The 72089-nt window shown below is 41.6% G+C and overlaps 2 protein-coding genes and 1 pseudogene across 2 annotated transcripts in view; all 3 read left to right on the top strand.

Annotated features, from left to right (window-relative positions):
* The first annotated feature begins 27446 nt into the window (after positions 1–27446).
* Positions 27447–50340, top strand: LOC125152613 (zinc finger protein 850-like; annotated as a pseudogene).
* Positions 50341–51231: 891 nt separating this feature from the next.
* On the top strand, positions 51232–59419 carry LOC125152612 (KRAB domain-containing protein 5-like). Its single transcript, XM_047834674.1, has 4 exons — positions 51232–51237; positions 53541–53669; positions 58667–58793; positions 59291–59419. Exons 1-4 carry the CDS (start codon positions 51232–51234, stop codon positions 59407–59409), a joined length of 381 nt encoding a protein of 126 aa, XP_047690630.1. The 3' UTR covers positions 59410–59419.
* A 12198-nt stretch (positions 59420–71617) lies between these two features.
* LOC125152610 (zinc finger protein 850-like) overlaps positions 71618–72089 on the top strand; it is a 2013-nt gene continuing 1541 nt past the window's right edge. The window contains exon 1 of the mRNA XM_047834673.1: positions 71618–72089. This exon is cut by the window's right edge and continues 822 nt beyond it. Coding sequence (XP_047690629.1) covers positions 71618–72089 — 472 coding nt within the window.

Here is a 72089-nt window from a genome sequence, read left to right as displayed (position 1 = left end):
CCACTCCCCCACCACCACCCCCATGTTGTGGTGGGAGTATCCTTCTTAATCAAGCTTCCCTCAAGCCCAGCAAGGTCAGCCCCTCTCCAGAGACCTGCACAAGCCCCTGGCCACACCATGTCTCTGGACTATACAGTCCTGCAGGGCCATAGTTCTAGTGGAGTCGGTGTGAGGTATGATTTTGCAAACAGACTTCAGCACACCCAGTGAACACTCACCACATTCAGTCCAGGCATGAAACACTGTCTACAGCAGGCAAGGAGAGCATCTGCAGAGCACTGGCCTGCAGTGAGGAGACAGAACTGGCTTTCTGAACATACAGAAGAAAGCAGAGACTTAGAAAAAATGCCACGATAGAAGAATGTTTCCATAACGAAAAAACAACATATGGCCTCGGCCAGAGATTTATGCAAAAACAGTTGTCAGTAACATGCCAGATAGAGAATGGAAGACAATCATCCTAAGAACTACTCACTGGGTTAGGAAAAGAATAGGAAACATAAGGAGACCTTTCCGCGGGGGTAAAAGAGTGAAAAAACAACCAGAGATGAAAAATGCAATAAACAAGATTAGAAATCAGCTTCCTGCCATGAACAGCAGTCTGGAGGAAGCAGAGTGATGAATTAGTGACCTACAAGACAAAATAATGGAAAATGGTGAACCTGAACAAAAGAGAGAAAAGTTTTCCAACATAACAAGAGACTTAGGGAACTCTGACTTCATCAAAAAGAATGACATTTTAATTTTAGGAACTCTAGGAACAAAAGGGGAAGAAAAGTTATTTCAAGAAGTAATAGAAAACATTGCTACTCTGGGGAAGGAAACAGAAATCCACATTCAGAAGGCACATAGTATTTGCATCAAAATAAGCAAAAGCAGGGGCCCCTAGGTGGCTCAGTCCGTTGGGCCTCGGACTTAGTCTCAGGTCATGATCTCACAGTCCGTGGATTCCTGCCCCGTGTCAGGCTCTGTGCTGACAGCTCAGAGCCTGGAGCCTGTTTCGGATTCTGTGTCTCCCTCTCTCTGACCCTCCCAATAGTTCATTTATGCTTTTGTTTCCCTTGCCTCCAGAAACGTGTTGAATAAGAAGTTGCTGCGACCAAGGTCAAAGAAGTTTTAGCCTTCTTTCTCCGGAGGATTTTGATGGCTTCCTGTGTTACATTTAGGTCTTTCATCCATTTTGAGTTTATTTTTGGGTAGGGTGTAAGAAAGTGGTCCGTGTTCGTTTTTCTGCATGTCGCAGTCGAGTTTTCCCAGCACCATTTGCTGAAGAGACTGTCTTTATTCCATTGGATATTCTTTCCCGTTTTGTCAAAGATTAGTTGGCAATACGTTTGTGGGTCCTTTTCTGGGTTCTTGGTATTGGCTACTACTTACATTTTAGTTTCCACTGCTTGTTATTGTATCAATAATAGTTGGAGGTGGAGGTTTTCTTTTTTCTTTTTTTTTTTCTTAGCAGATGCCTTTTTAATAAATATCGATGATTTATTCAGGATTTTGATGGATAAAATTTCTTTTATTCTTGTTACACAATTCTGTAACCATTCATCGTTTTGTCTGATAGATTCCACAACATTAATTAATTTGTATTGTTTTTTATCTATGTTTTATGTTTGTGGATAACAATTTTCAACTCAGTACATTTCAGTACTCACTGAATAACTCAGTACAACTCTGTATAGTTTAAGGTTTAATTTAAACTGCAATCAGCCATATGTCAATTGCCAATAAATTGCTTGTATATTTGTTAGTATTACCCATACTTTTTTTGCTTATGATTTACCTTGTTTCCTTTCTTGAAGAGTGATCAGTGGTTGTTTTATCCTGTCTTGGTGAATTGTTATAGTAGAATTAAGGTCATAATGTATTTCTGTATGAAAGTATATTCCCATTGTATGAGAAATAACGTCTTGAATTGAAGGTAATATTTTAAAACTCATAACTGTGTATCAACTTTAAGTTTTATATTTTACTCTTAATTGTGGTTGAAACATATACCATAAAATTTACTATTCTGACCATTTTAAACTGTAGTGTTAAGTATACTTAAGTTGTTATGAAAACAACCTCTGGAATTTTCTCATCTTGGAAAACTGAAACTCAATGCCTCTTAAATAACCACTTCCACATTTGTATCTATTCTAATCCCCAACTACATTTTCTTTCTCCCTCTTTCTTCCTTTCTTTGTGAGCCTCACTACATTACATTAGTCACATAAGTGAAATCAGTGTATCTGTCTCTGTGACTCCTTGATTTCACTGAGCATAATGTCATCCCATTTTAGCCACGTTGTATAATGTGATGAGATAGGTTCTTTCAAAGCTGAATATTCTTTCATTGTGTGTATATGGTGGTTTTTCTTTACCCATTCATGCACCTGTGAACATTCCTATTGCTTTCCTTATTATTGGGTTTTCTGAATAATGCTGCTAGCAATCTACTTGTGCACATGTCTTTGCAGAACCTACATTGAATTCTTCTGATTTTATACCCACAAGTGGGATGCTGGATTTTATGATAATATTATTTAAATTTTCTTGACAAACCTTCATCTTGTTTTCCAGTGTAGTTGCACCATTTGTGTTTACTCTAGCAGTGTGTAAGTGTTCCAGTCTGTCCACATCCTTTCCAACATATGCTTGTTTAATAGTGGGATGTGAACTCGTGTAATGTGATAACTCACTGTGATCAGATTTATATTTTCCTAAGGAATAATGGTTTTGAGCATCTTTCATATGGTTGGCCACTTGTATATCTTCACTGGATGATGCTCATCTATCCTTTCTCCAAATTTAAATCATGTTATTTGTTTTCTGGTTGTTGATGCACGAGTTCTTTCTCTATTGTGGATATTACCTCCTTCTGCTCTAAGTGCTCTGCAAAAAATTTCCTTCCATTTCACAGGTTGTCTATTCATTCCTCTGCTTCCTTAGAATTACTTTGTCTGAATTCCGTATGTTTGAGTATATTGTGTGTCATTTCACTTGGCTCAAGAAATTTTCTGGTCGTTTTGTTCAATATCTGACTGTTCAAGAGCATATTGTTAAGCTTCCAAATGTTTGTGGAATTTACAATTTTCCATCTGCTCTTAAAACTTAGTTTCATTCCATGGTGGACAAAAAAGATATTTGTATGATGTCAGTCTTCCCAAATGTCTTAAGACTTGGTTTGTAGACCACCACAGTATCTATACAGGATGATGATCAGTGTGTAATTGACAAGATTGTGTATTCTGCTCTTCCTTGGTGGAACTGTCTCTTGATGTTTATTATGTGTAATTGGTAGGTAACATTGCTTAAGTGCACTTCTTACTGGAATGGTATGCGGTCTTTCTATCCAGTTAAACTGGAGTGTTGACCTCTGCTACTCTTATGATGCTGTTTACTTCTTGCTTCAATTCCGTCATGTGTGCTTCACATGTATGGGATCCTTGACGCTAGGTGCACACATAAATATAATTGTTATAGTGCCCTGGTAATTTCATGACTTTATATAATGTCCTTTTTCTATGGTTGACACTTTTTGACACTTAATGTGTATTTGTTTGATAACAGTATGGCCACCTATGCCTTCTTTTGGCTCCCATTTGCATGGAATGTCTGTTGACATACTTTTACTTCTTATGTGTGTCCTTAAATCTATTGTGAGTCTCTTATACACAGGAGACTGTAGGGTTTTGTTGTTAACTCACTGAACCAGTCTATGCTTTTTGATTGGAGGACTTTAATCCCTTTACAATCAATGTATTACTGAAAGGGAACCACTCCTGCTACCAATTTTTTATAGTTTTCTGTATTTGTTGTGGCTTTTTTATGCCACTTCCTCACTGTTCCTGTGTCCCATTATGTTTTTGTGGTGTTTGTAATGATATGCTTTGATACCATTCTCATATCCTTTCTATGTCTTCTAGAGGCATTTTCTTTGTGGTTACCATGGGAATGACTGAAAACCTGTCACAACATATCATGTCCACCATTGCACCCCCTTTGTCTTACCAATATCCCAAATTGTCTTTTATTTTGCATACACTATGATATGGATTCGTGATTTTTATAGTTTTAAATTTTTTAATACTCTGTCACAGAAATAAAAGTGATTTGTGGTACCTTTTTACAAACGGTGGGTTTCTCTATTTGTTTAAGTATTTACATCAAGCGGAGAGTTTTATATGTTCCCCCTTCAGTACATGGAGGAGGGGTGAAGACTATTCTGGCTTCTTCCTAGTGGACAGGGACGTTGAAGTGAGGAATGTGACAGCTAGGGTTCTTCGCCATCCAAAGGAGAGTAACGGCAGCTGGAATGGTCCAACTGGAGCATCATCTGGACTTTTATCACTTCTAGGAGAGAGGAAACAATCCTGGTTAGCATATTAAGTATACAAGGACCAAACGGGAGGGGTATGAACTGCATTAGGAGAGAACTAACTAGAGGGAGGAGCCAGGATGCCCAATTCTATATGTTGCTCCAAGAGTTCCATGAATCTGCTAATTCTTGCCTCTGTTTGAGGATCCACTCCCTTAGTTGTTGGGATATACCTCTAACTATCCCTGAATGGTTAACATAGAAGCATTATTCCTCATTTATGAAGAGACTTATTTCCCCCTTCTCAGAGTTAACAAGTCTAACTCTCTTCTATTTTGTAATACTGCTAAAGAATCCACCTGGTTTTGTAGGGTTACCAGGGAGTTTGCAAGTTGTTCTATGTCATCTGTCAGATCTTGGGATAGTTTTTGGTAAATGGAAATATGTGAGGCTCCTTCTCCAACTCTACCAGTTTCTCCGGTGGTGATTCCCCACCCAATTAATAGAGGTAGTTCTTGGATAGCTTGTTTAGACTGGGTATGTGGAACCAAGGGAAGTATAAGAGATTGGTTGTTAGGGAGAATATTTGGGGGGTGGGAATGCAAAGGCACAAATTCCCATCTAGTTAGCAGCCAGGCACAAAGAAGCATTAGTCACAAACAAAAGAGATTCCTGCAGAGGGAAGGCACCAGGGTGACTCTTGTTTTTTACCTATTTGATTGTATATCTCAGTTTGGTTGCATTGGTTTTTAGTTAATTTACCTACAGGGGTTGTTCCTTGTTGGTCCTTAAAACATAAGGAGGCCTGCCCTATTAGTTTTATATCAGTAACCATGGGGTCTACTGTGACAGTTATGTTATCTCTTGACATGTTGCAGGGATAACCATATTGGTTACACTCTCTGGGACCGAGGTAGCCTCATAACATAAGGGGGATAGAGAGAGGCAAAGCCAACAGTCTTTGGCTCGCTTAAGGTTAGAGGAGTTGGGTAGGTGATCAGTTGAATTTAGAATCTGCTATCAGTTACAGTCATAAGGCCCATTGTGTCTCAGTTTTGGACGTTTGAGTCTCCTGGGAAGACTTCCAGAAATGTTCTTAATGGAATTTTGAACTGCCTCTTGGGTTGCCTGGTTACAGGCCTCTTCTTGGACTCCCCCTCCATCAGACAATCCCAAGTGGGTTTGTTGTGCCCGGCATGCATATTTATCTGAGGTTCCATGCCATGTTGTTCCCTGCCAAAGGTGTCTTGCTTTAATTCTTGTCAGTAAGTTTTTCTGCCATAGGAACAGAGTGAGGCAGATTGATAACATCTTGGATGTTGATATGTGTATGTGATGAATGTCGTGTGTGTGTGTGTGTGTGTGTGTGTGTGTGTCCCTGTCCTAAGAGCTATTTTAGGTGACTCAGGGCAGGGGTAAGGGAGGAGGTCGTGTGATAGACACTTACAGGAAGGTGTAAGTAAGGAGGCAAGGTTTAGTGCCAGGATTAGTCCAGCTGGGGTAGGAGACAGTTTTGAGGGCAGAGAACAACCATGAAGATAAGGACACCAGCTACAACTCAGATCATATACATCTAAGGAGAATAAGGTATTCTGACACTAGTAAGCAGAGGGAGGCTAATAGCATTTGTGACTGAGGTGCCAGTCTACAGGAGTAACTTGGGTAAGCCCTACAGCAAAGGGTATAACAACAAGTATGGAAAAAGAAGCACACTGGGGATGACCATGGAATTTGAGAGAGAATGATTTATTGTAGTTCATTTAAGTTGCTTGGTGATTTCCTCAAGCCGCTGGTAACAGTTCTCAGGTGTTAGCTGCAGGCCACTTATCATCTGCTATCTTCTTAAGGGTGATCTGTAGAGAATTATGCTGGTTAGCAATTCCTTTCCCTTCAAAGTGGCTATCAGGTATCAGGTGGACTGTCCTTAGTCCAGAATGATATATCCAGGTGGTTAGTCCTGCAACCTTGAGGGCTGTGTGGTTGGCACAACTAAATAGGGTCCCTTCTAGATAGGTTTGAGTGGTTCCCTTTTCCAATCTTTCATCCAAACCTGATCCCCAGGTTTGTGAGGGTGTACAGTTATTCCTAGGGAAATAAGTATCCTATCTTTCACCCATCTATGTATCTCAAATACAGTTTTTCCTAATCCTTGTAGTTGTTTTGTATTTCTAAATTCCCTAGCTCTGTCAGGTCCCCCTTGGATTTGACTAGTGGAGGGGGTCTTCCATATAGGATATCAAATGGGGCGAACCCTATTTTTGCCCTAAGTGTAGAGCATATTCAGAGAAGAGCCAGGAGTAGTATATCCGGCCAGGGCAAGTTAGTTTCCTGACATACTTTTACCATGACTGATTTAAAGGTCTTGTTCATATGTTCCACTTTCCCTGAACTCTGGGGTCAGTAGACTGCATGTAAGTTCCATTGGTTACCTAAGGTTTTGCATACTTGTTGCACCACCTCAGCCACAAAAGCCAGGCCGTTGTCTGAGCCTTTGGTTCCCAGCATTCCATGTCTGGAAATGATTTTCCTTAGCAAGGCCTTGGTTAATTCTCTTGGCTTTTTGGTGCATGTAGGATAGGCTTCAATTCAGCCTGAAAACATGTAGATGAGTACCAAAAGATACTTAGATGCTCTAGGGCCTTATTTTGGTCAACTCTACTTCTAAATCTTCAAAGGATGCCTGACCTCAGCGTTGGATTCCCATGGGCCCAGTGGCGCCTTGTTTGCCATTATTTTGAGCTCAGAGGAGGCAGCATTGAGGGATCGAGGCACAGAGGGATGGGAGTTGAGCAGTTACATAGTAAATGCTCAGTAAGGTTTCATGGACAGATTTTCCTAGTTATGTGATCTCATGCTATTGTAGAACCACCTGGTGGGCTAGCTGCTCCTGTATATAGACTCTTTGGTCTAGAAGTACCCATCATCCTTCTTTTGTCTGGCCTCCTTTTTCCTGTTTTTCCCATTTTGTTTCTTGGACTGTGTACCTTGGGGAACTTGGCAGCTCCAGGGCCAGGATGATTTTTGAGTGTGTTGTTTGTTTTCCTACCACTTGTTTAGCTGTGGTGTCAGCCCTTTGGTTACCTTTTAACACTGGGTCCTTTCCCCTTTGGTGTCCCTTGCAGTGAATGACTACTACTTAACTGGGTTCCCAGACTGCCTTGAAGAGTTTTAGGATTTCTTCCTGATTTTTTCTTTCTTTTCCTCCTTCAGTCAAAAGTCCTGTCTCCTCTTACAGAACCCCATATATATGTAGAGTGGCATAGGCATAGTGTGAATCACTGTATATGTTGGCCCATTTGTCTTCACTGAGTCTAGTGCTCTTATTAGGGCCCACAGTTCTGCTCTTTGGGCTGACCATCCTTGTGGCAGGGCCTTTGCTTCTATCACCTCAAAAAGAGACTACTTCATAACCAGCCTATCTTTTCCCTTCATGAAGCTGCTGCCCTTGGTGTACAGGATGAGGTCAGGATTTTGTAAGGGCCTGACTGATAGGTCTGGTTGGCTAGAATAGACTTCATCAATGACCTCTAGATAATCATGCTCTGGGAACCCTGCCACTGCAGGCAAGAAAGTGGCAGGGTTTAGAGTTTTTACCGCTTCCCATCTTACTCATGGGTTCTCACATAGCAGTCCCTGATAATCTATCATCCGAGCATGCGGTAGCAAGTATTGCCCTCTGGCATCTTATGAGACTCATAACCCTTATAGACATGTGAATCATCCTGCTTCAGAGAGTATGAGTCCTAGGAGACTGTATGGGTTAGGCATTGCTGAATGCAGTGTGACGACTGCTTCATTAATGGTTCTTAAATCCTGTAGAGGGCGGTAATCATTTGTCCCAGGCTTTTTCATGGACAGCAGGGGAGTATTCCATGGGGACTGGCATCATTTTAGAAGTCTCCATTTGCATAACCTGTCGAAGTGTGTCTGAATTCTCAGGCGTGACTCCCAAACTATCAGCATATTTTGACAGGTGTGGCCCCAGGCTTTAGGTCAATTACTATTGGGGGGTGGTTTTTATGCCAGGCTAGGGGGGTTTCCGTCTGCCCAAACTGAAGGAAATTCAGCTTCTAGCTCAGGGGGCCACTGTTGGCTCACCAGGAAGGGAAGTATTTAATTTCTATTCCTCTTCCCATGGAATTGTCAGGGTTTGGGCCTTTTCATTTAGGCATAATTGCATCTATCCATCTGAGGTGAAGGCTATTTATGCACCCAAATTGGCTAACAAGTGTACCTAACAGACTGGGCAGCCGGGTAGATACAGGAAGTCATGAGCTATTTGGTGGCCCTGCAGCTGGCACCGTCATGGACCACAAAATGGCCTTCAGGTTTATGCCCCTGTGGCTCTACAGTGGTGACTTCTTGACCTGACAGGGGTGCCACCTTGTGTGTTACCGCAAAGTGTTTGGCCCCAGTGTCTACCATGAAGTCTATTGTTTGGCCCCCCACCTTTGTCTTGACCATGGGCTCATGGGGGCCAAGTTGGATAGAGCCCAGTCTTTTCTAATCAGAGTCTACTCCTGCTAGTTTGATCAGGTCAGCCTCAGGTGGTTCTGGTTGGTAGCGGCTCAGTGGAATGGAGGTTTTTGGTTTCCCTTTTTGGTAGTTGGGGCATGCATTTTTCCAGTGTTGAAATTCTTTGCAGTAAGAACATTGATCTGGCCCCAGTGGCACTCTTGTGTTTTTTTGAATCCTTCGTGGTTTCCATGGGGGCCCTTCTGGAGAGGGTGGGTGCCCCAAGGACATGGCCAGGAGCTGCCTTTTGCTTCATTTGGTGTGCCTCCTTTCTGACAGCTCAATCCCAATTTACAAAAACTTTGTTGGTGGTTTCCAATAGTTTGACGGTGTTTTTTCCAGTGAACCCTTCTAATTTTTGGAGCTTCTGTCTAATGTCACTTTGGGCCTGTCCCATGAAGGCAGCATTGACCATGTGCTGATTTTGGCGGGGTGAATACAGTGTAAACTCTGACGGCTTCACATAATCTTTCATGAAAATCACCTGGAGTCTCTTCTGGCTTTTGTAGGACCTCAGATACCTTTGCCATGTTGGTGGGCTTTTTGGCCCTGCTTTTACCCCCTGGAGGAAAGCAAGTCAGTATCTTTCTAATCTGACCCTTCCTGCCTTTGTGTTGGGGTCCCAATGGGGCTCCACTCAGGTTTGGCCTCCCATGCTGAAGCCTCAACATCCGGTTGTCCATCCATTGCCTGAGTCTGGAGCCATTTTCTGGCTTCTGTGACAATTTAGCAGCACTCTTCTGTGTTGAAGAGGGTAAGAAGAAGCTGCTTACAGTCGACCCAGGAAGGGTGGTGAGTCTGGATTATGGATTCCAGGAGATCTATGATCACCTGCAATTTCTCAGAGTAGGGCGGTGTGTGGTGTTTCCAGTTAAGGAGATCAGCAGGGGAGAATGGTTGGTAGTAGAAAACCGATCATCCCTCTTGTAGGGTCCTGTCAGGGCCTATTCTCTAGGGAGTCATAGTCTCCTGCAGTGGCATCTGCATTGCTGTTGGGGGCCTTGGACCTTGAGCCATGTACCTAAGGTGTCTTCCTATTGGTTCAGGTGTTCCATGTTGGGGCAGATTGGCTGCTGGCAGAAGTGAGACTGACTGGGGTGAACTATCAGGCAGGCAAGGTTTCCCTCTCTTGGATTGATGGGGCTCTGGGGGCATATGGTGGTAGAATTGGAAAGACTCTGGAATTTTCACAGAGGATGGGAGGTGGTTTTTTTCTGCTGTGAGGTCATCTTCTTGGTCTGTGCTGCTAAGACTCTACATTGTCCCTTACTATTAACATAGAATCAGACCCAAGGAGGCTTGATTTGGGCTATTTCCAGCCACTGATTGACATATGAGAATTGATTTGTGTGGCCGGGATCTCCACTGACTACTTTATAAACAGGTCAGACTGTGGGGACATCTAGGGTGTCCTCAGGAGGCCAACCTACACAGAATGAACATAGGCCATTCTAATTCACAGAAGGTACATAATTACCCAAGGGTAAATTTGACCCCATAGTCACGTGGAAATATCTTTTAAAAATTCTTAATTTATACTCCAAAACAGTTAGTTTTGAGGAATTTCCCCCTATCCTGGTATCCTAGACAGATCCCTCCCATGTACAGTATTGCAGGACGAACATGAGGGAAGAGGTTGCTTCATGCTCCTGGCTGCTCCTCTCGCAGGACTTACATACCTCTCAGCATTGGCAGGTCAGTTTAAACTCCTGATTCAGATTGGCATCTGCAGACCTGATTCTGACTTAAGAGCTGTATGAAGTCATCACAAAATCCCAGGGCAGGACCCACTCAGGCTCCATAGCCAAAACCATGGAGCAAGGGCACTCACACATTCAGACAGATTGCAAACTTTAACCCAGAATTTCCCTGTTCTAAGCTGAAACTATGTTGCCCAGGAAGTGATCAAGTTTCCCTTCTGCCTGTAGGGTGGGCCTGAACTCGGTCCTGGGGTCCTGGGGACACTTACCCCATTTGATGTCCCATTCTGGCAGAATTTTCTGATTGCTCCTGGAATCCGTTTGAGTGCAGTAGTGGCTATTGTCCTGCCCAGCGAGGGTTGGGGTCCAGTGAAACCACCAGTGGCTGCCTTCCTTTCCCTCACAGGAGCCCACATGAGTGGACTCTCCACTGGTTTCTGACCATGGTGGCTCAAAAGGCCATTGCAGCTGTCAACCTCCTGTCCAATGCACCAAAAATGTTACAGCAAATATTTGGTGTGCAGGAAGAGACCAGCGACACACACTTGGGAATCAGGAAAGACTGTTTATTTTGCACTGGTGCTGGCCTAGTGTATCACCTCCAAAGGCTGAACCCGTGGCCCTAGTGTCAGTCTCTTTTTATGGGTGGGAATACGGGGGTTTGAGGAAAAAAAGGGCGGGGCACTTTTTGGTTGTACTATGCTGGCATTTGGCGGATGCAAGAGGCAAGCAAGATTACAGAAGCCAAAAGCATGCGTGGGGATTATCTGGCCTCAGACATCTAGCTGGCCCCTAATACCTGCTTTAACCAGCTTCCCCTCTTTCTTTTGTCCTACATTTTCCTTATATGAACCTGGAAGTATGTTCAGCAGTTTGGAAACCAGTACAGTTTTTGAGATATTAGTGTACTGCCTTCTCATTGTTGACCTCCCTGAAGAAAATCCCTTTCTGATTTTGCCACCACGGATCTCTCTCTGAGTAACTGACATGAAGGGAGACCCACAAGACCACCTGTCTCTGGGGTCTCAAACAGACCAGTTCTGGCCACTCACCACTGACAAAACCAAAGGCAGAGGTGATGAAACAAGAAAAGAAGGTATTTCAAGGAGGCCAACACTGGGAAGATAGCTGACTGATGGCTCAAAGACCATCTTCAATGTGCTAGAAACACTTTCAGGTTTATATAAGGGAAACAGGGGCGGGGGACAGGGGAGGATGGGCAAAAGTGAGTGGGTGCCTGCAGGTAGGCAATGAAGTTTAAGTCATTGTCTTGGAGTCCATCACAGGTGGGGTCTTTCTGACTCAGGGTACTCCTTGTGGCTGGAGGGGGTAGTTCCCGTTCTCCTGAGAGTCTTTTTCCTGAGCCATGAGACACATGATGGAAAGCACCCAATGAGAAAGTTTGATATCAAAATTGTGTTAGTGGAAGTCCTCTTTCTTGCCTTTAACTTGGTCGGCCACGAGTGGCAACTGGGTCTTTCTGGGACCCCTGGAGCCAAATGCTCCTGCACCCTTGTGTCCCACTTAGAAAGTAATTACCTAAAACAATCTAATAAACATACACCTCACTTTCCATAGTTAAATGTGTGTGCCTGTGTTTGTGTGTTGAGAACACTTATGATAGTCTCTCCTAGCAAATTTCACATTTATAATACACTAGTATTGGGGCACGTGGATGGCTCAGTCAGTTGAGTGTCCGACTTGGGCTCGGGTCATGATCTTGCAGTTCATGAGTTTGAGCCCCGCGTCGGGCTCTGTGTGGACAGCTCGGAGCCTGGAGCCTGCTTCAGATTCTGTGTCTCCCTCTCTCTGGCCCTTCCCCATTCATACTCTGTCTCTCTCTGTCTCTCAAAGATGAATAAATGTTAAAAAGAAATTTTTAAAATATATAATACACTAGTATTAAATATAGTCACCATCAGGGGTGCCTGGGGGGCTCAGTGGGTTAAGCGTGACTCCTGCACAGGTCATGATCTCCCAGTTTGCGAGTATAATCCCCACATTGGACTCTGTGCTGACACCTCAGAGCCTGGGGCCTGCTTCGGATTCCTTGTCTCATTCCCTCTCTGACCCTCCCCCACTTGTGATCTGTCTCTCAAAAGTAAATAAATGTAAAAAATTAAAATATAGATACATTTTATATATATATATATATATATATATATATATATAGTCACCATGCTGTACATGTTCTGTGCTTACACATCCTGTGTAAGTATACCTTTTATCATTTGATCCAATGTCTGAACAATTCCCCATCCTCAGCCCCTGGCAATAAACATGCTAATCTTCTACATTTTTGTTTTTTTATATATTCCACATATATGTGATTTCCTACAGTGTGTATTTTGCTGTGTGGGGCTCATTTAACTTAAAATGTCCTCTGGGATTATTCCGTTGCTGCAAAGGGAAAGATTTGCCTGTTATCTGAGGCTTTTAGACAAACCATAAATTAGATGAGGGACCTCTACCTGGAAAAGAGCTATTACCAGACAGGAACTTTTTATAAAGCATTACCTGCCTGGCATAGCAAACATTGGTTTGGCAAACATTTACTCTTTACTTTTTCCTGTGAATGCACTTCCACCTTTTTGAAATTCTAAAGCCTATCCCCTTTCCTTAAGACCCAATGGAATGTAAGCATCGTCTGCCTGACTTTGAGCCTCATACCACTGATGTTCCTATAATTAAATATTTTTCTCTTGTGGAACTGTCTTATGTCAGCTTAATTATTGGAATTACCAAACAACTGAGAAAAGGTGAAGAAAAATATTTTCCTCTCCTACACATTCACTCTCTTGCTGAAAACTCACCTCTGTACTTCAGAGCCAAAATATAATATGAAGACAGAGTTTGGGGTAAAGAGGAACAATAGCTTTCTTGCTTTGCCAGGTAAAGGAGGCTGCAGCAGGTTAGGGTCTTGAGAACCGCAAGCCAACCCAGAGGAAGGGGCTGGGGGGTTGTAGGGAAATACAGGAACCATCCGGTTTCGACAGTTACTGTGTTTGTGTTGCCATCCTTGTTCATCATGTTTTCAGTGTGGTCCTGGGTTTCTCATTTTAAAAAGGCAAAGAGGGGCGCCTGGGTGGCTCAGTCATTTAGGCATCCCACTTTGGCTCAGGTCATGATCTCACAATTTGTGAGTTCAAGCCCCACATCAGGCTCTCTGCTGTGAGTGTGGAACCAGGGTCAGATCCTCAGTCTCCCTCTGCTCTTCCCCCATTCATGTGCCCTCTCTGTCTGTCTCTCTCTCTCTCAAATATTTAAAAAAAATTTTAAGGCTAAGACGAGATGAAGGGAGGATTTCCCAAGAGAAGAAAAATCCTACTTGGTTAAAAGTCAAGCCTCGCTGATGGTTTAATGCCGCCATTTTTATTTTTGTTCAACTTTATACTTTTAAGCGATTTCTGTTTGAGCCACCAGTGCAACAGTATTAAGACCACTTGATATTTACTGTGAGAAACCACTCAATATTTTTTAGAATAGCTAAAAAAGAAAATAGTGTAACACCAAATGTTAATGAAAATAATGAACAATTCGAATTGAATTCTTGTTTGTGCCCATTGGGAGTTTGAAAAGTATGTCCTATTTGGATGATTATTTGGCAGTTGATGAGGGAAAAAAAAGACTGAAGGAAATGGCAGATAAAATTAAATTTCCTTATAACCTGCAGCCCATGGACAACTACTTGAGACAGGTGGAGTAAAAGTTTTTCCAGGAATTCTTTACTGTCTTAATGTTAATGCTTTCCTAGAGGGAAAAACAACTTTAGCTTCACAATAACTAGGTCTAGGTATCCTGTGAGTCTTGATTAGCATAGGAAAAAAACTCATAGGAAACTCCTCCTTGACTTCACCTCCCCCAGTTCCCAAGGGTAAAGTCAGGGTCTCTTCAGGGTCCCAAGGCACCTCTTCCTGATTATGGGCCCTGTCCCCATACTTGAATAAAATCACCTGGGTGCACCAAAGATGTCTTCAGGAATTCTTTCTTGGCCATCAGCTCTGGACCACCCCACTATCACCCCAAAACTTGCTCATTCGCATGTATCAGGGAAAGCTCCATTTGTAAACGCATGTCCTTCTGTGAAGCAGAAAGGAGGAGAATGTGTAAATTTACAGAAACTCTGATCAGTGGAGAAGGCATGGATTGAAATCTGGACAATAACCATACCCATGGTTACTGTGTTTTGCTTGCTCACTTCCCAAATGCTTCCCAATAGGATCGTGTGTGGAATTTGCATTAATAATCATTGCTGCTACCCTCCCCCTCAGATTCCCTCAACTGGTGTGGGTGGAAACAACAGTGTTGTTTTAGTGAAGTGCTCCAGGGATTTCTGTTATGGGATTTTTTACATGAATACCCAGGATTCAGGGATTTGTTTTCTCACCGATTCAAAGAATAAAGAGGTGGACACAAAATGAGCAACAGGCAAAACTTTATTAGAGTATAAGAGAGGAAGAGTAGTAGGAAAGCTCTCTTTAAAGAGAGGGGGCATTGGAATGTGAATACCAGTGACAATAGGCAAGGGCCTTTGTGGTATAACGTTCTGGTCTCTCCCTCTTCCCTTTCCCCTTGTTCCTTCTCAAATCCTACGCATACTGGATTAACAACTCGAGGTGCTGGGTTTTCCCTTCCTGATTGGCTCATTTCCGTTGCAGAAGGGGTGGTCTATGGCCATATTGTTCCTTGTGGGTTTTAAGTTTTATCATCTACTACCAGTTTTTAGTTAGGTCTTTAGTCAAATTCCTGAGGGGGATTAGGTGGTGTCTGCCACATTCTTAAGAGGAACCTTACACCTGAGGGGGTTTTCTGTAGTCAGACATTCTCAGCATTGTTCCAAAATGTGTTTTCCCCACCCAGAGGCCTCAGGTCCTAATGGTTCCCTTTCTCCCTACTGAATCCGATCTTTTCCTATCAAAATGCTAAGGGAAGCCAGAGTTAAGCCGAAAGGCTTCCCACTAACTTATCAGAGTTGAGTGCAGCCTTTGGCTCAAGGGTCTCCGGTACAGGAGATGGGGAGGGTCAGGTCCATGTAACACACTGTTCCTATGCTCAAGCAGAATTTGTGGGCTTCTGTGGGAGGGGAGGACCCCTGAAAGCAGAGACAGGAAACTCAGAGGCTGGTCTCCACGTGGGACACCGTAGTTTCTGAATAGCTCCTGACACAAATGATGAGGAACTTGGGTCTTTTTTGCATTTCAAAGCCCTGCCTGCAGGTGACCAGGCTACTGGTGGAGAGGTTGCAGTCGTGGCTTTAAAGGCATTTGCTCCCACTTCAGCTGGGATTTCTCCACAAAAATCTTCTGAGAAAAATCTTGAAGAGGAGGTGAAAGAAGAAATGGCCAATTCTCAGGTAAGCCTTGAGTCCATTGCAAGAGGACCTGTCACCTTGTTCTCAGGATAATCCATGCATGTAGAAATTGCAGGGCACCTGGGTGGTTCATTCAGTTGAGCATATGACTCTTGATTTGGGCTCAGATCGTGATCCCAGGGACCTGCTATCCAGCCCTGCATCAGGGTTCCTTCTCAGCTTGGAGCCTACTTAAGATTTTCTCTATCTGAGTCCCTGTCCTCCATTTGCATGCATGCGCGCGCGGGCTCGCTCTCTCTCTCTCTCTCTCTCTCTCTCTCTCTCTAAATGAAAAAACTGTAAATACCAATGGTTTTATTTGTTCTTATGGTTCTGCTTTAGGTTTTCACCTAATTTTTTTTTAATTTTTTTCAACGTTTACTTTGTTGAGACAGAGACAGAGAGCATGAACGGGGTAGGGTCAGAGAGAGAGGGAGACACAGAATCCGGAACAGGTTCCAGGCTCTGAGCACAGAGCCTGATGCAGGGCTTGAACTCATAGACCACGAGACCAGGACCTGAGCCGCAGTCGCACACTCAACCGACTGAGCCACCTAGATGCCCCAGGTTTTCACCTAATTTTTAACATTTCAGAAATGATATTCTAGGTTATGTCTTCAGAACACTCCTCCCCTATATCCCAGAGACTTGTCTCCCTTTTCTCCAACCTGGCTTCTAGTAGGGCAACAGCAGTTGTCACTTTGAATTAAATTCCTACAAGTATTGAATATATTCCCTTTGTGACAGATCCAGAGAGGAAGGTGTTGAGGCCAAGTTGCTGATGGGGTCTGGTCCTGGGATAGCAATCAAGGAAAACCATTCCTATGTAGGTCTTATCCGAATGCTTTCTCTGCCCCGGGTAGAGGAGGATTATGAAAATGCACAAATACACAAGATGGATATGAGTCACAGAATAACTTAGAATGTTCTTGCTCTTGAGGATGTGGAAAAGCTACTTTAAGGTATCCTAGATATTCCAGGACATAGCAAGTATATGCGATAAAGTCTGTATAAATCCACTGTGTCCTTAACTTGTTTATATTGTGATTTACTGTTTGGGGTCACAAGAGCACACAGGCGATCCCGTGTCCTGAGGTGTGCCTTAGGCATTGATATCCATTTGTTTCCTTACAGCTGATGTTATCTTCTATCACTTGGGTTTGTGCTATCTGCCAGATTCCTCCCCTGTAATGTTCATATTTTTCTTATCAGTTGTAATGATTTCAGCCAGATTCCCTCAGTAATTTCCAGACACCATCACATTTAAACTGGAAATATCTTTCTCCTAGTTTCACTTTTCTTGTATTTTTTTTCACCTTGTAGATTTTTTTTCTTTTTAAGTTTTTAAGTTTATTTTGAGAGAGAGAGAGAGTGAGAGCATGGGAGTGGCCAAGAGAGAGCCACTTCCCAAGTAGGCGACACAGAGCCAGCACTGAGTGGGACACAGGGCTCGAACTCACAAATCAAAAGGTCTTGACCTCAGCCTAATTCAAAAGTCAGAAGCTTGATTGAGCCATCCAGGCACCCCTTCCTTGTAGTTTCTGAGGAGGAGGACAAATGCAAAAGAAATGTGGATAAAATTAAAATTTCTCACAACTTACAACCCCTAGAGAAATACTCCAGACTGGCAGAGGAAGATATTCCTCAAGGATTGCGCAACTGCTTTAATGTCGATGCTTTCCTACAGGCAAACAGCAAGTTTAGCTTTACCCTAGACAGACTTCCGGGTCCTGGAAGTCTTCTTTAACATATGAAAGCCCTGTAGAAACTTATATTCCCCCCCCCCAACTTAAACTATATAATCAACAGCTCCTCTCAATCACCCTGCAGCTCATTCTTCCCACAGATCTTGTCCCTGTGCTTTTACACAAACAGCCTCGTTAACCAAAAAGGCTCAAGACCTTTTCCTTGAACATTGACTCTGGCCCACTTCACATTAGCCCCACCAGACAATGAGACCCTCACTGTTGTGTAGTAGATGTAATGACCTCTACATCGAGGTTCTCAATGAGTCAGACCTTCATCCTGTAGCTTTTTATTTTGCTGCATAGTCATGACACATGCATACTCTATTTACTTCTGTGTATTTCAGAAAAAGAAAGAAGAATCACATAGTACCAAGAATTACCATGTTTGAGTGTCTTAAAATCCTGAAATAAAACAGCACAAATGATGAATGAAATACAGCTTTCTATGAGGGGCATGTGCTTGGCTCAGTTCATTAAGCGTCAGACTTCCACTGAGGTCATGATCTCACCAGTCCTGAGCTGGAGCCCAGCATCAGGTGAACAGGAACCATACCTCTCCATTTCTCTCTCCCTCTCTCTCTGCCTCTCTTGGTATTCTCTCTGTCCCTGTCTCTGCCCTCTCTCCCTTCCACCCTGTCTCTCTCTGTCTCTCTGTCTCTCTCTGTCTCTCTTTCTCAATAGTAATAATTAATTAAAAAATAAAATGTAAAAAAGCTTTCAAATAAAAACTATATTAGCAGATCATGGAGTACTACGGTCAAGACAACTCTTGAGATACTCTGTGGTGCCAGATAGTTTATTGAAGTAGCACAGGGCAGGACCCGTGGTCAGAAAGAACTGTACTTTGGCTGCATGAAGCTTCTATGTTCAAGGGGAGGGTAGGTGCACAGAGTGTTCAATCACAAATGTTTCTGTAAATTTCTATGTGTAAAACTGCTTCTGCAAGATTTCTCTGGTGCTTACCATTCAGTTCAATATGAAGCAGTGGTGACATGTACCACTCATGAGACCCTGTAAAAATGTACTAACCAGGGATACCTAGGTGGCTCAGTCACAGCCTGGAGCCTGGAGTCACAGCTTGGGGTTCTCTCCCTGCCTCTGCTTCTCTACCTTTCACACCGTGCTTACCCACGTTCTCTTTCAAAATATAAGTAAACTTAAAGAAAAATGTAGGAACCAGCCTTTATTTGATGAATGTCCACATAATACAACTGTATGTTAGCTTTCTGTGCTAAAGGTGAAAAATTTTTTGATTGTATCCCTCATCATACTAGAGTCAGAAATAACTGTTGTCTTTGTATCTTAATGTGTGTTTGTGTTGATAGTGTGAGTAAAAGACCTAAGCATCATTATCTACAATTAGTTTTATGAGTTTCAGGTCACTGAAAATGTTTTGTTTGTTCTTGAGGAAGAGAGAGGCAGGGGCAGAGAGAGAGAATCCCTAGCCAGCTCCAGACTGTCAGCACAGAGCCTGAGGTGGGGTTTGAACTGGTGAAGTGTGAAATCATGACCTGAGCCAAATTCAAGAGGTGGACACTTAACCACCTGAGCCACCCAGGTGTCCTTCATTGAAAATGTTTCCTACTCACCAGCATACTTTTCTACGTTTAATATCTATACAACTTCTTTGAATATTTATGGATGTGAGCATGGAATGTATAAAGGTGATCAATTTTGTGTGCATACCTTCTTTCCATCATTCTTCAGGTTTGACACCTGCTATGATCATTTGGTTAGGGGCCCCTCTGTATATTTTAGGTGTCATTTTAGGTCAACTCCAGGTCAGATGACCTGGGTTAAAACCTGATCCCAGGACGTACTGGATGCTTGAAAAAATATTCACATGGAAATAGAAGAATAATGTGTCTGTTGTCTTAGAATATGATTTATTTTCCATAAGTTATGAAAAACTCTGAATGCTCTCTACTAACCAGGAAATGCTTGGAAAGGTTATTGCCATTCTTGCTATTCTAGTAGAACCTGTAATTGCTATGAATCCCATTCAGTTCCAAGTTCCCCAAAAGTTCTTGTCTTTGAGTTCTACTTCTTTATTATTGAAATATGTATCTCTTGGCCCATAGACTAATGCCTTGTTAGAAATGAAGACATCTACCCCATCCTAGAACTCCTGAGCAGTATATGCATTTTAACAAGATCCCCAAGGTCCTGTTGTGAAATTCTAATTTATATTAGAATATGCTAAGTACATTTGTCACTCCCCAGAAGTTTCCATTGAAGAAATAGCACATGTACTGTATGATGTAAATACAATATTCAAAATGTATATGCCTGTGTTGATGCCTTCATTTTACAAATTCTCTTGAAGAAACACAGTATTTATAAAGGTTCCTACCTGCAAGGTAAAGAATATACTAGAGCATAATACTGGGTGACAAATAATCTTACCTCATCAAGCAGGAACCTCACCTAAGCCAGAACCAGTTCTCCTGATACAACTGAACTAACAGAAGTTCAGTCGTTGGTGGATCACAAAAAAACTATACCAGGTGAGGATGTGAGCAAAGCAAAAATGATTTCAAAAAACAAGGAAATCACAGGGAGGAACTTCCAAATCAGATACTCACGGAGGAAGGGGGAATGGTGTCCTTTCATTTAGGGTTACCGTGGATATTCAGAAAGGGGAGGCCATCATCTTATGCCAAGTGGAGTGTAAGGTTGCACATAAGCCTTAAGAGAACAGTTGTGTACATACTCTGCATATTTCATAGGAAATGAGGTTTGTGCTCCTCCTAGGGTGAGATTTTAGTATTATAATGAGTTAAAAGGGAGCTCCTGGGTGGCTGAGTCCATTAAGCATCCTACTCTTAATTTAGGCTCAGGTCAGGATGAAAGTCCTGAGATCAGGCTCCACTCTGAGCATGGACCCTGGTTGGGATTCTGTCTCTCTCTCTCTCTGCCTCACCCCCACTGGGCACACTCTATATCACTCAAAGACATAAGATTTAAAATAAAATGTATGTATGAGATGAAGGTAACTGTACTCACTCTGTAGTTTAGTCTATTATGCGTTTGCTTAGGTGTGAGTAGGGGTTAATCTCCAACTGAGCTCATCCAAGCTCTTCCTCAGGGCAGTCATTACCTTTTGTTGGATGGTTTCTGTTTCCACTACAGGAGACTATACCCATGGGGTGTTTTTTGTGAAGTAAAAGATAAAGTAGAAAAAGAGGTTAAGTACAATGTGGAACTAAGATCGGTGGGTACAAGCACAAGCATTAAAGTCAGGTCTTGGAGTCCGGCTGGTGACATTAACTGCCTCTTTCATTTGACCTAGCATTAGGAACTCTGCCTGTGGCCGCTTGATAACTGTGTTTTTTATTGCAGGGATTGCTGACATTCAGGGATGTCGCCATAGAATTTTCTCGGAAAGAGTTGGGGTGCCTGAACCACAGTCAGTGGGAACTGTACAGGGATGTGATGTTAGAGAACTACGGACACCTCCTTTTCTTGGGTGAGGATAACTCCTTCCACACTGCCCAAACCATACTCAGGGATTTGTTCCTTCCCTTGACGACTGTCTCTTGGAATCTTCCTCTTTGCATGACTGGGATTCAGATCCCTGCAGTCAGGGAAAGAAGTAGGGGTTTGTGGTTGTACAGAAAAATCTTCATGGTGTTTCCTTTTCAGCTTTACCTTTTCTTCCTTAGGGTAACATCATCATTTCTGTACATTAATGACAATTCTAACAGCTAAGTGGCATAAAACGGTATCTTTTTTGTCTTAAATACCGATTTCTACTCATTATTGTCATGGTAGTACTCGGAAGTGGAGGTCAAGATCTGAACATGGAAACTTCATCCTGCGTGTTCTAAAGGGGATGTTGGCCCACAGCATTTGGGAAATCATTTTCTAGCTTCTACTCTGTCCTCTCTGCTCTACTAAGCACAATAGTGGATCAGAAGTTAGAATCCCCAACCACACTCACATTCTTTTTTTTCTAATAAACAGGTCTTGTTGTGTCAAAGCCAGACCTGGTCATCTTTTTGGAACACAAGAAGGATGTCTGGGCCGTGAAGAGAAAGGAGACAGTAGCTACACACCCAGGTAGGTGGAACTGAAGCGGATGACAGAGGTGAGGTCCAGTCGTGAAGGAGGAGTTGGACCTCAGAATGTGGTTGAGCAGCTCTCCTTGAATGGAAATTAGGTGGAAAAGGCCAGTTTCAGGGCTCTTCCTCTCACATGGGAAATCTGCTTTCCAACATACCATGCTTTCCATTCTCTAAGGATTCTCCTTCAGTTCCACTGAGGGTTCTTCACATCCACAGTGAGGTCCTCCATAATCTAACTGGTTCTCCATTTGCTTTGAGGTCTTGCGGAAATCTCTGTATTTCTGAGGAACTGTACGCTAATGCATTTCTGACTTCTGTTTTGCTTCTTGTGTGAAGTGTGTCAGGATAGTGGTGGATAGTGTACAACCACTATTATTTTCATTGAGGTGAGGTGCAGAAATCCCAGGAACGCTAGAGGGAGACATCACAAGTTTTCGGGTTGATCCTTTCCAGGATTAAGGTGGCTTTCATTTTAATCATACAAAATACAGACCCAGTAATCACATCAGGTGATAAAGCAACTCCCTAATATGAGGAAATCTCATTCTTTGTTTCACTTCAAAAGTTCATTTCTTGGGTTGCCTGGTTGGCTCAGTTGGTTAAGTGTCTGGGTTGAGCTCCAGCCATGATCTGACAGTTTGAATTTGAGCCCTGCATCAGCCTCTCTACTGTCAGTGAAGAACCCATTTGGGATCCTTTGCCTCTCTGTCCGTCTGGCACATGTTCTCTGTTTCTCAAAAATTAATATTAAAAAAAAAAGAAAGAAAGTTCAGGATGCCTAGGTGACTTAGTTGGTTAAGAGTCCAACTCTTGGTTTGGCTCAGGGCATGATCTCAGGGTTTCTGAGTTCAAGCCCCACATAGGGTTCTGGGCTGACAGCTGAGATGGTGCTTGGTTTCTCCCTCCCTCCTACCGTCCCTCCTTCCCTCCACCTCTCCCTGCTCGCTCGCTCGCTCTCTCTCTCTCTCTCTCTCTCTCTCTCTCTGCCCTTTCCACACTGCTCTTTATCTCTGTCTAAATAAACTTTCATTTTCTTTGTATTAAGTAAAATAAGAAATTTCCACTCAATGTTTTGCATTCCTCAATGGTGAAATAATTTAAAGAACCTATTATTTTCATATAATTCTATATAAATTAATGCCATAGGGGAGCTAGGATATTTAGAAGTGAAAACTCACAGCCTATAATAAAGTCTCAATTGTTTCTTTATTTCTTAACTGAATCCTTTTATGAACTTATCTTGTATAATGTGAAGTGCCTGTGACTTTGTCATATGTTTTCACTCTGAGTCGTTATATAGGAGTTTCCTTTATGATGTGTTATATCAAAAGTCCTGATATAACATGGGCATTTGCTTTATAAGAAGTGAGGCAGACAATTAGGAAACGTCCTATGTTTAGAAAAAGAGTTAATGATAAATGTAATTTCACGTGAGAAAAAATCACTTATTTTTTTTTTTTTACTTTCATCAGAATGTATCTGAATTTAATACCAAAGATTTTTTTTATAAAGCGATTGTTGGCCTATTTTATACTCTTGATTGTGTTTGTTTATTTAGAAATGAAAGGTTTTGAGGCACTTGAGTGGTTCAGAGGGTTGAGCATCTGACTCTTGATTTCAATGCAGGTCATGACTTCATGGTTTGAATTTAAGCCCTAAGTCCAGTTCTGTACCCAGTGTGGAGCCTGCTTGGAATTCCCTTCTCTCTCTCTCCCCCACCCTCCCTCCCTCTCTCCCCCACCCTCCCTCCCTCTCTCCCTTTCTCTCTCAAACTTTTTAAACATTCACAAAAAAGAAATGAAAGGTTATTGTTTGCTTGATTCTAAAGAATGGATTATAGGGGACCTGCATAGCTCAGTTGGTTAAGACTTCAACTTCAGCTTAGGAAATGATCTTGCAGTTTGTGACTTTGAGCCCCATGTCTGGCTCTGTGCTGAGAGCTCACATAGCCTGGAGCCTGCTTCGGATTCTGTGTCTGCCTCTCTCTCTAAGTCTCCCTGGCTTGTGCGCTCACTCGCTCTCTCTCTCTCTCTCTCTCTCTGTGTGTCTAAGATATATAAACATTAAAAAAATGAACAATGGATTATACCCTGAAATCTGTGTCATAGGAGGGATCTATTAACATACCACATTGTGTAATGTCTTAGGTGCTTAATTCACAAAAGTGTTCATTAGAGGTTTCCATGGTTGATTTTAAGGAACATTCTTGACAATTGTAATGCCCGTGAAGACATGCCAGTAATTGAAAATGTTCCTTTTTCATGGGTACACAGTCACAGTTGAAAATTAGAGCTATAGCTAGGGGAGCCTGGGCTCCGGTCATGATCTCACGATTCATGAGTCTGAGGACTGCTTTGGGCTCTGAGCTGACACCGTGGAGCCTGCTTGGGATTCTTTCTTTCTCCCTCTTTCTCTGTTTCTCCTCTGCTTTAGGAGAGCATTCTCTCTCAAAATAAGCTTTAAAAAATATCTACATTTATCATGGGCCTCTGTTAAATACTTCATCATTGTTATGTAGAATTTTTTGGGTTACATTTTGTCTGGTCTTGCCATTCCATAATAATGTGCTTCCTTTTGTATGGAACTTTCCACAGCATTATTTAGGTGGGATTTTGCTTTTACCTTTGTATTTTGTTATAGGGTCACAATTTTTTTTTAATTTTTTTTTATGTCTTATTTTACTCTTGAAGGCGAGAGAGAGAATATGAGTGGGGGTAGGGCAGAGAGAGAGGGAGACACAGAATCTGAAGCAGGCTCCAGGCTCTGAGCTGTCAGCACAGAGCCCGATGTGGGGCTAAAACTCATGAACCCCTAGATCATGACCTGACTTGAAGTCCAACACTTAACCGAATGAGCCACTGAATCAACCCTTAACTCAGGACTTGAATTCCCAAACTGGGAGATCATGTCTTAACTGAAATCAGGAATTGTACACATAACCGAATGAGCCACCTTCATGCCCCTAACAAACTGTTTTAAGCCGATAGTGTCAATTTTATACAAAATTCTTCTACTTATCATCTCTGCACCTGCTCCCACACTATATTGATGACATCATGAATTCTATTTTTATATTGCATATATTATTACCTAGATTTGATTTTTATACTTTGATTTAAGAAAAAGACTGTAGCAGAAATAAATGTGACTTGTACACCTTGTTACAACACTACAGGTTTCTATAACTGTAAATATTTATACTTCTCAGAGAGCTTTAGGTTACAATGTGTTTTCAGTTACTGTTTAGAATCTCTTTAGTTCAACAAGGACTTTAAAAAAATTTTTTTTAATGTTTATTTATATTTTGAGAGAGACACAGAGACAGAATCTGAAGCAGGCTCCAGGCACTAAGTCGTCAGCAAGATAGTAACACAGGGCTCTAAGTCACGAACCGTGAGAACATGACTTGAGCCAAAGTTGGATACTTGACAAACCGACGCACCCAGGTGCCCCTAGAAGGACTTTCTTTAACATTTCTTGTAGGGGCGCCTGGGTGGCTCAGTCGGTTGGGGGTCCAGCTTCAGCTCAGGTCATGACCTCACAGTCTATGAGTTGGAGACCCTTGTCAGGCTCTGTGCTGACAGCACGGAGGCGGGAGTCTACTTCGGATTCTGTGTCTCCCTCTCTCTCTGCCCCTCCCCTGCTCATGCTCTGCCTCTCTGTCTCAAAAATAAATAAAAACATTTTTTAAAAAGTTAAAAAAAAAACATTTCTTGTCAGACAGATCTGCTGATAAACTTAGAGGGGTTTTGTCTTGGCAAAGTCTTCATTTCTACGTGCATAGAAAATAGCTGTGCCAGGTAGGGTATTCTTGGTGGATATTTCTTGATCTTTCAGTATTTGAATACATCGTTCAATGCTTTTCTTTCTATAACATCTCCCGAGAACCCCACTAACAATCTTGTAGGAGCTCTCTTGTACAAGATAAGTTGCCTTTGTCAAGCTTTTCAAAATTCTCTTTTCACTGGTCATTTTTGGTCGGTTAATTACAACTGTGTTCATGTCCTGTCTTTTTTCCTTCAATTTTTATTTAAATTTTAATTAGGTAATATGCAGTGCAATATTGATTTCAGTATAATTCATTCAGTGGCTCATCATTTGCACACAGTGCTCATCATAACAAGTGCTTTCCTTAATAGCCATCACCAAGCAAATTGTCCCTCACCCATCTCCTGCCATTGATACTTATCCTACTGTGAATTTACTGTGCTTGTGAATTTGCCTCTCCTTTCCACATACAGGGGAACTACAAGCCTTTAGTTCTTCATGGAAACTCGCTGCCCCCGTTCACTCTGCTCTCTTTATGGGGTCCCCATAATGTACACATTGGTCCACTTGTAGGTGTCCCATGTATCCCGAGTCTTTGTTCTTTTCCACAATTTTCTTTGGTCCTCTTAGGTAATTTAAAACAAGGGGTCTTCAGGTTGCCCAGTTCTTTCTTCTGCTTGACCAAGTCTGTTGCTGACTCCTTAGTATATTTTTAAATTCAAAGATTCTCCACTTGAGCTCCCAAATTCTGGGTGATTTTTTCTTATACTTTGCCTCTTTGGGTTTACATTTTGGTCATGCATGGTTTTTCTGCTCTCATTTAGTTACCTGTCTGCTTTCTCTTCTTCCTCCATAGGCATCTTGATGATGTTTTCTTCTTGAGTTCTTGGTCATACCATTAATACGTCCTAATTAATTGAAGGTCAGTTTTGGAGATTTATTTCATTCCTGTGAGTGAAGCAAGTTCTTCTATTTCTTTATGGCCTTGTGGTCTTTTGTTGAGATTAGTGAATTTAAGAAAACAAACTCTGGGTTTAGGTTTATGAACTTGTTTGTACAGGAGAACACAAGTAATTGGTAATGTCTGAATTTTTGGAATTTCCCAGTTTACAGAAGTATATCTACTTCTTTAGAGCCCATGATACCTTCCTCTGTTGTCCTCAGCTCCATAGTCTCTCCACTGTGTAAACAAAAGCTCACCTGTTGTCAAGCAGCCATCACAGTGCATCCAGCGGGTGCCTTCATTCTCTCTGCTTCCAAGTCCTTCATGACAGAAATAAGTCCCTCAGGCACCTGCAAAAAAGCCAGATCACTGAACATAGAGGTCACTCCTGTGTTTGCCTCCTGATGAGAGGTAACTGTTTCCACACAGTGTTGCCAAGGAGTGTCAGGAAGGGTGAGTAGCCGTTGTGGGCCAGTGTCACAAACTTTGTCTCTTTGATGTTTTTCTGTTTCAAAGTGTTCTGTTATGCAAAATTAAGGTGTTAACAAAATAGATTTTTATAACATTTCTCCTTAAAGCCTCCTGGTAACCACAAAGAAAAACCTGTAGTAGATACACAAACATAAAGAGGAAGGAATCAAAGTACACCACTCTAGAAAATCAACAAATCACAAAGAAAAAGACCAAATGGATAAGAAAGGGGCAAGTAATTGTACAACAGCTAAAAACATGGAAAACAATGAAAAGAGTAACTCCATCCATACCTGTGTCAATACTTACTTTAAATATAAAGGGACTAAATTCTCCAATGAAAAGATACATTGGCTGAAAGGAAAGAAGCACACAAACTAAGGATATGTGCTGCCTTCAAGAGACTCACTTCAGCTGTAGGAACACACTCAGGCTGAAAGCACAGGTGTGGAAAAAAATCTTCCATGCCAATGGAAAATGTCTTCAAGAATTCTTTCTTGGCCATCAGCTCTGGACCACCCCACTATCACCCCAAAACTTGCTCATTCACATGTATAAGGGAAAGCTCCATTTGTAAACGCATGTCCTTCTGTGAAGCAGAAAGGAGGAGAATGTGTAAATTTACAGAAACTCTGATCAGTGGAGAAGGCATGGATTCAACTCAGGACAATAACCATACCCATGGTTACTGTGTTTTCCTTGCTCACTTCCCAAATGCTTCCCAAAGGTATCCTGTGTGGAGTTTGCATTAATAATCATTGCTGCTACCCTCCCCCTCAGATTCCTTCAACTGGTGTGGGTGGAAACAACAGTGTTGTTTTAGTGAAGTGCTCCAGGGGATTCTCTTATGGGATTTTTTTCATCAATACCCAGGATTCAGGGATTTGTTTTCTCACCGATTCAAAGAATAAAGAGGTGGACACAAAATGAGCAACAGGCAAAACTTTATTAGAGTATAAGAGAGGAAGAGTAGTAGGAAAGCTCTCTTTTCAGAGAGGGGGCATTGGAATGTGAATACCAGTGACAATAGGCAAGGGCCTTTGTGGTATAACGTTCTGGTCTCTCCCTCTTCCCTTCCCCCTTGTTCCTTCTCAAGTCCTACACTTACTGGATTAACAACTCCAGGTGCTTTGCTCATTTCCATTGCAGGAGGGGTGGTCTATGGCCATATTGCCCCTTGTGGGTTTTAAGCTTTATCATCTACTACTGGTTTTTAGTTAGGTCTTTAGTCAAATTCCTGAAGGGGAGTAGGTGGTGTCTGTCACATTCTTAAGAGGAACCTTACAGCTGAGGAGGTTTTCTGTAGTCAGACATTCTCAGCATTGTTCCAAAATGTGTTTTCCCCACCCAGGGACCTCAGGTCCTAATGGTTCCCTGTCTCCCTACTGAACCCTATCTTTTCCTACCAAATGCTAAGGGAAGCCAGAGTTAAGCTGAAAGACTTCCCATTAAGTTATCAGAGTTGAGTGCAGGCTTGGCTCAAGGGTCTCCGGTACAGGAGATGGGGAGGGTCAGGTCCATGTAACACACTGTTCCTATGCTCAAGCAGAATTTGTGGGCTTCTGTGGGAGGGGAGGCCTCCTGAAAGCAGAGACAGGAAACTCAGAGGCTGGTCTCCACCTGGGACACCATAGTTTCTGAATAGCTCCTGACACAAATGATGAGGAACTTGGGTCTTTTTTGCATTTCAAAGCCCTGCCTGCAGGTGACCAGGCTACTGGTGGAGAGGTTGCAGTCGTGGCTTTAAAGGCATTTGCTCCCACTTCAGCTGGGATTTCTCCACAAAAATCTTCTGAGAAAAATCTTGAAGAGGAGAGGAAAGGAGAAATGGCCAATTCTCAGGTAAGACTTGAGGCCATTGCAAGAGGACCTGCCACCTTGTTCTCAGGATAATCCATGCATGTAGAAATTGCAGGGCACCTGGGTGGTTCATTCAGTTGAGCATATGACTCTTGATTTAGGCTCAGGTCTTGATCCCAGGGACCTGCTATCCAGCCCTGCATCAGGGTTCCTTCCCAGCTTGGAGCCTACTTAAGATTTCTCTCTCTCTCTACCTGAGTGCCTGTCCTCCATTTGCATGCATGCTCTCTCTCTCTCTCTCTCTCTAAATGAAAAAATTGTAAATACCAATGGTTTTATTTGTTTAGTTCTTATGGTTCTGCTTTAGGTTTTCACCTAATTTTTTCTTTAATTTTTTTCAACATTTATTTTGTTGAGACAGAGACAGAGAGCATGAACAGGGTAGGGTCAGAGAAGGAGGGAGACACAGAATCTGGAACAGGCTCCAGGCTCTGAGCACAGAGCCTGATGTGGGGCTAGAACTCACAGACCTCGAGACCATGACCTGAGCTGCAGTCGACGCTCAACCAACTGAGCCACCCAGATGCCCCAGGTTTTCACCTAATTTTGAACATTTAAGAAATGATATTCTAGGTTATGTCTTCAGAACACTCCTCCCCTATATCTCAGAGACCTCTCTCCCTTTTCTCCAACCTGGCTTCTGGTAGGGCAACAGCAGTTGTCACTTGAATAAAATTCCTACAAGTATTGAAAATATTCCCTTTGTGACAGATCCAGAGAGGAAGGTGTTGAGGCCAAGTGTCCTGTTGCTGATGGGGTCTGGTCCTGGGATAGCAATCAAGGAAAACCATTCCTATGTAGGTCTTATCCGAATGCTTTCTCTGCCCCGGGCAGAGGAGGATTATGAAAATGCACAAATACACAAGATGGATATGAGGTACAGAATAACTTAGAATGTTCCTGCTCTTGAGGATATGGAAAAGCTACTTTAAGGTATCCTAGATATTCAAGGACATGACAAGTATATGCGGTAAAGTCTGTATAAATCCACTGTGTCCTTAACTTGTTTATGTTGTCATTTACTGTTTGGGGTCACAAGAGCACACCGGCGATCTCGTGTCCTGTGGTGTGCCTTGCGCACTGATATCCATTTGTTTCCTTACAGCTGATGTTATCTTCTATCACTTGGGTTTGTGCTATCTGCCAGATTCCTCCCCTGTAATGTTCATATTTTTCTTATCAGTTGTAATGATTTCAGCCAGATTCCCTGAGCAATTTCCAAACACCATCACATTTAACTGGAAATATCTTTCTCCTAGTTTCTCTTGTATCTTTTTTACCTTGTAGCTTTTTTTCTTTTTTAAGTTTTTAAGTTTATTTTGAGAGAGAGAGAGAGCAGGGGAGTGGCCAAGAGAGAGCCAAGTCCCAAGTAGGTGACACAGGGTCAGCACTGAGTGGGACACGGGGCTCGAACTCACAAATCAAAAGGTCTTGACCTAAGCCTAATTCAAAAGTCAGAAAATTGACTGAGCCATCCAGGCACCCCTTCCTTGTAGTTTCTGAGGAGGAGGACAAATGGAAAAGCAATGCGGATAAAATTAAAATGTCTCACAACTTACAACCCCCGCAGAAATATTCGAGACTGGCCAAGGAAGATTCCTCAAGGAATTCACAACTGCTTTAATGTTGATGCTTTCCTAGAGGCAAACAGCAAGCTTAGCTTTACCCTAGACAGACTTCCGGGTCCTGGAGGTCTTCTTTAACATATGAAAGCCCTGTAGAAACTTATATTCCCCCCCCCCCCCCCCCCGCCCAACTTAAAGTATATAATCAACAGCTCCTCTCAATCACCCTGCAGTTCATTCTTCCCACAGATCCTGTCCCTGTGCTTTCACACAAACAGCCTCGTTTACCGAGCAGGCTCAAGACCTTTTCCTTGAACATTGTCTCCTGGCCCACGTCACATGAGTCACCACCGGACAATGATACCCTCAGTGTTGTGTAGTAGATGTAATGACCTCTGGGGGTCAAGGTTCTAAATGAGTCAGACCTTCATCCTGTAGCTTTTTATTTTGCTGCATAGTCATGACACATGCATACTCTATTTAATTCTGTGTATTTCAGAAAAAGAAAGAAGAATCACATAATTACCATGTTTGAGTGTCTTAAAATCCTGAAATAAAACAGCACAAATGATGAATGAAATAAAGTTTTCAATGAGGGGCACATGCATGGCTCAGTTCATTAAGTGTCGTCTTCCACTCAGTTCATGATCTCACCAATCCTGAGCTGGAGCCCAGCATCAGGTGAACAGGAGCCATGTACCTCTCTCTTTCTTGCTCCCTCTCTCTCTGCCCCTTCTGGTATTCTCTCTCTCCCTGTCTCTCTCTGTCTCTCTGTCTCAATAGTAATAACTAATTAAAATATAAAATGTAAAAAAGCTTTCAAATAAAAACTATATTAGCAGATCATGGAGTACTACGGTCAACACAACTCTTGAGATACTCTGTGATGCCAGATAGTTTATTGAAGTAGCACAGGGCAAGACCCATGGGCAGAAAGAACTGTACTTTGGCTGCATGAAGCTTCTATGTTCAAGGGGAGGGTAGGTGCACAGAGTGTTCAATCACAAATGTTTCTGTAAATTTCTACGTGTAAAACTGCTTCTGCAAGATTTCTCTGGTGCTTACCATTCAGTTCAATATGAAGCAGTGGTGACATGTACCCGTGGTCAGGAGACCCTGTAAAAATGTACTAACCAGGGATACCTAGGTGGCTCAGTCACAGCCTGGAGCCTGGAGTCACAGCTTGGGGTTCTCTCCCTGTCTCTGCTTCTCCACCTTTCACACCGTGCTTACCCACGCTGTCTTTCACAATATAAATAAACTTAAAGAAAAATGTAGGAACCAGCCTGTATTTGATGAATGTCCAAATAATACAACTGTATGTTAGCTTTCTATGCTAAAGGTGAAAAATTTTCTGATTGTATCCCTCATATTACTAGAGTCAGAAATAACTGTTTTATTTGTATCTTAATGTGTGTTTGTGTTGATAGTGTGAGTAAAAGACCTAAGCATCATTATCTACAATTAGTTTTATGAGTTTCAGGTCACCGAAAATGTTTTGTTTGTTTTTGAGGAAGAGAGAGGCAGGGGCAAAGAGAGAGAATCCCTAGCCAGCTCCAGACTGTCAGCACAGAGCCTGATGTGGGGTTTGTACTGGTGAAGTGTGAAATCATGACCTGAGCCAAATTCAAGAGGTGGACACTTAACCACCTGAGCCACCCAGGTGTCCTTCATTGAAAATGTTTCCTACTCACCAGCATACTTTTCTACGTTTAATATCTATGCAACTTCTTTGAATATTTATGGATGTGAGCATGGAATGTATAAAGGTGATCAATTTTGTGTGCATACCTTCTTTCCATCATTCTTCAGGTTTGACACCTGCTATGATCATTTGGTTAGGGACCCCTCCATATATTTTAGGTGTCATTTTAGGTCAACTCCAGGTCAGATGACCTGGGTTAAAACCTGATCCCAGGACGTACTGGATGCTTGAAAAAATATTCACATGGAAATAGAATAATGTGTCTGTTGTCTTAGAATATGATTTATTTTCCGTAAGTTATGAAAAACTCTGAATGCTCTCTATTAACCAGGAAATGCTTGGAAAGGTTTATTGCCATTCTTGCTATTCTAGTAGAACCTGTAATTGCTATGAATCCCATTCAGTTCCAAGTTCCCCAAAAGTTCCTGTCTTTGAGTTGTTCTTCGTTATTGAAATATGTATCTCTTGGCCCATAGACTAATGCCTTGTTAGAAATGCAGACATCTACCCCATCCTAGAACTCCTGAGCAGTATCTGCATTTTAGCAAGATCCCCAAGGTCCTGTTGTGAAATTCTAATTCATATTAGAATATGCTAAATACATTTGTCACTCCCCAGAAGTTTCCATTGAAGAAATAGATAGCACATGTACTGTATGATGTAAATACAATATTCAAAATGTATATGCCTGTGTTGATGCCTTCATTTTACAAATTCTCTTGAAGAAACACAGTATTTATAAAGGTTCCTACCTGCAAGGTAAAGAATATACTAGAGCATAATACTGGGTGACAAATAATCTTACCTCATCAAGCAGGAACCTCACCTCAGCCAGAACCAGTTCTCCTGATCTAACTGAACTAACAGAAGTTCAGTCGTTGGTGGATCACAAAAAAACTATACCAGGTGAGGATGTGAGCAAAGCAAAAATGATTTACAAGAAACAAGGAAATCACAGGGAGGAACTTCCAAATCAGATACTCACGGAGGAAGGGGGAATGGTGTCCTTTCATTTAGGGTTAGCGTGGATATTCAGAAAGGGGAGGCCATCATCTTATGTCAAGTGGCGTATAAGGTTGCACATAAGCCTTAAGAGAACAGGTGTGTATATACTCTGCATATTTCATAGGAAATGAGGTTGTGCTCCTCCTAGGGTGAGATTTTAGTATTATAATGAGGTAAAAGGGAGCTCCTGGGTGGCTGAGTCCATTGAGCGTCCTACTCTTAATTTAGCCTCAGGTCAGGATGAAAGTCCTGAGATCAGGCTCCACTCTGAGCATGGACCCTGGTTGGGATTCTGTCTCTCTCTCTCTGCCCCCCCTCCACTTGTGCACGCTCTATCTCCCTCAAAGATATAAGATTTAAAATAAAATGTTTGAATGAGATGAAGGGAACTGTACTCACTCCGTAGTTTATTATGCATTTGCTTAGGTGTGAGTCAGGGGTTAATCTCCAACTGAGCTCATCCAAGCTCTTCCTCAGGGCAGTCATTACCTTTTGTTGGATGGTTTCTGTTTCCACTACAGGAGACTATACCCATGGGGTGTTTTTTGTGAAGTAAAAGATAAGATAGAAAAAGAGGTTAAGTACAATGTGGAACTAAGATCGGTGGGTACAAGCACAAGCATTAAAGTCAGGTCTTGGAGTCCGGCTGGTGACATTAACTGCCTCTTTCATTTGACCTAGCATTAGGAACTCTGCCTGTGGCCACTTGATAACTGTGTTTTTTATTGCAGGGATTGCTGACATTCAGAGATGTGGCCATAGAATTTTCTCGGAAAGAGCTGGGGTGCCTGAACCACAGTCAGTGGGAACTGTACAGGGATGTGATGTTAGAGAACTACGGACACCTCCTTTTCTTGGGTGAGGATAACTCCTTCCACACTGCCCAAACCATACTCAGGGATTTGTTCCTTCCATTGAAGACTGTCTCTTGGAATCTTCCTCTTTGCATGACTGGGATTCAGATCCCTGCAGTCAGGGAAAGAAGTAGGGGTTTGTGGTTGTACAGAAAAATCTTCTTGGTGTTTCCTTTTCAGCTTTACCTTTTCTTCCTTAGGGTAACATCATCATTTCTGTACATTAATGACAATTCTAACGGCTAAGTGGCATAAAACGGTATCTTTTTTGTCTTAAATACCGATTTCTACTCATTATTGTCATGGTAGTACTCGGAAGTGGAGGTCAAGATCTGAACATGGAAACTTCATCCTGCGTGTTCTAAAGGGGATGTTGGCCCACAGCATTTGGGAAATCATTTTCTAGCTTCTACTCTGTCCTCTCTGCTCTACTAAGCACAATAGTGGATCAGAAGTTAGAATCCCCAACCACACTCACATTCTTTTTTTTCTAATAAACAGGTCTTGTTGTGTCAAAGCCAGACCTGGTCATCTTTTTGGAACACAAGAAGGATGTCTGGGCCGTGAAGAGAAAGGAGACAGTAGCTACACACCCAGGTAGGTGGGAAGGAAGCGGATGACAGAGGTAAGGGCCAGTCGTGAAGGAGGAGTTGGACCTCAGAATGTGGTTGAGCAGCTCTCCTTGAATGGAAATTAGGTGGAAAAGGCCAGTTTCAGGGCTCTTCCTCTCACATGAGAAATCTGCTTTCCAACATACCATGCTTTCCATTCTCTAAGGATTCTCCTTCAGTTCCACTGAGGGTTCTTCACATCCACAGTGAGGTCCTCCATAATCTAACTGGTTCTCCATTTGCTTTGAGGTCTTGCGGAAATCTCTGTATTTCTGAGGAACTGTACGCTAATGCATTTCTGACTTCTGTTTTGCTTCTTGTGTGAAGTGTGTCAGGATAGTGGTGGGCACCTTGAGGTGAGGTGCAGAAATCCCAGGAACGCTAGAGGGAGACATCACAAGTTTTCGGGTTGATCCTTTCCAGGATTAAGGTGGCTTTCATTTTAATCATACAAAATACAGACCCAGTAATCACATCAGGTGATAAAGCAACTCCCTAATATGAGGAAATCTCATTCTTTGTTTCACTTCAAAAGTTCATTTCTTGGGTTGCCTGGTTGGCTCAGTTGGTTAAGTGTCTGGGTTGAGCTCCAGCCATGATCTGACAGTTTGAATTTGAGCCCTGCATCAGCCTCTCTGCTGTCAGTGAAGAACCCATTTGGGATCCTTTGCTGCTCTGTCCGTCTGGCACATGTTCTCTGTTTCTCAAAAATTAATATTAAAAGGAAAAGAAAGAGAGTCCAGGATGCCTGGGTGACTCAGTTGGTTAAGAGTCCAACTCTTGGTTTGGCTCAGGGCATGATCTCAGGGTTTCTGAGTTCAAGCCCCACATAGGGTTCTGGGCTGACAGCTGAGATGGTGCTTGGTTTCTCCCTCCCTCCCACCGTCCCTCCTTCTCTCCCCCTCTCCTTGCTCTCTCTCTGTCTCTCTGTCTCTCTCTCTCTCTCTCTCTACCCTTTCCACACTGCTCTTTATCTCTGTCTAAATAAACTTTCATTTTCTTTGTATTAAGTAAAATAAGAAATTTCCACTCAATGTTTTGCATTCCTCAATGGTGAAATAATTTAAAGAACCTATTATTTTCATATAATTCTATATAAATTAATGCCATAGGGGAGCTAGGATATTTAGAAGTGAAAACTCACAGCCTATAATAAAGTCTCAATTGTTTCTTTATTTCTTAACTGAATCCTTTTATGAACTTATCTTGTATAATATGAAGTCCCTGTGACTTTGTCATATGTTTTCACTCTGAGTCGTTATATAGGAGATTCCTTTATGATGTGTTATATCAAAAGTCCTGATATAACATGGGCATTTGCTTTATAAGAAGTGAGGCAGACAATTAGGAAACGTCGTATGTTTAGAAAAAGAGTTAATGATAAATGTAATTTCACGTGAGAAAAAATCACTTATTTTTTTTTTACTTTCGTCCGAATGTATCTGAATTTAATACCAAAGATTTTTTTTATAAAGCGATTGTTGGCCTATTTTATACTCTTGATTGTGTTTGTTTATTTAGAAATGAAAGGTTTTGAGGCACTTGAGTGGTTCAGAGGGTTGAGCATCTGACTCTTGATTTCAATGCAGGTCATGACTTCATGGTTTGAATTTAAGCCCTAAGTCCAGTTCTGTACCCAGTGTGGAGCCTGCTTGGAATTCCCTTCTCTCTCTCTCCCCCACCCTCCCTCCCTCTCTCCCCCACCCTCCCTCCCTCTCTCCCTTTCTCTCTCAAACTTTTTAAACATTCACAAAAAAGAAATGAAAGGTTATTGTTTGCTTGATTCTAAAGAATGGATTATAGGGGACCTGCATAGCTCAGTTGGTTAAGACTTCAACTTCAGCTTAGGAAATGATCTTGCAGTTTGTGACTTTGAGCCCCATGTCTGGCTCTGTGCTGAGAGCTCACATAGCCTGGAGCCTGCTTCGGATTCTGTGTCTGCCTCTCTCTCTAAGTCTCCCTGGCTTGTGCGCTCACTCGCTCTCTCTCTCTCTCTCTCTCTCTCTCTCTGTGTCTAAGATATATAAACATTAAAAAAATGAACAATGGATTATACCCTGAAATCTGTGTGATAGGAGGGATCTATTAACATACCACATTGTGTAATGTCTTAGGTGCTTAATTCACAAAAGTGTTCATTAGAGGTTTCCATGGTTGATTTTAAGGAACATTCTTGACAATTGTAATGCCCGTGAAGACATGCCAGTAATTGAAAATGTTCCTTTTTCATGGGTACACAGTCACAGTTGAAAATTAGAGCTATAGCTAGGGGAGCCTGGGCTCCGGTCATGATCTCACGATTCATGAGTCTGAGGACTGCTTTGGGCTCTGAGCTGACACCGTGGAGCCTGCTTGGGATTCTTTCTTTCTCCCTCTTTCTCTGTTTCTCCTCTGCTTTAGGAGAGCATTCTCTCTCAAAATAAGCTTTAAAAAATATCTACATTTATCATGGGCCTCTGTTAAATACTTCATCATTGTTATGTAGAATTTTTTGGGTTACATTTTGTCTGGTCTTGCCATTCCATAATAATGTGCTTCCTTTTTGTATGGAACTTTCCACAGCATTATTTAGGTGGGATTTTGCTTTTACCTTTGTATTTTGTTATAGGGTCACAATTTTTTTTTTTATGTCTTATTTTACTCTTGAAGGCGAGAGAGAGAGAGAGAGAGAGAGAGAGAGAATGTGAGTGGGAGTGGGGCAGAGAAAGAGGGAGACACAGAATCTGAAGCAGGCTCCAGGCTCTGAGCTGTCAGCACAGAGCCCGATGTGGGGCTCAAACTCATTTTCTGTGAGATCATGACCTGAATGAAATTGGTTTCCCAACCGACTTAGCCACCCAGGTGCCCCACAGGGTGACAATTTTCAATTCCTAATGTTTTTGGACAATGTGAGTAAGTCTATATCAGATAAGATCAGCTTTGTATCCTTTGCTAATAAAAGTATCTATGTATTTGTAGCAGTATTAACTATGCATACTTGTGACTCATCTTGTGTATTTCTTTCCTTGATTAGTGGTAAATGAATGTTGTATCCTGTTTAGGTGAGTTATCATGCTAATAGAATTTCATCATGTATTTATTGATGAATGCAATGTCTGTATGTATTTTCATTCCAGTTACCTTAGAATTTACTTAAAGCATCTTAAAGGTTTAACAAACCTTTATACACGCTGTAGTGCAGAGCTCAACACAGGGCTTGCTTTTTTTTTTTTTTTTTTAATGTTTTTATTCCTCAGAGAGAGACCAAGCCCACACAGGTGAAAGGCAGAGAGGGAGGGAGACACAGAATCTGGATCTCCAGGCTCCTTGCTGTTACTAGCATAGAGCCCAATGCGGGGCTCAAACTCATGAACCCCGAGATCATGACCTGAGCTGAAGTCCAACACTTAACCGAATGAGCCACTGAAGCAACCCTCAACTCAGGACATGAATTCCCAAACTGGGAGACCATGCCTTAACTGAAATCAGGAATTGTACACATAACCGAATGAGCCACCTTCATGCCCCTAACACGCTGTTTTAAGCCGATAGTGTCAATTTTATACAAATTCTTCTACTTATCATCTCTGCACCTGCAACCACTTTATGTTGATGACATCATAAATTCTATTTTTATATTGCATATATTATTACCGAGATTTGATTTTTATGCTTTAAGAAAAAGACTGTAGCAGAAATAAATGTGATGTGTCCTACCTTGTTACAACACTACAGGTTTCTATAATTGTGTAAATATTTATACTTCTCAGAGCTTTAGGTTATCATGTGTTTTCAGTTACTGTTTAGAATCTGTTTAGTTCAGTAAGGACTTTTTTTTAAAAATTTAACGTTTATTTATATTTTGAGAGAGACACAGAGACAGAATCTGAAGCAGGCTCCAGGCACCAAGTCGTCAGCAAGATAGTAACACAGGGCTTGAAGTCACGAACCGTGCTGACAGCACAGAGCCTGGAGCCTACTTCGGATTCTGTGTCTCCCTCTCTCTCTGCCCCTCCCCTGCTCATGCTCTGCCTCTCTCTGTCTCAAAAATAAAAACATTTTTTAAAAAAGTTTAAAAAGAAACATTTCTTGTAGGACAGATCTGCTGATAAACTTAGAGGGGTTTTGCCTTGGCAAAGTCTTCATTTCTCCATGCATGGAAAATAGCTGTGCCAGGTAGGGTATTCTTGGTGGATATTTTTTGATCTTTCAGTATTTGAATACATTGTTCAATGCTTTTCTTTCTATAACATCTCCCGAGAACCCCACTAACAATCTTGTAGGAGCTCTCTTGTACAAGATAAGTTGCCTTTGTCAAGCTTTTCAAAATTCTCTTTTCACTGGTCGTTTTTGGTCGGTTAATTACAACTGTGTTCATGTCTTGTCTTTTTTCCTTCAATTTTTATTTAAATTTTAATTAGGTAATATGCAGTGCAATATGGATTTCAGTATAATTCATTCAGTGGCTCATCATTTGCACACAGTGCTCATCATAACAAGTGCTTTCCTTAATAGCCATCACCAAGCAAATTGTCCCTCACCCATCTCCTGCCATTGATACTTATCCTACTGTGAATTTACTGTGCTTGTGAATTTGCCTCTCCTTTCCACATACAGGGGAACTACAAGCCTTTAGTTCTTCATGGAAACTCGCTGCCCCCGTTCACTCTGCTCTCTTTATGGGGTCCCCATAATGTACACATTGGTCCACTTGTAGGTGTCCCATGTATCCCGAGTCTTTGTTCTTTTCCACAATTTTCTTTGGTCCTCTTAGGTAATTTAAAACAAGGGGTCTTCAGGTTGCCCAGTTCTTTCTTCTGCTTGACCAAGTCTGTTGCTGACTCCTTAGTATATTTTTAAATTCAAAGATTCTCCACTTGAGCTCCCAAATTCTGGGTGATTTTCTTATACTTTGCCTCTTTGGGTTTATATTTTGGTCATGCATGGTTTTTCTGCTCTCATTTAGTTGCCTGTCTGCTTTCTCTTCTTCCTCCATAGGCATCTTTATGATGTTTTCTTCTTGAGTTCTTGGTCATACCATTAATACGTCCTAATTAATTCAAGGTCAGTTTTAGAGATTTATTTCATTCCTGTGAGTGAAACAAGTTCTTCTATTTCTTCATGGCCTTGTGGTCTTTTGTTGAGATTAGTGAATTTAAGAAAACAAACTCCGGGTTTAGGCTTATGAACTTGTTTGTACAGGAGAACACAAGTAATTGGTAATGTCTGAATTTTTGGAATTTCCCAGTTTACGGAAGTATAGTTAGTTCTTTAGAGCCCATGATACCTTCCTCTGTTGTCCTCAGCTCTGTAGTCTCTCCAGTGTGTAAACAAAAGCTCACCTGTTTTCTGAGCAGCCATCATAGTGCATCCAGCCGGTGCCCTCATTCTCTCTGCTTCCATGTCCTTCGTGACAGAAATAAGTCCCTCAAGCACCTGCAAAAAAGCCAGATCACTGAGCATAGAGGTCACTCCTGTGTTTTCGCCTCCTGATGAGAGGTAACTGTTTCCACACAGTTTTGCCAAGGAGTGTCAGGAAGGGTGAGTAGCTGTTGTGGGCCAGTGTCACAAACTTTGTCTCTTTGATGTTTTTGTGTTTTGTACTTGCCTGCCTGGGTGGGGTTCTCCTAATTGCCTTCTGGAGCACTCACAAGGTAATTTAGTCCATTTCTGTCTCCATGGAGGAGCAACTTCCCGGTCCTTCCTTATTCTCCACTGCTGATGTCCTGTGATGGGTGTTAATTTTGCATATTAGCATTTTAACATGTATGCATGTGAGTGTAGTAAGTGAGAGAACTGATTGTGTATCTTTTACTTGTGTCTTTCCATAATACCATAGGCCTATTGGCAAAGTCAGGTAAGGAATATTCATTTTAAAGAGTGATGTAGGAACAATGAGATACCACCTCACACCTATCAGAATGGCTAACATGAACAACTCAGGGAACAGTAGATTTTGGCAAGCATGTGGAGAAAGAGGATCTCTTGTGCACTGCTGGTGGGCATGCAAACTGGTGCAGCTACTCTGGAAAACAGTATGGTGGTTCCTCAAAAAATAAAAAAAAAAGAACTACCCTGCTATCCAGCAATCGCACTACTAGGTATTTACCCAAGGGATACAAGTATGCTGTTTCAGAGGGGCACATGCACCCCAATGTTTATAACAGCACTATCACCAGTAGCTAACGTATGGAAAGACCCCAAATGTCCGTCGATGGATGGATAAAGAAGATGTGGAGTATATTTGTGTGTGTGTGTATATATACACACACACATATATGTATGTATACATACATACATACATCCACAAAGGAGTATTACTCGGCAATCAAAAGTAATGAAGTCTTGCCATTTGCAAGTCCGTGGATGAACTGGAGAGTATTATGCTAAGCCAAATTAGACAAAGAGAAATATCATATGACTTCACTATATGAGGACTTTAAGACCCAGAACAGATGAACACAAAAGAAGGAAGGAAAACATAGTGTAAAGACAGGGAGGGGGACAAGACATAAGAGACTCTTAAACATGGAGAACAGAGGTTTATGGGAGGGGTTGTGGTGGAGGGGTGGGCTAAATGGGTAAGGGGCATCAAGGAATCTACACCTGAAATTATTGTTGCACTATATGTTAACTAACTTGAATGTAAATTTAAAAAATAATAGAAAAATTATAATGAACAAAAAAAATACCTCAAGTGCCCTAGAGTATACTCTATACTGGTTATTTCTTTGCTCTGGCATTTTCTGTGCCTGTGATTATCCTCATACTTGCTCACTCATGGCCCAGGGTACCTGCCCCACCAACATGCATCGAACCATGTTGCATGCAGCAAAGGAGGCAATGTAAATCTGATAGGACTTAGAGAACTGGACCTGAAGTCTTTCTGTTTCCATTCAGGGAAGGCCCTCCTCCCCAAGTCACTACTCCCTCCAAGTCTTGGACCAGAATTGTGATATATGGGTTAGTCTAATTAGAAATCATAGCACTGGTGGACACATAAGATATTTGCAAACTGCTCCCCTTCTCTGAACTGTTTCACAGCATTTGACAAAAAGGCCATCACACTTTGCCCTGAAATTAGCCCTTAAATTTAGGATATCCTTAAACGTAATGCACGGGATGTATTCTACATGCACATGGACTGCTGAGGAAGAACCGCATAAACCTGCAATTACTGATGGTCTTAGGGTAGAAGCCAGCAAGTACAGATTTATAGTGAGAAGGCTATATTTGGTCTCTTTACAACATATAACATGTATTCATGTTTTGTACAGATTGTGTTATTAGAGTCAGTTTTACTTATGAAGAAAGTAAACCTCTTGTGTATGGTGAGTGTGAGACCACACGAGCATGATCACAAACAGAGATTTCTAAGAGTCACTTATCTGTGGCCAAGTCAAGGATGATCTCTGACTTAGTTCCTGCAGAGGCTGTGAAATTTAGCTTTCATCAGAATCATCTGGAGTACTTGTAAATTTTGGAATAGTACTAGAAGGGTACTGGAAGAAGAGAAAAGGAGGTAGAAAACATATTTTAAGGAAGAATAACCAAAAAATTCCCTATTCTGGCTAAGGAAACAGATCCAGAAGGCACAGGGGCACCTGGGTGGCTCAGTCAGTTAAGCGTCAGACTTCAGCTCAGGTCATAATCTCACAGTCCGTGAGTTTGAGCCCCATGTCAGGCTCTGTCCTGACAGCTCAGAACCTGCTTCAGATTCATCTTCAGGGTCTGCTTCAGATTCTTTGTCTCCCTCTCTGTCTCCCCCTCCCCTGTTCATGTTCTGTCTCTCTCTGTCTCAAAAGTAAAAACTTAAAAAAAGTTTTTTTAAATAAAAAAAAAAATCCGGAAGGCACAGAGAATTCCCGTTAAAATCAACAAAAGCAGACCCAAGATATATTAGAATTAAATTTTCAAAATACAGTGATAAAAACTCTTCAAAGCAGGAAGACATCTTTCACTTGTCAGGGAGAACCATAAGGTTATCTGGTGATTCTTCAACAGAAACTTGGCAAGCCAGAAGAGAGTGGCATCATCTATTCCACGTGCTGACTGGGAGAAATAGGCAGCCAGGAATTCTCTATCCAGCAAGGCTATCATTCAGAAGGGAAGGAGAGACAGAGTTTCCCAGACAAGCAAAATCTCAAGGAATTCCTCACCACTGAACTAGCCCTGCAGGAAATGTCAAAGGGGAATCTTGAAGTGCAAAGAAGACACCAAAAGTGACACAGAAAAAGGATCAAGAAAGTTTCTAGAAACAATGACAAAACTACTAATAAAATGGCAATAAATACGTATCCATAAATACTTTCAATGAAAACGTACTATACATTCCAATCAAAACACATAGGGTCTCTGGATGGAATAAAGCAACCAAACAAAAACAACAAGAAATAAAGCCCAGGCCCATCTATGTGCTGCCTACAAGAGACTCCATGAAGACCTGAAGACACAGGTACAAAGTGAGGGTGATAGAGAAACCTTTTTCATGCAGATGAAGGTCCAAAGAAAGCCAGAGTAGCAATACTTAGGGCGGACAAACCAGATATTTTGTTCTTGTGTGGCAATTACCCCGCTTTGGTACCAGGGTAATGCTGGCCTCCTAGGATTATTTTGAATGGGTTCCTTCTATTCTATTTTTAAGATTTTGATGAAGCGTGCCCTAAATTTTGTTTTCTTTTTAATATTTGTTAGAATTGACCAATGAAGGCAAGAGACTGTGGGCTTTCCTATGCTGGGAGGTTTTTTATTCCAAATTCAACTTGTATATTTGTGATGGTCTAAGAAGATTCCTTATTTCTTGAGCTCAAAATTCATTTCTCAATCTTGGTAACTTGTGCGTTCTTTAAAATTACATTTTTTTCTACTTTGCCTAACTTGTTAGTATATCATTGTTGATAGTGATCTGTTATCACACTATATATCTCTGTGGTTATCTGTTGTGAGGTTTCTGTTCCATTTCTCCATTTGGTGCTTGTTACCTTTCCTTTTTTCTTAGTTAATGGAGTTGGATAATTTCCATTTTTGTTTGTTTTGAGAAACCTGGGCATTATTTTCCATGTTATTCTTTATTCTGGTCTCTCATATCTAATTTTTAAGTTTTTAGTTTTCTTTATTTGTTTATTTATTCTGAGTGAGAGAGAGTGCCCATGCAAGCTGGGGCAAGGGGCAGAGTGGGAGAGACAGAATCTTAGGCTCCTCACTGGGAGTGAAGCCGTACCCAGGACTTGATCCCACAACTCTGACCTGAGCTGAAATCAGGTGTTAGACGCTTAACAGACTGACCTACCCAGGTGCCCCAACTATTTTATGAATTTCTATTTTTTCCTTGGTATTTCCTTCTCCTCCTGCAGAGCTGAATGTGGGGCTTGAACTGGCTAACCACGAGTTTGTGAACTGAGCCAAATTCAATTGCTCAAACAACTGAGGGGCTCAGGCACCCCTGCTGTTGTGTTTAACATTTATTTGTTTTTGGAAAGAGAGAATCCCAGGCAGGCCCTGTATGGACAGCACAGAGCCCGAGAAGGGACTGGATGTCACAAACCATGAGATCATGAAAGGAGTCAAAATCAAGAGTCTGATGCTAACCCACTGAGTCATCCAGGCACTCCTTAAAGGCAAAGACCGTTTTGTGTGTTTCATTCACATTGCAGAATTTGGGTTCCCAATTCTCCAGTTTACATTTGCACACACATTCATTGCCAAGTGATTGTGGGAAGGGTGCACTAGCTGAGGGAAATTTGTGACAGCCACAGCTGTTGGCCTATGAAGCAGACTCAAGCCAGAAATACTGAACTCCGACTATGTGCCTTAAAAGATCAGCAAAATAGTGCCAATCATTCTGGGTGACCTTGGGGAGAAACAGGCATGCTTGCTATTGGGGGTGAAATTATCTAAGTAGCTGTGGAAGGCAATTTGGTAATATCTAGCAAAATTATATATACTTTTTCATCTCTTCGCTAACAGTGTTCCCTCAAATTTACCTACACAGTACTTGCAAACTTGCACAACAGTGACCTTCAAGTATTCACCACCCCTATGTAAAAGCCAAAGATTGGGAACAACCCAAAATCCTTTGGTAGAAAACCAATGAAATGGAATAATGCCCAAGTATAAGGAAGGAGGAAAATAATCTGCATTTATACTTGCATTAAAAAAAAGAAAACCACTTTTGGAGAGTACCTAAGGAAAGAAAGCTTTGTATTTTGGTAGAGTATTAATAGGTGGATACATGGATAATTATATGGATAATAATTTTATAATCCTTTAAATGATAGGAGGGAGACATTTCTATCATTTTAAGATTCTCATCCTTAGGATCTATTAAAAACTTGAAAGTCAGTGTAAATATTAGTGTCACTTAAGAAAATAGCTTATTCCAATAAAGCAACAACCAGTATTCTCCCTTGGACCGTAGTTCTCATTATATCACAATTGTTGGCAGGTGTTCAATAATATCCTGCCCAATGCCATTACATTCAAAATGTGCCATGGGGCGCTTGGGTGGCGCAGTCGGTTAAGCGTCCGACTTCAGCCAGGTCACGATCTCGCGGTCCGTGAGTTCGAGCCCCGCGTCAGGCTCTGGGCTGATGGCTCAGAGCCTGGAGCCTGCTTCCGATTCTGTGTCTCCCTCTCTCTCTGCCCCTCCCCCGCTCATGCTGTGTCTCTCTCTGTCTTAAAAATAAATAAACGGGGGCGCCTGGGTGGCTAGTCGGTTGGGCGGCCGACTTCGGCTCAGGTCACGATCTCACGGTCTGTGGGTTTGAGCCCCGCGTCGGGCTCTGTGCTGACAGCCCGGACCCTGTTTCGGATTCTGTGTCTCCCTCTCTCTGACCCGCCCCTGTTCATGCTCTGTCTCACCCTGTCTCAAAAATAAATAAAATGTTAAAAAAAAAATTAAAAAAAAAAAAAATAAAAAATAAATAAATAAACGTTGAAAAAAAAATTAAAAAAAAAAATGTGCCCAAAGCCATAGAAAACCACTGTGAGGTGACCAGGATCTACTGGCTAGCTCTTCCCTGGAAACTGAGATGCTGCTTGCCCACAGTCTACCTTATCTCAAATGAGCCCCTCCCCAGACGATGGAGGCTTGAGCCCCAGTATTGCCTCTGGTCCTGGCAACCAATGATTCTGCCAGAACAGGCCTGCAAGGACCAAGTGTGCAAGGCAGACCACCCATTGTAAATAATCAAGCCCTCTTACCCTGTGGAGCTGTGCCAACTTCCCCTCCTGACACTCCAAATACGAGGAAATCTATCTATGTCTAGTTGTTCAAAATCAGAGGCACAGTTGTTGTAACAATCATTTCTTGGGGATGTGGAAAAGAGGAGAATGACCTTTCCTCCAAAATCTTGGGCAGGAGCTGCTTTCTGACCAAAAGAGTACTGGTATAGTTCTCAAGGCTGTAAGGGAGGGCGTCAAAATGCCATTGTGGTATATGCCTGGGCTCTTGCTCTACTCTCCAAATGACCTTGAACAGTGTGCCAAAATGCACCTTTCTTTCCCCAAGGTACCCAAAGTCTCTATGCTGTGTTAAACACCCCAGATTGATATGTAGGTAGGTAAGTAGGTAGCTAGGTCGCTAGGGAGACAGACAGATAGATGTCTTCATGATGGAGTCCTCGTAGGTTTTATGTTTTTGGAAAGTCATAACCATTCTTTGTTATCTACTTCTTGCCATATAATTGTCTATTGTGGGCTAGATGTATTTTTATTTCTATGGGATCAGGTATACTGTGTCTGCCCTCACTTCTTCACTTCTGATTTTAGTTAGTCTTCTCTATCATTCTGACTACATTAGAGACAGGTCTGTTGACTTTGGGGCGTTTTCTGAACACCAACTTTTCAGAAATTGGTGATTGTTCCTATTTTTGCTTTATTCTACAGTTTTCATTTCTGTCTTAGGTTTCAATTGCCTTTCTTCTGCTAATTTTGAGCACATACGGTACTTTCTTCACTTTCTGAGAGACAAGAACGTGATTTGTGCTACAGCAAGAGATGCTACAGAATTCTCGACTAAGCTATGTGGTCAATTCCTTGTGTGCAAGTTTACGTGTCCATGGAAGAAGGAAATCCTGGTGGTTTCTTCTTAGCTGTCTTCCTGATATTCTGATTGATTTTAAGGTTCTATATTAGAAGTTGTCAGTACATTCCTCTGAGAGTAGTACCCCAGAATGATTTTACTTTTCTCTTTTTTGATCTCAGTCAGCTATATTTTCGCATGGCACCGAGACATTCCTGCCACAGTCATGCATTGATGCTTCATTCCAAAAAGGGTCATGAGTAGATATAAACACAGTTCCCTTGAGAATGTACACTTAACGACAGACTGGAACAAGGTTGAGGAGAATGAAGGGCAAAGGTATCTGGGGACTCCTTTTCCAGAGAACGATGATGAATGTAATATATACGGGGAAGTCTTTTATCAAAGCGCCAGCCTTATCCACACAGGAGTATCCCTAAGAGAGAGAGTCTTTATAAATATATTGAATGTGGGAAAAATTTTAACCAGTCTTCCAATGTTGGTGGTCATCAGAGGATTCATGAGGGAAGAAACCATTGCAGATGTAATCAACCTGGGAGCATGTGTAGTCATTCATCAAGATTCAGTACAGGTCAGACAACTGGTACAGGAGAGGAAAGTTATATAGGTAACATATGTGGCAAAGCCTTTGACCACCAGCAACTGCATACTGGACAGAAACCTTATGAATGTGAAGAGTGTGGCAAGAGCTTTAAAATTGTGCCCAACCCTTACTCAACATAAGTTAACTCATATTGGAGAGAAACCTTACCAATGTAAGGAATGTGACAGTGTCTTTAACCAGTTCTCAACCCTTACAGGATATCAAAGAATTCATACTGGAGAGAAAATGTACCAAGGTAAAGAAGATGGCAAGTCCTTTACCCGGCCCTCATCCCTTACAAGACATCAAAAAATTCATACTGCAGAGACACCTTCCAAAGGTAAACGATGTCATAAGACCTTTAGGCATCATTCACAACTTTCTGAACATCACAGGATTCATACTGAGGAGAAACCTTATCAATGCAAAGAGTGTGGCAAGGCCTTTAACTGGCGCACAGCCCTTAGGAGACATCACAGAATCCATACTGGAGAGAAATCTTACCAATGTAACGAATGTGGCAAGGTCTTTGGGCACCTCTCAACCTTTACACAACATCGCAAAATTCATACTGGAGTGAACCCTTACAAATGTAACAAATGTGGCAAGGCCTTTTCCCGCCAGGCACGTCTTAATGTACATCACAGAATCCATATTGGAGAGAAACCTTACCAATGTAAGCAATGTGGCAAGGCCTTTCGGTACTTGTCAAACTGTATAAAACATCACAGAATTCATACTGGTGTGAAACCTTACAAATGTAAAGAATGTGGTAAAGCTTTTAACTGGCACTCAGCCCTCAAGACACATCACAGAATTCATAGTGGAGAGAAACCTTACCAATGTAAAGAATGTGGCAAGGCCTTTACCCAGCCCTCAGCCCTTACAAAGCATTACAGAATTCATACTGGAGAGAAACCTTACCAATGTAAAGAATGTGACGAAGGCTTTTACTGGCACTCAGCCCTTAAGTTACATCAGAGAATCCATAGTGGAGAGAAACCTTACCAATGCAAAGAATGCGGCAAGGCCTTTTCCCGGGCCTCAGTCCTTACAGAACATCACAGAATTCATACTGGAGTGAAACCTTACCAATGTAAAGAATGTGGTAAAGCCTTTAACCGGCTCTCAGCCCTTAAGACGCATTGCAGAATTCATACTGGAGTGAAACCTTACCAGTGTAAAGAATGTGGCAAGGCCTTTTTCCGCCAGGAACATCTTGATGTACATCACAGAGTCCATACTGGACAGAAACCTTACCAATGTAAAGAATGTGGCAAGGCTTTTGGGTTCGTCTCAAACTTTATACAACATCGCAGAATTCATACTGGAGTGAAACCTTACAAATGTGAAGAATGTGGCAAGGCCTTTTCCCGCCAGGCATATCTTAATGTACATCACAGCATCCATGTTGGAGAGAAACCTTACCAATGTAAAGGGTGTGGCAAGGCCTTTAAAGGGCACTCAGAACATACTCGACACCACAAAATTCACAGTGGAGAGAAACCTTACCAATGTAAAGAATGTGGCAAGGCCTTTAACAAGCAATCATCCCTTAGACAACATGAAGGAATTCATACTGGGCAGAAACCTTACCAATGTAAAGAATGTGGCAAAGCTTTTAACTGGCAATCGGCCCTTAAGAGACATCACAGAATTCATAGTGGAGAGAAACCTTACCAGTGTAAAGAATGTGGCAAGGCCTTTTCCCGCCAGGAACATCTTGATATGCATCACAGAGTCCATACCGGACAGAAACCTTACCAATGTAAAGAATGTGGCAAGGCCTTTTCCCGCCAGGCACATCTTAGTGTACATCACAGAATTCATACTGGAGAGAAACATTACCAATGTAAAGAGTATGGCAAGGCCTTTAAAGGGCACTCAGAACTTACTCGACATCACAAAATTCACAGTGGAGAGAAACCTTACCAATGTAAAGAATGTGGCAAAGCCTTTAACTGTCAATCGGCCCTTAAGAGACATCACAGAATTCATACTGGAGAGAAACATTACCAATGTAAAGAGTGTGGCAAGGCCTTTAAAGGGCACTCAGAATTTACTCGACATCACAAAATTCACAGTGGAGAGAAACCTTACCAATGTAAAGAATGTGGCAAAGCCTTTAACTGTCAATCGGCCCTTAAGAGACATCACAGAATTCACAGTGGAGAGAAACCTTACCAATGTAAAGAATGTGGCAAAGCCTTTAGGAGTCAATTGGCCCTTAAGAGACATCACAGAATTCATACTGGAGAGAAACATTACCAATGTAAAGAGTGTGGCAAGGCCTTTAAAGGGCACTCAGAATTTACTCGACATCACAAAATTCACAGTGGAGAGAAACCTTACCAATGTAAAGAATGTGGCAAGGCCTTTAACAAGCAATCATCCCTTAGACAACATGAGGGAATTCATACTGGACAGAAACCTTACCAATGTAAAGAATGTGGCAAAGCTTTTAAGTGGCAATCAGCCCTTAAGAGACATCACAGAATTCATAGTGGATAGAAACCTTACCAGTGTAAAGAATGTGACAAGGCCTTTTCCCGCCAGGAACGTCTTGATATACATCACAGAGTCCATACCGGACAGAAACCTTACCAATGTAAAGAATGTGGCAAGTCCTTTTCCCACCAGACACATCTTATTGTACATCACAGAAATCACAGTGGAGAGAAACCTTACCAATGTAAAGAGTGTGGCAAAGCTTTTAACTGGCAATCGGCCCTTAAGAGACATCACAGAATTCATAGTGGAGAGAGACCTTACCAGTGTAAAGAATGTGACAAGGCCTTTTCCCGCCAGGAACATCTTGATATGCATCACAGAGTCCATACCGGACAGAAACCTTACCAATGTAAAGAATGTGGCAAGGCCTTTTCCCGCCAGGCACATCTTAATGTACATCACAGAATTAATACTGAAGAGACACATTACCAATATAAACAGTGTGGCAAGGCCTTTAAAGGGCACTCAGAACTTACTCGACATCACAGAATTCACAGTGGAGAGAAACCTTACCAATGTAAAGAGTGTGGCAAGGCCTTTAAAGGGCACTCAGAACCTACTCGACATCACAAAATTCATCGTGGAGAGAAACCTTACCAATGTAAAGAATGTGGCAAAGCCTTTAACTGTCAATCGGCCCTTAAGAGACATCACAGAATTCACAGTGGAGAGAAACCTTACCAATGCAAAGAATGTGGCAAGGCCTTTACGCACCACTCAAGACTTACCAACCATCACAAAATTCATACTGGAGATTGACCTTACCAATGTAATGAATGTGGCAAGGCCATTTCCCCCCAGGCACATCTTAACGTACATCACAGAATTCATCTTGGAGACAAACTTTACCAACGTAAAGAGCGTGGGAAAACTTTTGATTACTGTTCAACTTTGACTTATTAACACAGAATTCATACTAGAGCAAGTCTTCTAAATGTTCAGACTATGACAGAATTTCTAAGGACTGCTCCACTGTTATTCCACATCAGATAATTCATAGTGAAGAGTAATGATACCCATTGGGAATGTGGCAAGATACCAAAGCAAAGCTTAAACCCTGATTCTTCATCAGAGAATATATACTGGAGATGATCTTACCAATACAAAGAATTTGGCAAGCCTTTTAATCTGTAGTCAAGCCTCATCCAACATCACAGAACTCATACTGCAGAGAAAACTTACAACGAATGTGGTAAAAAACGTTTCAGACTGCTCAAGCCTTACTCATTACCATAGTTCCTGTTGCACAGAGACGTTACCAATGTAATGAATGTGGCAAACCTCTAGCCTGGACCTCACAACTGCCTCAGTATCATAGTTATGATACAAGAACAAAAGTATAACATGTAAAGGGAGTGGCCATGCCTTTAACTGGAATTCAGTCATGACTCAGTATCTCCAAATGCCTACTTGGGGATAATGTATGAATAAGGAAAGACCTTTTTAAGTATACACTTTGGAAAACAAAACCATACAGAGAGGAAAGTAACCTGAAAGATATAGTCATCTAATTATCTGAACATCAACTGTCAATAAACGTCACAATTCACAGTAGAAAGGAGTATATTGGTCACTCTATTCAGACATTATTCTCCATAAAAATACTTAACCATATGGGATAAAACAAAGTTGAACACTTAGATATCGAATATGCAGGTATGCCTGAAAATAGACATGCGGCTGTTTTTTGCATAGGAATAAGTAATTTCAACATGTTTTTGTTTTACCTTGGCCCTCTTTAAGATGTTGACTACAAGTATTAATGTATTTGTATTTGTGCTCCCAAATCACTTCAGAAAATTCACTGATTCCCAGTGGGTGTTGAAAGTATGTGGCTGATTCTTCCTGCATCAAAGATATCAGATGCCCTTCCCTCTTAGGTGGGACTCCTGCATACCTGATTTTCCATGGAAGATGGAGGACAATATCATGTACAATCTATGAACAAACCTAACTGGAGATGTCACTTATGTTTCTAACACTGATGTAAGTTATTACGAAATGGGTGTTCACAACGTCATTCTTGAATATTTATTAAAACTGAAAACGTTTCTGAATGTTACAAATAAAATGTTTTGTCTATTGGTTTTGTGCAGTCCAGGCACATACTGAGACAAGTTCTTAACAATGTAGTTAGAAGTAGAGAATACCAGTTGATGTGGTTGAAAGGAAGAAACCTTCACACATAACAGAAAGGGAGTAACTAACTCTTCCCTAACATGGCATAGGATTGTACACTGACATCTTTTAAGAATTACCTCAGGTCTCAAAGAGTTTTCGTATGCAACATTAAGGTGTTAACAAAATAGATTTTTATAACATTTCTCCTTAAAGCCTCCTGGTAACCACAAAGCAAAACGTGTAGTAGATACACAAAACCCAAATCGAAAGGAATCAAAGTACACCACTTTAGAAAATCAACAAATCACAAAGAAAAAGAACAAATGGATAAGAAAGGGGCAAGTAATTGTACAACAGCTAAAAACATGGAAAACAATGACAAGAATAACTCCATCCATACCTATGTCAATAGTTACTTTAAATATAAAGGGACTAAATTCTCCAACCAAAAGATACATTGGCTGAAAGGAAAGAAGTACACAAACTAAGGATATGTGCTGCCTTCAAGAGACTCACTTCAGCTGTAGGAACACACTCAGGCTGAAAGCACAGGTGTGGAAAAAGATCTTCCATACCAATGGAAAATGTCTTCAAGAATTCTTTCTTGGCCATCAGCTCTGGACCACCCCACTATCACCCCAAAACTTGCTCATTCACATGTATCAGGGAAAGCTCCATTTGTAAACACGTGTCCTTCTGTGAAGCAAATGGAGGAGAATGTGTAAATTTACAGAAACTCTGATCAGTGGAGAAGGCATGGATTCAAATCTGGACACTAACCATATATGTTGTTACTGTGTTTTGCTTGCTTACTTCCCAAATGCTTCCCAATAGGATCGTGTGTGGAGTTTGCATTAATAATCATTGCTGCTACCCTCCCCCTCAGATTCCCTCAACTGGTGTGGGTGGAAACAACAGTGTTGTTTTAGTGAAGTGTTCCAGGGATTTCTGTTATGGGATTTTTACATGAATACCCAGGATTCAGGGATTTGTTTTCCCACCGATTCAAAGAATAAAGAGGTGGACACAAAATGAGCAACAGGCAAAACTTTATTAGAGTATAAGAGAGGAAGAGTAGTAGGAAAGCTCTCTTTAAAGAGAGGGGGCATTGGAATGTGAATACCAGTGACAATAGGCAAGGGCCTTTGTGGTATAACTTTCTGGTCTCTTCCCCTTCCCTTCTGCCTTGTTCCTTCTCAAGTCTTATGCATACTGGATTAACAACTCGAAGTGCTAGGTTTTCCCTTCCTGATTGGCTCATTTCCATTGCAGGAGGGGTGGTCTATGGCCATATTGCTCCTTGTGGGTTTTAAGTTTTATAATCTACTACTGGTTTTTAGTTAGGTCTTTAGTCAAATTCCTAAGGGGGAATAGGTGGTATCTGTCACATTCTCAAGAGGAACCTTGCACCTGAGGGGGTTTGCGGTAGTCAGACATTCCCAGCATTGTTCCAAAATGTGTTTTCCCCACCCAGGGGCCTCAGGTCCTAATGGTTCCCTTTCTCCCTACTGAACCCTATCTTTTCCTAACAAAATGCTAAGGGAAGCCAGAGTTAAGCAGAAAGGCTTCCCATTAAGTTATCAGAGTTGAGTGCGGGCTTTGGCTCAAGGGTCTCCTGTACAGGAGTTGGGGAGGTTCAGGTCCATGTAACACACTGTTCCTATGCTCAAGCAGAATTTGTGGGCTTCTGTGGGAGGGGAGGACCCCTGAAAGCAGAGACAGGAAACTCAGAGGCTGGTCTCCACGTGGGACACCATAGTTTCTGAATAGCTCCTGACACAAATGATGAGGAACTTGGGTCTTTTTTGCATTTCAAAGCCCTGCCTGCAGGTGACCAGGCTACTGGTGAAGAGGTTGCAGTCGTGGCTTTAAAGGCATTTGCTCCCACTTCAGCTGGGATTTCTCCACAAAAATCTTCTGAGAAAAATCTTGAAGAGGAGGTGAAAGAAGAAATGGCCAATTCTCAGGTAAGCCTTGAGGCCATTGCAAGAGGACCTGTCACCTTGTTCTCAGGATAATCCATGCATGTAGAAATTGCAGGGCACCTGGGTGGTTCATTCAGTTGAGCATATGACTCTTGATTTAGGCTCAGGTCTTGATCCCAGGGACCTGCTATCCAGCCCTGCATCAGGTTTCCTTCTGAGCTTGGAGCCTACATAAGATTTTCACTCTCTGAGTCCCTGTCCTCCATTTGCATGCATTTTCTCTCTCTCTCTCTCTCTCTCTCTCTCTCTCTCTCTCTCTAAATGAAAAAATTGTAAATACCAATGGTTTTATTTGTTTAGTTCTTATGGTTCTGCTTTAGGTTTTCACCTAATTTTTTTAAAATTTTTTTTCAACGTTTACTTTGTTGAGACAGAGACAGAGAGCATGAACAGGGTAGGGTCAGAGAAGGAGGGAGACACAGAATCCGGAACAGGCTCCAGGCTCTGAGCCCAGAGCCTGATGTGGGGCTAGAACTCACAGACCTCGAGACCATGACCTGAGCCGCAGTCGACGCTCAACAGTCTGAGCCACTCAGGTGCCCCAGATGTTCCCCTAATTATTAACATTTCAGAAATGATATTCCAGGTTATGTCTTCAGAACACTCCTCCCGTATATCCCAGAGACCTCTCTCCCTTTTCTCCAATGTGGCTTCTAGTAGGGCAACAGCAGTTGTCCTGTTGCTGATGGGGTCTGGTCCTGGGATAGCAATCAAGGAAAACCATTCCCATTTAGGTCTTATCCGAATGCTTTCTCTGCCCCGGGTAGAGGAGGATTATGAAAGTGCACAAATACACAAGATGGATATGAGGCACAGAATAATTTAGAATGTTCATGCTCTTGAGGATGTGAAAAAGCTACTTTAAGATATCCTAGATATTCCAGGAAATGACAAGTATATGCGGTAGTCTCTATACATCCACTGTGTCCTTAACTTGTTTATATTGTGATTTACTGTTTGGGGTCACAAGAGCGCACAGGCGATCCCGTGTCCTGAGGTATGCCTTAGGCACTGATATCCATTTGTTTCCTTACAGCTGATGTTACCTTCTATCACTTGGGTTTGTGCTCTCTGCCAGATTCCTCCCCTGTAATGTTCATATTTTTCTTATCAGTTGTAATGATTTCAGCCAGATTCCCTGAGCAATTTCCAGACACCATCACTTTTAAACTGGAAATATCTTTCTCCTAGTTTCACTTCTCTTGTATTTTTTTTACCTTGTAGCTTTTTTTCTTTTTTAAGTTTTTAAGTTTATTTTGAGAGAGAGAGAGAGAGCGAGAGAGAGAGAGCAGGGGAGTGGCCAAGATAGAGCCAAGTCCCAAGTAGGTGACACAGGGTCAGCACTGAGTGGGACACGGAGCTCGAACTCACAAATCAAGAGGTCTTGACCTCGGCCTAATTCAAAAGTCAGAAGCTTGATTGAGCCATCCAGGCACCCCTTCCTTGTAGTTTCTGAGGAGGAGGACAAATGCAAAAGCAATGCGGATAAAATTAAAATTTCTCACAACTTACAACCCCCGGAGAAATACTCGAGACTGGCAGAGGAAGATACTCCTCAAGGAATTCACAACTGCCTTAATGTTGATGCTTTCCTAGAGGCAAACAGCAAGCTTAGCTTTACCCTAGACAGAATTCCAGGTCCTGGAAGTCTTGTTTAACATATGAAATCCCTGTAGAAACTTATATTTCTCCCCCCTCCCCAAACTTAAAGTATATAATCAACAGCTCCTCTCAATCACCCTGCAGCTCATTCTTCCCACAGATCCTGTCCCTGTGCTTTCACACAAACAGCCTCATTTACCAAAAAGGCTCAAGACCTTTTCCTTGAACATTGTCTCCTGGCCCACGTCACATGAGTCACCACCGGACAATGATACCCTCAGTGTTGTCTAGTAGATGTAATGACCTCTACATCGAGTTCTCAATGAGTCAGAACTTCATCCTGTAGCTTTTTGTTTTGCTCAATAGTCATGACACACGCATACTCTATTTACTTCTGTGTATTTCAGAAAAAGAAAGAAGAATCACATAGTACCAAGAACTACCATGTTTGAGTGTCTTAATATCCTGAAATAAAACAGCACAAATGATGAATGAAATAAAGCTTTCAATGAGGGGCCCCTGCATGGCTCAGTTCATTAAGCGTCAGACTTCCACTGAGGTCATGATCTCACCAGTCCTGAGCTGGAGCCCAGCATCAGGTGAACAGGAGCCATGCCTCTCCCTTTCTCTCTCTCCCTCTCTCTCTGCCCCTCCTCGTATTCTCTCTCTCCCTGTCTCTCTCTGTCTCTCTCTCTCTTTGTCAATCATAAGTAATAATTAATTAAAAAATAAAATTTTAAAAAGCTCTCAAATAAACACTATATTAGCAGATCATGGAGTACTACGGTCAAGACAACTCTTGAGATACTCTGTGGTGCCAGATAGTTTATTGAAGTAGCACAGGGCAGGACCCGTGGGCAGAAAGAACTGTACTTTGGCTGCATGAAGCTTCTATGTTCAAGGGGAGGGTAGGTGCACAGAGTGTTCAATCACAAATGTTTCTGTAAATTTCTACGTGTAAAACTGCTTCTGCAAGATTTCTCTGGTGCTTACCATTCAGTTCAATATGAAGCAGTGGTGACATGTACCCGTGGTCAGGAGACCCTGTAAAAATGTACTAACCAGGGATACCTAGGTGGCTCAGTCACAGCCTGGAGCCTGGAGTCACAGCTTGGGGTTCTCTCCCTCTCTTTGCCTCTCCACCTTTCACACCGTGCTTACCCACGTTCTCTTTTACAATATAAGTAAACTTAAAGAAAAATGTAGGAACCAGCCTTTATTTGATGAATGTCCAAATAATACAACTGTATGTTAGCTTTCTGTGCTAAGGGTGAAAATTTTTCTGATTGTATCCCTCATCATACTAGAGTCAGAAATAACTGTTGTCTTTGTATCTTAATGTGTGTTTGTGTTGATAGTGTGAGTAAAAGACCTAAGCATCATTATCTACAATTAGTTTTATGAGTTTCATGTCACTGAAAATGTTTTGTTTGTTTTTGAGGAAGAGAGAGGCAGGGGCAGAGAGAGTGGATCCCTAGCCAGCTCCAGACTGTCAGCACAGAGCCTGATGTGGGGTTTGTACTGGTGAAGTGTGAAATCATGACCTGAGCCAAATTCAAGAGGTGGACACTTAACCACCTGAGCCACCCAGGTGTCCTTCATTGAAAATATTCCCTAGACACCAGTATACTTTTCTACATTTAATATCTATACAACTTCTTTGAATATTTATGGATGTGAGCATGGAATGTATAAAGGTGATCAATTTTGTGTGTATACCTTCTTTCCATCATTCTTCAGGTTTGACACTTGCTATGATCATTTGGTTTGGGGCCCCGCCATATATTTTAGGTGTCATTTTAGGTCAACTCCAGGTCAGATGACCTGGGTTAAAACCTGATCCTACGATGTACTGGATGCTTGAAAAAATATTCACATGGAAATAGAAGAATAATGTGTTCGTTGTCTTAGACTATGATTTATTTTCCATAAGTTATGAACAACTCTGAATGCTCTCTACTAACCAGGAAATGCTTGGAAAGGTTTATTGCCATTCTTGCTATTCTAGTAGAACCTGTAATTGCTATGAATCCCATTCAGTTCCAAGTTCCCCAAAAGTTCCTGTCTTTGAGTTGTTCTTCGTTATTGAAATATGTATCTCTTGGCCCATAGACTAGTGCCTTGTTAGAAATGCAGACATCTACCCCATCCTAGAACTCCTGAGCAGTATCTGCATTTTAGCAAGATCCCCAAGGTCCTGTTGTGAAATTCTAATTCATATTAGAATATGCTAAATACATTTGTCACTCCCCAGAAGTTTCCATTGAAGAAATAGATAGCACATGTACTGTATGATGTAAATACAATATTCAAAATGTATATGCCTGTGTTGATGCCTTCATTTTACAAATTCTCCTGAAGAAACACAGTATTTATAAAGGTTCCTACCTGCAAGGTAAAGAATATACTAGAGCATAATACTGGGTGACAAATAATCTTACCTCATCAAGCAGGAACCTCACCTCAGCCAGAACCAGTTCTCCTGATCTAACTGAACTAACAGAAGTTCAGTCGTTGGTGGATCACAAAAAAACTATACCAGGTGAGGATGTGAGCAAAGCAAAAATGATTTACAAGAAACAAGGAAATCACAGGGAGGAACTTCCAAATCAGATACTCACGGAGGAAGGGGGAATGGTGTCCTTTCATTTAGGGTTAGCATGGATATTCAGAAAGGGGAGGCCATCATCTTATGCCAAGTGGAGTATAAGGTTGCACATAAGCCTTAAGAGAACAGTTGTATACATACTCTGCATATTTCATAGGAAATGAGGTTTGTGCTCCTCCTTGGGTGAGATTTTAGTATTATAATGAGGTAAAAGGGAGCTCCTGGGTGGCTGAGTCCATTGAGCGTCCTACTCTTAATTTAGCCTCAGGTCAGGATGAAAGTCCTGAGATCAGGCTCCACTCTGAGCATGGACCCTGGTTGGGATTCTGTCTCTCTCTGTCTGCCCCCCCTCCACTTGTGCATGTTCTATCTCACTCAAAGACATAAGATGTAAAATAAAATGTATGTATGAGATGAAGGTACCTGTACTTACTCCATAGTTTAGTCTATTATGCATTTGCTCAGGTGTGAGTCAGGGGTTAATCTCCAACTGAGCTCATCCAAGCTCTTCCTCAGGGCAGTCATTACCTTTTGTTGGATGGTTTCTGTTTCCACTACAGGAGACTATACCCGTGGGGTTTGTTTGTGAAGTAAAAGATAAGATAGAAAAAGGGGTTAAGTAAAGTGTGGAAATAAGATCGGTGGGTACAAGCACAAGCATTAAAGTCAGGTCTTGGAGTCCGGCTGGTGACATTAACTGCCTCTTTCATTTGACCTAGCATTAGGAACTCTGCCTGTGGCCACTTGATAACTGTGTTTTTTATTGCAGGGATTGCTGACATTCAGAGATGTGGCCATAGAATTTTCTCGGAAAGAGCTGGGGTGCCTGAACCACAGTCAGTGGGAACTGTACAGGGATGTGATGTTAGAGAACTACGGACACCTCCTTTTCTTGGGTGAGGATAACTCCTTCCACACTGCCCAAACCATACTCAGGGATTTGTTCCTTCCATTGAAGACTGTCTCTTGGAATCTTCCTCTTTGCATGACTGGGATTCAGATCCCTGCAGTCAGGGAAAGAAGTAGGGGTTTGTGGTTGTACAGAAAAATCTTCTTGGTGTTTCCTTTTCAGCTTTACCTTTTCTTCCTTAGGGTAACATCATCATTTCTGTACATTAATGACAATTCTAACGGCTAAGTGGCATAAAACGGTATCTTTTTTGTCTTAAATACCGATTTCTACTGATTATTGTCATGGTAATACTCAGAAGTGGAGGTCAAGATCTGAACATGGAAACTTCATCCTGCGTGTTCTAAAGGGGATGTTGGCCCACAGCATTTGGGAAATCATTTTCTAGCTTCTACTCTGTCCTCTCTGCTCTACTAAGCACAATAGTGGATCAGAAGTTAGAATCCCCAACCACACTCACATTCTTTTTTTTCTAATAAACAGGTCTTGTTGTGTCAAAGCCAGACCTGGTCATCTTTTTGGAACACAAGAAGGATGTCTGGGCCGTGAAGAGAAAGGAGACAGTAGCTACACACCCAGGTAGGTGGGAAGGAAGCGGATGACAGAGGTAAGGGCCAGTCGTGAAGGAGGAGTTGGACCTCAGAATGTGGTTGAGCAGCTCTCCTTGAATGGAAATTAGGTGGAAAAGGCCAGTTTCAGGGCTCTTCCTCTCACATGAGAAATCTGCTTTCCAACATACCATGCTTTCCATTCTCTAAGGATTCTCCTTCAGTTCCACTGAGGGTTCTTCACATCCACAGTGAGGTCCTCCATAATCTAACTGGTTCTCCATTTGCTTTGAGGTCTTGCGGAAATCTCTGTATTTCTGAGGAACTGTACGCTAATGCATTTCTGACTTCTGTTTTGCTTCTTGTGTGAAGTGTGTCAGGATAGTGGTGGGCACCTTGAGGTGAGGTGCAGAAATCCCAGGAACGCTAGAGGGAGACATCACAAGTTTTCGGGTTGATCCTTTCCAGGATTAAGGTGGCTTTCATTTTAATCATACAAAATACAGACCCAGTAATCACATCAGGTGATAAAGCAACTCCCTAATATGAGGAAATCTCATTCTTTGTTTCACTTCAAAAGTTCATTTCTTGGGTTGCCTGGTTGGCTCAGTTGGTTAAGTGTCTGGGTTGAGCTCCAGCCATGATCTGACAGTTTGAATTTGAGCCCTGCATCAGCCTCTCTGCTGTCAGTGAAGAACCCATTTGGGATCCTTTGCTGCTCTGTCCGTCTGGCACATGTTCTCTGTTTCTCAAAAATTAATATTAAAAGGAAAAGAAAGAGAGTCCAGGATGCCTGGGTGACTCAGTTGGTTAAGAGTCCAACTCTTGGTTTGGCTCAGGGCATGATCTCAGGGTTTCTGAGTTCAAGCCCCACATAGGGTTCTGGGCTGACAGCTGAGATGGTGCTTGGTTTCTCCCTCCCTCCCACCGTCCCTCCTTCTCTCCCCCTCTCCTTGCTCTCTCTCTGTCTCTCTGTCTCTCTCTCTCTCTCTCTCTACCCTTTCCACACTGCTCTTTATCTCTGTCTAAATAAACTTTCATTTTCTTTGTATTAAGTAAAATAAGAAATTTCCACTCAATGTTTTGCATTCCTCAATGGTGAAATAATTTAAAGAACCTATTATTTTCATATAATTCTATATAAATTAATGCCATAGGGGAGCTAGGATATTTAGAAGTGAAAACTCACAGCCTATAATAAAGTCTCAATTGTTTCTTTATTTCTTAACTGAATCCTTTTATGAACTTATCTTGTATAATATGAAGTCCCTGTGACTTTGTCATATGTTTTCACTCTGAGTCGTTATATAGGAGATTCCTTTATGATGTGTTATATCAAAAGTCCTGATATAACATGGGCATTTGCTTTATAAGAAGTGAGGCAGACAATTAGGAAACGTCGTATGTTTAGAAAAAGAGTTAATGATAAATGTAATTTCACGTGAGAAAAAATCACTTATTTTTTTTTTACTTTCGTCCGAATGTATCTGAATTTAATACCAAAGATTTTTTTTATAAAGCGATTGTTGGCCTATTTTATACTCTTGATTGTGTTTGTTTATTTAGAAATGAAAGGTTTTGAGGCACTTGAGTGGTTCAGAGGGTTGAGCATCTGACTCTTGATTTCAATGCAGGTCATGACTTCATGGTTTGAATTTAAGCCCTAAGTCCAGTTCTGTACCCAGTGTGGAGCCTGCTTGGAATTCCCTTCTCTCTCTCTCCCCCACCCTCCCTCCCTCTCTCCCCCACCCTCCCTCCCTCTCTCCCTTTCTCTCTCAAACTTTTTAAACATTCACAAAAAAGAAATGAAAGGTTATTGTTTGCTTGATTCTAAAGAATGGATTATAGGGGACCTGCATAGCTCAGTTGGTTAAGACTTCAACTTCAGCTTAGGAAATGATCTTGCAGTTTGTGACTTTGAGCCCCATGTCTGGCTCTGTGCTGAGAGCTCACATAGCCTGGAGCCTGCTTCGGATTCTGTGTCTGCCTCTCTCTCTAAGTCTCCCTGGCTTGTGCGCTCACTCGCTCTCTCTCTCTCTCTCTCTCTCTCTCTCTGTGTCTAAGATATATAAACATTAAAAAAATGAACAATGGATTATACCCTGAAATCTGTGTGATAGGAGGGATCTATTAACATACCACATTGTGTAATGTCTTAGGTGCTTAATTCACAAAAGTGTTCATTAGAGGTTTCCATGGTTGATTTTAAGGAACATTCTTGACAATTGTAATGCCCGTGAAGACATGCCAGTAATTGAAAATGTTCCTTTTTCATGGGTACACAGTCACAGTTGAAAATTAGAGCTATAGCTAGGGGAGCCTGGGCTCCGGTCATGATCTCACGATTCATGAGTCTGAGGACTGCTTTGGGCTCTGAGCTGACACCGTGGAGCCTGCTTGGGATTCTTTCTTTCTCCCTCTTTCTCTGTTTCTCCTCTGCTTTAGGAGAGCATTCTCTCTCAAAATAAGCTTTAAAAAATATCTACATTTATCATGGGCCTCTGTTAAATACTTCATCATTGTTATGTAGAATTTTTTGGGTTACATTTTGTCTGGTCTTGCCATTCCATAATAATGTGCTTCCTTTTTGTATGGAACTTTCCACAGCATTATTTAGGTGGGATTTTGCTTTTACCTTTGTATTTTGTTATAGGGTCACAATTTTTTTTTTTATGTCTTATTTTACTCTTGAAGGCGAGAGAGAGAGAGAGAGAGAGAGAGAGAGAATGTGAGTGGGAGTGGGGCAGAGAAAGAGGGAGACACAGAATCTGAAGCAGGCTCCAGGCTCTGAGCTGTCAGCACAGAGCCCGATGTGGGGCTCAAACTCATTTTCTGTGAGATCATGACCTGAATGAAATTGGTTTCCCAACCGACTTAGCCACCCAGGTGCCCCACAGGGTGACAATTTTCAATTCCTAATGTTTTTGGACAATGTGAGTAAGTCTATATCAGATAAGATCAGCTTTGTATCCTTTGCTAATAAAAGTATCTATGTATTTGTAGCAGTATTAACTATGCATACTTGTGACTCATCTTGTGTATTTCTTTCCTTGATTAGTGGTAAATGAATGTTGTATCCTGTTTAGGTGAGTTATCATGCTAATAGAATTTCATCATGTATTTATTGATGAATGCAATGTCTGTATGTATTTTCATTCCAGTTACCTTAGAATTTACTTAAAGCATCTTAAAGGTTTAACAAACCTTTATACACGCTGTAGTGCAGAGCTCAACACAGGGCTTGCTTTTTTTTTTTTTTTTTTAATGTTTTTATTCCTCAGAGAGAGACCAAGCCCACACAGGTGAAAGGCAGAGAGGGAGGGAGACACAGAATCTGGATCTCCAGGCTCCTTGCTGTTACTAGCATAGAGCCCAATGCGGGGCTCAAACTCATGAACCCCGAGATCATGACCTGAGCTGAAGTCCAACACTTAACCGAATGAGCCACTGAAGCAACCCTCAACTCAGGACATGAATTCCCAAACTGGGAGACCATGCCTTAACTGAAATCAGGAATTGTACACATAACCGAATGAGCCACCTTCATGCCCCTAACACGCTGTTTTAAGCCGATAGTGTCAATTTTATACAAATTCTTCTACTTATCATCTCTGCACCTGCAACCACTTTATGTTGATGACATCATAAATTCTATTTTTATATTGCATATATTATTACCGAGATTTGATTTTTATGCTTTAAGAAAAAGACTGTAGCAGAAATAAATGTGATGTGTCCTACCTTGTTACAACACTACAGGTTTCTATAATTGTGTAAATATTTATACTTCTCAGAGCTTTAGGTTATCATGTGTTTTCAGTTACTGTTTAGAATCTGTTTAGTTCAGTAAGGACTTTTTTTTAAAAATTTAACGTTTATTTATATTTTGAGAGAGACACAGAGACAGAATCTGAAGCAGGCTCCAGGCACCAAGTCGTCAGCAAGATAGTAACACAGGGCTTGAAGTCACGAACCGTGCTGACAGCACAGAGCCTGGAGCCTACTTCGGATTCTGTGTCTCCCTCTCTCTCTGCCCCTCCCCTGCTCATGCTCTGCCTCTCTCTGTCTCAAAAATAAAAACATTTTTTAAAAAAGTTTAAAAAGAAACATTTCTTGTAGGACAGATCTGCTGATAAACTTAGAGGGGTTTTGCCTTGGCAAAGTCTTCATTTCTCCATGCATGGAAAATAGCTGTGCCAGGTAGGGTATTCTTGGTGGATATTTTTTGATCTTTCAGTATTTGAATACATTGTTCAATGCTTTTCTTTCTATAACATCTCCCGAGAACCCCACTAACAATCTTGTAGGAGCTCTCTTGTACAAGATAAGTTGCCTTTGTCAAGCTTTTCAAAATTCTCTTTTCACTGGTCGTTTTTGGTCGGTTAATTACAACTGTGTTCATGTCTTGTCTTTTTTCCTTCAATTTTTATTTAAATTTTAATTAGGTAATATGCAGTGCAATATGGATTTCAGTATAATTCATTCAGTGGCTCATCATTTGCACACAGTGCTCATCATAACAAGTGCTTTCCTTAATAGCCATCACCAAGCAAATTGTCCCTCACCCATCTCCTGCCATTGATACTTATCCTACTGTGAATTTACTGTGCTTGTGAATTTGCCTCTCCTTTCCACATACAGGGGAACTACAAGCCTTTAGTTCTTCATGGAAACTCGCTGCCCCCGTTCACTCTGCTCTCTTTATGGGGTCCCCATAATGTACACATTGGTCCACTTGTAGGTGTCCCATGTATCCCGAGTCTTTGTTCTTTTCCACAATTTTCTTTGGTCCTCTTAGGTAATTTAAAACAAGGGGTCTTCAGGTTGCCCAGTTCTTTCTTCTGCTTGACCAAGTCTGTTGCTGACTCCTTAGTATATTTTTAAATTCAAAGATTCTCCACTTGAGCTCCCAAATTCTGGGTGATTTTCTTATACTTTGCCTCTTTGGGTTTATATTTTGGTCATGCATGGTTTTTCTGCTCTCATTTAGTTGCCTGTCTGCTTTCTCTTCTTCCTCCATAGGCATCTTTATGATGTTTTCTTCTTGAGTTCTTGGTCATACCATTAATACGTCCTAATTAATTCAAGGTCAGTTTTAGAGATTTATTTCATTCCTGTGAGTGAAACAAGTTCTTCTATTTCTTCATGGCCTTGTGGTCTTTTGTTGAGATTAGTGAATTTAAGAAAACAAACTCCGGGTTTAGGCTTATGAACTTGTTTGTACAGGAGAACACAAGTAATTGGTAATGTCTGAATTTTTGGAATTTCCCAGTTTACGGAAGTATAGTTAGTTCTTTAGAGCCCATGATACCTTCCTCTGTTGTCCTCAGCTCTGTAGTCTCTCCAGTGTGTAAACAAAAGCTCACCTGTTTTCTGAGCAGCCATCATAGTGCATCCAGCCGGTGCCCTCATTCTCTCTGCTTCCATGTCCTTCGTGACAGAAATAAGTCCCTCAAGCACCTGCAAAAAAGCCAGATCACTGAGCATAGAGGTCACTCCTGTGTTTTCGCCTCCTGATGAGAGGTAACTGTTTCCACACAGTTTTGCCAAGGAGTGTCAGGAAGGGTGAGTAGCTGTTGTGGGCCAGTGTCACAAACTTTGTCTCTTTGATGTTTTTGTGTTTTGTACTTGCCTGCCTGGGTGGGGTTCTCCTAATTGCCTTCTGGAGCACTCACAAGGTAATTTAGTCCATTTCTGTCTCCATGGAGGAGCAACTTCCCGGTCCTTCCTTATTCTCCACTGCTGATGTCCTGTGATGGGTGTTAATTTTGCATATTAGCATTTTAACATGTATGCATGTGAGTGTAGTAAGTGAGAGAACTGATTGTGTATCTTTTACTTGTGTCTTTCCATAATACCATAGGCCTATTGGCAAAGTCAGGTAAGGAATATTCATTTTAAAGAGTGATGTAGGAACAATGAGATACCACCTCACACCTATCAGAATGGCTAACATGAACAACTCAGGGAACAGTAGATTTTGGCAAGCATGTGGAGAAAGAGGATCTCTTGTGCACTGCTGGTGGGCATGCAAACTGGTGCAGCTACTCTGGAAAACAGTATGGTGGTTCCTCAAAAAATAAAAAAAAAAGAACTACCCTGCTATCCAGCAATCGCACTACTAGGTATTTACCCAAGGGATACAAGTATGCTGTTTCAGAGGGGCACATGCACCCCAATGTTTATAACAGCACTATCACCAGTAGCTAACGTATGGAAAGACCCCAAATGTCCGTCGATGGATGGATAAAGAAGATGTGGAGTATATTTGTGTGTGTGTGTATATATACACACACACATATATGTATGTATACATACATACATACATCCACAAAGGAGTATTACTCGGCAATCAAAAGTAATGAAGTCTTGCCATTTGCAAGTCCGTGGATGAACTGGAGAGTATTATGCTAAGCCAAATTAGACAAAGAGAAATATCATATGACTTCACTATATGAGGACTTTAAGACCCAGAACAGATGAACACAAAAGAAGGAAGGAAAACATAGTGTAAAGACAGGGAGGGGGACAAGACATAAGAGACTCTTAAACATGGAGAACAGAGGTTTATGGGAGGGGTTGTGGTGGAGGGGTGGGCTAAATGGGTAAGGGGCATCAAGGAATCTACACCTGAAATTATTGTTGCACTATATGTTAACTAACTTGAATGTAAATTTAAAAAATAATAGAAAAATTATAATGAACAAAAAAAATACCTCAAGTGCCCTAGAGTATACTCTATACTGGTTATTTCTTTGCTCTGGCATTTTCTGTGCCTGTGATTATCCTCATACTTGCTCACTCATGGCCCAGGGTACCTGCCCCACCAACATGCATCGAACCATGTTGCATGCAGCAAAGGAGGCAATGTAAATCTGATAGGACTTAGAGAACTGGACCTGAAGTCTTTCTGTTTCCATTCAGGGAAGGCCCTCCTCCCCAAGTCACTACTCCCTCCAAGTCTTGAACCAGAATTGTGATATATGGGTTAGTCTAATTAGAAATCATAGCACTGGTGGACACATAAGATATTTGCAAACTGCTCCCCTTCTCTGAACTGTTTCACAGTATTTGACAAAAAGGCCATCACACTTTGCCCTGAAATTAGCCCTTAAATTTAGGATATCCTTAAACGTAATGCACGGGATGTATTCTACATGCACATGGACTGCTGAGGAAGAACCGCATAAACCTGCAATTACTGATGGTCTTAGGGTAGAAGCCAGCAAGTACAGATTTATAGTGAGAAGGCTATATTTGGTCTCTTTACAACATATAACATGTATTCATGTTTTGTACAGATTGTGTTATTAGAGTCAGTTTTACTTATGAAGAAAGTAAACCTCTTGTGTATGGTGAGTGTGAGACCACACGAGCATGATCACAAACAGAGATTTCTAAGAGTCACTTATCTGTGGCCAAGTCAAGGATGATCTCTGACTTAGTTCCTGCAGAGGCTGTGAAATTTAGCTTTCATCAGAATCATCTGGAGTACTTGTAAATTTTGGAATAGTACTAGAAGGGTACTGGAAGAAGAGAAAAGGAGGTAGAAAACATATTTTAAGGAAGAATAACCAAAAAATTCCCTATTCTGGCTAAGGAAACAGATCCAGAAGGCACAGGGGCACCTGGGTGGCTCAGTCAGTTAAGCGTCAGACTTCAGCTCAGGTCATAATCTCACAGTCCGTGAGTTTGAGCCCCATGTCAGGCTCTGTCCTGACAGCTCAGAACCTGCTTCAGATTCATCTTCAGGGTCTGCTTCAGATTCTTTGTCTCCCTCTCTCCCTCCCCCTCCCCTGTTCATGTTCTGTCTCTCTCTGTCTCAAAGGTAAAAACTTAAAAAAAGTTGTTTTAAATAAAAAAAAATCCGGAAGGCACAGAGAACTCCCGTTAAAATCAACAAAAGCAGACCCACAGCAAGATATATTAGAATTAAATTTTCAAAATACGGTGATAAAAACTCTTCAAAGCAGGAAGACATCTTTCACTTACCAGGGAGAACCATAAGGTTACCTGGTGATTCTTCAACAGAAACTTGGCAAGCCAGAAGAGAGTGGCATCATCTATTCCACGTGCTGACTGGGAGAAATAGGCAGCCAGGAATTCTCTATCCAGCAAGGCTATCATTCAGAAGGGAAGGAGAGACAGAGTTTCCCAGACAAGCAAAATCTCAAGGAATTCCTCACCACTGAACTAGCCCTGCAGGAAATATCAAAGGGGAATCTTGAAGTGCAAAGAAGACACCAAAAGTGACACAGAAAAAGGATCAAGAAAGTTTCTAGAAACAATGACAAAACTACTAATAAAATGGCAATAAATACGTATCCATAAATACTTTCAATGAAAACGTACTATACATTCCAATCAAAACACATAGGGTCTCTGGATGGAATAAAGCAACCAAACAAAAACAACAAGAAATAAAGCCCAGGCCCATCTATATGCTGCCTACAAGAGACTCCATGGAGACCTGAAGACACAGATACAAAGTGAGGGTGATAGAGAAACCTTTCTCATGCAGATGATGGTCCAAAGAAAGCCAGAGTAGCAATACTTAGGGCGGACAAACCAGATATTTTGTTCTTGTGTGGCAATTACCCCGCTTTGGTACCAGGGTAATGCTGGCCTCCTAGGGTTATTTTGAATGGGTTCCTTCTATTCTATTTTTAAGATTTTGATGAAGAGTGCCCTAAATTTTATTTTCTTTTTAATATTTGTTAGAATTGACCAATGAAGGCAAGAGACTGTGGGCTTTCCTATGCTGGGAGGTTTTTTATTCCAAATTCAACTTGTATATTTGTGATGGTCTAAGAAGATTCCTTATTTCTTGAGCTCAAAATTCATTTCTCAATCTTGGTAACTTGTGCGTTCTTTAAAATTACATTTTTTTCTACTTTGCCTAACTTGTTAGTATATCATTGTTGATAGTGATCTGTTATCACACTATATATCTCTGTGGTTATCTGTTGTGAGGTTTCTGTTCCATTTCTCCATTTGGTGCTTGTTACCTCTCCTTTTTTCTTAGTTAATGGAGTTGGATAATTTCCATTTTTGTTTGTTTTGAGAAACCTGGGCATTATTTTCCATGTTATTGTTTATTCTGATCTCTCATATCTAATTTTTAAGTTTTTAGTTTTCTTCATTTGTTTATTTATTCTGAGCGAGAGAGAGCGCGCATGCAAGCTGGGGCAAGGGGCAGAGTGGGAGAGACAGAATCTTAGGCTCCTCACTGGGAGTGAAGCCGTACCCGGGACTTGATCCCACAACTCTGGGATCATGACCTGAGCTGAAATCAGGAGTTAGACGCTTAACAGACTGACCTACCCAGGTGCCCCAACTATTTTATGAATTTCTATTTTTTCCTTGGTATTTCCTTCTCCTCCTGCAGAGCTGAATGTGGGGCTTGAACTGGCTAACCACGAGTTTGTGAACTGAGCCAAATTCAATTGCTCAAACAACTGAGGGGCTCAGTAACCCTTTTGTTGTTGTTTTTAATATTTATTTGTTTTTGGAAAGAGAGAATCCCAGGCAGGCCCTGTATGGACAGCACAGAGCCTGAGAAGGGACTGGATGTCACAAACCATGAGATCATGAAAGGAGCCAAAATCAAGAGTCTGATGCTAACCTACTGAGTCATCCAGGCACTCCTTAAAGGCAAAGACCGTTTTGTGTGTGTCATTCACATTGCAGAATTTGGGTTCCCAATTCTCCAGTTTACATTTGCACACACATTCATTGCCAAGTGATTGTGGGAAGGGTGCACTAGCTGAGGGAAATTTGTGACAGCCACAGCTGTTGGCCTATGAAGCAGACTCAAGCCAGAAATACTGAACTCCGACTATGTGCCTTAAAAGATCAGCAAAATAGTGCCAATCATCCTGGGTGACCTTGGGGAGAAACAGGCATGCTTGCTATTGGGGGTGAAATTATCTAAGTAGCTGTGGAAGGCAATTTGGTAATATCTAGCAAAATTATATATACTTTTTCATCTCTTCGCTAACAGTGTTCCCTCAAATTTACCTACACAGTACTTGCAAACTTGCACAACAGTGACCTTCAAGTATTCACCACCCCTATGTAAAAGCCAAAGATTGGGAACAACCCAAAATCCTTTGGTAGAAAACCAATGAAATGGAATAATGCCCAACTATAAGGAAGGAGGAAAATAATCTGCATTTATACTTGCATTAAAAAAAAGAAAACCACTTTTGGAGAGTACCTAAGGAAAGAAAGCTTTGTATTTTGGTAGAGTATTAATAGGTGGATACATGGATAATTATACAGATAATAATTTTATAATCCTTTAAATGATAGGAGGGAGACATTTCTATCATTTTAAGATTCTCATCCTTAGGATCTATTAAAAACTTGAAAGTCAGTGTAAATATTAGTGTCACCTAAGAAAATAGCTTATTCCAATAAAGCAACAACCAGTATTCTCCCCTGGGACAGTTCTCATTATATCACAATTGTTGGCAGGTGTTCAATAATATCCTGCCCAATGCCATTACATTCAAAATGTGCCCAAAGCCATAGAAAACCACCGTGAGGTGACCAGGATCTACTGGCTAGCTCTTCCCTGGAAACTGAGATGCTGCTTGCCCACAGTCTACCTCATCTCAAATGAGCTCCTCCCCAGACGATGGAGGCTTGAGCCCCAGTATTGCCTCTGGTCCTGGCAACCAATGATTCTGCCAGGACAGGCCTGCAAGGACCAAGTGTGCAAGGCAGACCACCTGTTATAAATAATCAAGCCCTCTTACCCTGTGGAGCTGTGCCAATTCCCCTCCTGACACTCCAAATACAAGGAAATCTATCTATGTCTGGTTCTTCAAAATCAGAGGCACAGTTGTTGTAACAATCATTTCTTAGGGATGTGGAAAAGAGGAGAATGATCTTTCCTCCAAAGTCTTGGGCAGGTGATGCTTTCTGACCACAAGAGTACTGGTACAGTTCTCAAGGCTGTAAGGGAGGGAGTCAAAATGCCATTGTGGTACATGCCTGGGCTCTTGCTCTACTCTCCAAATGAACTTGAACAGTGTGCCAAAATGCACCTTTCTTTCCCCAAGGTACCCAAAATCTCTATGCTGTGTTAAACACCCCAGATTGATATGTAGGTAGGTAAGTACGTAGCTAGGTCGCTGGGGAGACAGACAGACAGATGTCTTCATGATGGAGTCCTCGTAGGTTTTATGTTTTTGGAAAGTCATAACCATTCTTTGTTATCTACTTCTTGCCAGATAATTATCTATTGTGGACTAGATTTATTTTTATTTCTATGGGATCAGGTATACTGTGTCTGCCTTCACTTCTTCACTTCTGATTTTAGTCTTCTCTATCATTCTGACTACATTAGAGACAGGTCTGTTGACTTTGGGGGGTTTTCTGACACCAACTTTTCAGAAGTTGGTGATTGTTCCTATTTTTGCTTTATTCTACAGTTTTCATTTCTGTCTTAGGTTTCAATTGCCTTTCTTCTGCTAATTTTGAGCACATACGGTACTTTCTTCACTTTCTGAGAGACAAGAACGTGATTTGTGCTACAGCAAGAGATGCTACAGAATTCTCGACTAAGCTATGTGGTCAATTCCTTGTGTGCAAGTTTACGTGTCCATGGAAGAAGGAAGTCCTGGTGGTTTCTTGTTAGCTGTCTTCCTGATATTCTGATTGATTTTAAGGTTCTATATTAGAAGTTGTCAGTACATTCCTCTGAGAGTAGTACCCCAGAATGATTTTACTTTTCTCTTTTTTGATCTCAGTCAGCTGTATTTTCACATGGCACCGAGACATTCCTGCCACAGTCATGCATTGATGCTTCGTTCCAAAAAGGGTCATGAGTAGATATAAACACAGTTTTCTTAAGAATGTACACTTAATAACAGAATGGACCAAGGTTGGGCATAGTGAAGGGCAAAGGTATCTGGGGACTCCTTTTCCAGAGAACGATGATGAATGTAATATATACGGGGAAGTCTTTTATCAAAGCGCCAGCCTTATCCACACAGGAGTATCCCTAAGAGAGAGAGTCTTTATAAATATATTGAATGTGGGAAAAATTTTAACCAGTCTTCCAATGTTGGTGGTCATCAGAGGATTCATGAGGGAAGAAACCATTGCAGATGTAATCAACCTGGGAGCATGTGTAGTCATTCATCAAGATTCAGTACAGGTCAGACAACTGGTACAGGAGAGGAAAGTTATATAGGTAACATATGTGGCAAAGCCTTTGACTACCAGCAACTGCATACTGGACAGAAACCTTATGAATGTGAAGAGTGTGGCAAGAGCTTTAAAATTGTGCCCAACCCTTACTCAACATAAGTTAACTCATATTGGAGAGAAACCTTACCAATGTAAAGAATGTGGCAATGTCTTTAACCAGTTCTCAACCCTTACAGGATATCAAAGAATTCATACTGGAGAGAAAATGTACCAAGATAAAGACGATGGCAAGTCCTTTACCCGGCCCTCATCCCTTACAAGACATCAAAAATTTCATACTGCAGAGACACCTTCCAAAGGTAAACGATGTCATAAGACCTTTAGGCATCATTCACAACTTTCTGAACATCACAGGAGTCATACTGAGGAGAAACCTTATCAATGCAAAGAGTGTGGCAAGGCCTTTAACTGGCGCACAGCCCTTAGGAGACATCACAGAATCCATACTGGAGAGAAATCTTACCAATGTAACGAATGTGGCAAGGTCTTTGGGCACCTCTCAACCTTTACAC

The sequence above is a fragment of the Prionailurus viverrinus genome, chromosome E2 (assembly GCF_022837055.1).
Source record: "Prionailurus viverrinus isolate Anna chromosome E2, UM_Priviv_1.0, whole genome shotgun sequence".
NCBI classification, from domain to species: domain Eukaryota; kingdom Metazoa; phylum Chordata; class Mammalia; order Carnivora; family Felidae; genus Prionailurus; species Prionailurus viverrinus.
Note: the sequence above shows the minus strand (reverse complement) of the source record. Positions and strands in the feature narration are given on the sequence as shown.

Coding starts and splice junctions, on each gene's coding strand:
- LOC125152612 (XM_047834674.1), top strand. Junction 53,670..58,666: donor AAGAAATGGCCAATTCTCAG/GTAAGCCTTGAG, acceptor TTTTTATTGCAG/GGATTGCTGACATTCAGAGA. Junction 58,794..59,290: donor CGGACACCTCCTTTTCTTGG/GTGAGGATAACT, acceptor TCTAATAAACAG/GTCTTGTTGTGTCAAAGCCA.